General features: G+C 35.6%; 6 protein-coding genes across 8 annotated transcripts in view; 4 read left to right on the top strand and 2 right to left on the bottom strand.

The window, feature by feature from the left end:
* Window positions 1-606: 606 nt before the first annotated feature.
* LOC131801714 (uncharacterized) lies at window positions 607-1,505 on the top strand. Its single transcript, XM_059120648.1, has 4 exons — window positions 607-842; window positions 916-1,004; window positions 1,075-1,204; window positions 1,272-1,505. Exons 1-4 carry the CDS (start codon window positions 716-718, stop codon window positions 1,457-1,459), a joined length of 534 nt encoding a protein of 177 aa, XP_058976631.1. The 5' UTR covers window positions 607-715; the 3' UTR covers window positions 1,460-1,505.
* A 10,733-nt stretch (window positions 1,506-12,238) lies between these two features.
* On the bottom strand, window positions 12,239-13,246 carry LOC101891862 (uncharacterized). 2 transcript variants are annotated; one of them, XR_009341890.1, is made up of 5 exons: window positions 13,065-13,246; window positions 12,921-12,997; window positions 12,722-12,851; window positions 12,506-12,666; window positions 12,239-12,422 (listed from the first exon to the last, which is right to left on the bottom strand). XR_009341890.1 is itself a non-coding variant. In XM_005178344.3 (4 exons), the coding sequence occupies exons 1-4, from the start codon at window positions 13,189-13,191 to the stop codon at window positions 12,256-12,258; spliced, it is 501 nt and encodes a 166-aa protein (XP_005178401.2). In that variant the 5' UTR covers window positions 13,192-13,239; the 3' UTR covers window positions 12,239-12,255. The 2 variants fall into 2 exon arrangements, 1 of the variants encoding a protein (XP_005178401.2); XM_005178344.3 differs by lacking the exon at window positions 12,506-12,666 and having other exon boundaries at window positions 13,065-13,239.
* Window positions 13,247-16,886: 3,640 nt separating this feature from the next.
* On the top strand, window positions 16,887-22,915 carry LOC101888177 (uncharacterized). Of its 2 annotated transcripts, none has more exons than XM_020035012.2 (4): window positions 16,887-17,095; window positions 22,272-22,360; window positions 22,443-22,572; window positions 22,653-22,915. In XM_020035012.2, exons 1-4 carry the CDS (start codon window positions 16,969-16,971, stop codon window positions 22,838-22,840), a joined length of 534 nt encoding a protein of 177 aa, XP_019890571.2. In that variant the 5' UTR covers window positions 16,887-16,968; the 3' UTR covers window positions 22,841-22,915. The 2 variants fall into 2 exon arrangements, with proteins under 2 accessions (XP_019890571.2, XP_058976508.1); XM_059120525.1 differs by lacking the exon at window positions 16,887-17,095 and adding an exon at window positions 17,183-17,293.
* A 7,525-nt stretch (window positions 22,916-30,440) lies between these two features.
* LOC131800520 (uncharacterized) lies at window positions 30,441-46,061 on the bottom strand. The gene is made up of 4 exons (XM_059120526.1): window positions 45,311-46,061; window positions 36,733-36,812; window positions 36,484-36,652; window positions 30,441-30,964 (listed from the first exon to the last, which is right to left on the bottom strand). The coding sequence occupies exons 1-4, from the start codon at window positions 45,567-45,569 to the stop codon at window positions 30,840-30,842; spliced, it is 633 nt and encodes a 210-aa protein (XP_058976509.1). The 5' UTR covers window positions 45,570-46,061; the 3' UTR covers window positions 30,441-30,839.
* Window positions 46,062-52,933: 6,872 nt separating this feature from the next.
* LOC131801645 (uncharacterized) lies at window positions 52,934-54,481 on the top strand. Its single transcript, XM_059120527.1, has 4 exons — window positions 52,934-53,197; window positions 53,517-53,653; window positions 53,720-53,879; window positions 53,946-54,481. The coding sequence occupies exons 1-4, from the start codon at window positions 53,029-53,031 to the stop codon at window positions 54,062-54,064; spliced, it is 585 nt and encodes a 194-aa protein (XP_058976510.1). The 5' UTR covers window positions 52,934-53,028; the 3' UTR covers window positions 54,065-54,481.
* A 9,643-nt stretch (window positions 54,482-64,124) lies between these two features.
* The window catches only part of LOC131801646 (uncharacterized), a 4,026-nt gene continuing 2,716 nt past the window's right edge, over window positions 64,125-65,434 (top strand). The window contains exons 1-3 of the mRNA XM_059120528.1: window positions 64,125-64,376; window positions 64,452-64,732; window positions 64,794-64,894. Of these exons, the coding sequence (XP_058976511.1) occupies window positions 64,609-64,732; window positions 64,794-64,894 (225 nt within the window). The 5' untranslated portion in view covers window positions 64,125-64,376; window positions 64,452-64,608. The remainder of the gene's footprint in view (window positions 64,377-64,451; window positions 64,733-64,793; window positions 64,895-65,434) is intronic.

A 65,434-nucleotide genomic window follows, 5' to 3' on the forward strand; every position in this document is an offset into this window, starting at 1 on the left:
GCTGATCAAGAATATATAAACCTTGTGGGGTCTAAAATGTGTATTTCGGGGTGTTACAAACGCAATGACAAACTTAATATACCCTCCATACTATGGTGAGGGTATAAAAAGAAATTGTCATTAACAATTTCTTTTCTAGAAAAGCAGTGTTGTTTATAAACATCAAAATCCTTGCATTACGGTGCGAGTGAAGAATATTTTCTGATAATGCAAACGGAATGCAGACAAACATACGCTCCTAAATTTGTCATGGCAACATTCTAATTAAATGATAATTGAAACCAATAATTTCAAGACAAATTCAAATATTCAAGTATAAGATAAAGAATTCCGAGCTTTATCCAACTGGTACTGTTCCGAATGCTGTCCGACATATCTTGGCTCTGTGGATCTACTTCTCGTTTGTTTTGGGATTTGGCGCATCCAACCAAACAAAACAAAACAAAAAAGATAAAAGCTTGCCGGCTTGGTTTTGTTAACTTGATATTCTTATACTCTTTCTCTGAGTATTATTCTACCTCTGAGGTTGACTCACCCGTTCTCTCTTTCTCTGTGCGGCCAATTAAAGTTTATCTTGTGCATCGTGTTGTAGGCTTTTGGCAATTTTATTTCCGACCTTCTTGCCAATAAAACTTCAGTCCAGGCGCTCAGTTCAATTTAAAGCAGGCCAGTGGAGAAAAGTACAAAAACAAAAGCGCGCAAAATTTCGCTTAGCATGGATCGTTCATTGTTTGCCATAATTATTGCCATAATCAGTTGTATTGCTTACATAGCTGTTGGTGGCCTAACAATTGGTGATTTGCTGTTTTTAATAGAACATCAAAAGGAAGTCAACAACTATGGTAATAAAGGATGAATTCGATTTAGAAAAGTGCATATATTTAATACTCCTTGGGTGTGTGTGTGTGTTTGTAGGTACAGTTTTGGCTCTTATGTGTGTCTCATTGGTCTTTTATTTGGCCATGTTCCTTATATCGCTGATAATGCTTGTGGGTGTGAAAAAGGTAAGATTTTGCAATACTTTCATTTTTTTTTTTCAATTTATTTCTAAAGTTGAAAATGTACCCTTTACAGAGAAGTCCTGAACTTATCGGTCCTTGGGTTGTTTTGGGTGCAATTGGCATAATTTGCAGTATTTTAAATTTCTTTGTAACCGGCATAAGACAACCCACAATGGAACTCATGGCCAGTTTAATTTATATAGGTGAGGTCCATTGTTTTCTGAATATTTTCGCCTTACTAAAGACAAATTGTTTATTTTCAATATCTAGCTTTATCCTGTTTAGTTTGGTATCCCATTTACAAGTTATGGCACGATATGCGCAATGGCAGTTTTCCACTCAGTCGTGAACAACAGGAATACCAGCCACCACCAGGTTATTATGCCCCGCCACCAGTTTCACCAACAACTGAGGAAAATCAAAATGATCGTGATGTGGAGGCCCCACAAAAGGAATAAAGTCATTTATATTACGAACTAACAAATAAATAAGTGATAAAATAAATTTAGAGAATATTTTTCGGGGATTACCAGAGAGAAATAATATTTGTGTTAGACCATGTCAGAGCTGTAATTGTTAAGTTATAGAGAAGATCTGATTCTTAAAGAACATTTTGTAAAGAGCTGCCAAAGTTAAAATTGTAGTGCCAGTTAGAGCTATAATCATAAAACTGTCCAACACAAAAAAAAAAAAAAAACAAGTAAGCAAAGGCTACAGCCGAGCGGGCCCGACCGTTGAATACCCTACAACACTATAATAAACGATACAGTTTATATAGGCGAGTTACTCGAAAGAATTCCACAAGATATTGTGACAAATAATAAAAGAAAACCATCAGGTTTCGTTCACTATTTTTCGAATAATTGCAACTTAAACTAATTTGTTCATTTGCAATTTATTGGTAGATGTTGCGTAAATGGTCTTCCTAGATCTGGAACCAATATTTCCCAAAGACCTATAATCTCTCAGAAATGACAAAAGATTAACATTTATTATTGGTTTTTGACTGAAACGCATCTATATGAGATACAGACATTTGACTATATTCTTCAACGAAATCAGCGTTAACGAAATAGTCGGAAGTGCGTCTTTCCTGTATTCGTGACTTCTCCAAAAAGTCACTGGAATGAACAATTTCGTATTTTGTCTACAAAAGTTGGCAAACTATTTCTCACATTGAATATTTTTGGATGGCGATAATTACGACCTGCTGACAATTTTGCAGTTTTTTGGTGCATTTCAACCCCTAAATATATGGCGATCATCCCCAAAAAGAGTAGGCTTCTATTCTGACCCTCATCTTATCCCCATGCAAAATTTCGTAAGGATCGGGTCATAAATGCGATCTGTATATGATATCCTGATATTCTAACTACTTAGTTTTGTTAGCTGTAGAAATATTACCAAATGTTTAATTCAAAATTAAATTATGCCAAAAATATGACAAAATTGAAAAAATATTAGAAAATGTTACAAAACCAATATTTTCATCTTTAGAGAGATATTTTTATGCGATTTTTTTTAGCATTTTTTTCCTTCCTGCCAAGAGGCCATTCTGAATAAATGAGAACTGTCGAAATCAGTTCAGCCGTTCTCGACATATAAAAGATCTTTTAAGCATATCTTCTTTGATAGACATATATATCGCACATATATCCGATTTGTTGGATGTTAACATCAATGTAAAGGTCAGAAGTAACCTTTGTGATTTCGCCGGGATTTAAAATATCCGCGGTTTAATGAAAAATTTTGAATTTTTTCAACACAAAATATATGATATATTTTACCCGCTAAATATTATCCGATGACCACCCAAATTGGTAGGCTTCTTCCCCGCCCTAAACCCGTCGGTTGGTTTGTATTTGGTCTAAAATTGCGACCTGTATAGCTACTGCAAAATTCGACATTTTTCAGTATTTGGTCCATTTCAACCCCTAAACATTTGGCGATCATCTCCAAAAGAAATAGGCTTCTATTCTGACCCTAACCCCACCTTCGTGCAAAATTTCGTTAGGATCGAACCATAGCGTGATTACAAATTACCATGGACATACGGACGGACATACATAGCTAGATCGACTCAGCTCGGCGAGATAGGAAGATCCATATATACTTTCCTATATGGGAAACCAATATTTCGAGGTGTTACATAAATTCTGGCCCAATCAAACTTATAATACCCCCAACACACAGTGTTGTAGGGTATAAAATTAATTAAAAAATTCAGTACATTCTGAAAGTAGAGCTAACATTACGTTATTAAAAGTGTTGCACATAATCATCAATGGAATTGGTGGAAGAATGCAGTTTAAGTTTTAAAATACTATAAAGTGGGTGGAACCGTTATAAACTTTAAGGATTTTTATCGATCTGAAGTCTTAAATACCGAATTTTAAACGTAGTGAAACAAGTAAAAAAGCTGCTATGTTCGGTCGGCCCAAACTTTTTATAACCTCCACCATTTGGAAGAAACTTGAAATTTTTCAAAAAGCATCCGGAAAATACCACTTAAGTGAAAACTGTTATATGGAGACTATACAAAGACCTGAACCTGCGCACACAATTTTCCGTCATATTCTGTAGTGTCCATTATGAACTTCAAAGACCAAATTTGAAACAATTGCGGTGAAAATGTCGCTAAAATCGTAAAAATACCGAATATGGGGAGGTACCGTTATATATAATCACAAGAATGTGACTTCTCACAATTATGGTGATGCTGATAGCCAAGATATCGGATATATAGCAAAATGGGTACAATACACATGTAAAAGGAATAGGTCCTAGTCATTCCGCTTATAAGTCAAGAACCGCTGGACTGATTTTCACAATTCTCATCACCTCGGAATGGTCTCTTGTCAGAAAAGGATGCAATCTAAGAAATTCGCGTAAAATATGACAATTAAAGGGTAAATATTTTTGTTACATTTTTTAATTTTTTCATATTTTATGACTCATGCAATTTTTATACCCTACAACACTATGTGTTGGGGGTATTATAAGTTTGATTGGGCCAGAATTTATGTAACATCTCGAAATATCGGTTTCCCATATTGGAAAGTATATATAGATCTTCCTAGCTCGCCGAGCTGAGTCGATCTAGCCATGTATGTCCGTCCGTTCGTCTGTCCGTCTGTTCATGTTAATTTGTAATCACGCTACAGGTCGCAATTATGGCCCGATCCTTACGAAATTTTGCACGAAGGTGGGGTTAGAGTCAGAATAGAAGCCTATTTTTTGGAGATGATCGCCAAATGTTTAGGGGTTGAAATGGACCAAATACTGAAAAAATGTCGGATTTTGCTGTAGCTATACAGGAATTTCGCATGTACCTAGAGTTTAAGGCGTGGAAGAAGCCTACCAATTTGGGTGGTCATCGGATAATATTTAGCGGGTAAAATAGACCATATCTTTTGTGTTGAAAAAATTCAAAATTTTTCATTAAACCGTGAATTTTTTAAATCCCGGCGAAATCACAAAGTCGCGACAAGGTTACTTCTGACCTTTACATTGATGTTAACATCCAACAAATCGGATATATAGCAAAATATGTGCGATAAACATATATTATCAAAGAAGATATGCTTAAAAAATCTCTTATGTCGAGAACGGCTGAACTGATTTCGACAGTTCTCATTAATTCGCAATGGCCTCTTGATAGGAAAGAAAAAACGTCTAAAAAATCGCATAAAACATATCTCTCTATAGATGAAAATATTGGTTTTGTAACATTTTCTCATATTTTTTCAATTTTGTCATATTTTTGGCATATTTTCATTTTGAATTAAACATTTGGTAATATTTCTACAGCTAACAAAACTAAGTAGCTACAGCTAACAAAACTAAGTAGTCAGGATATCATATACAGATCGCATTTATGGCCCGATCCTTACGAAATTTTGCATGGGGATGAGATGAGGGTCAGAATAAATGCCTACTCTTTTTGGGGATGATCGCTATATATTTAGGGGTTGAAATGGAGAAACTGCAAAATTGTCAGCAGGTCGTAATTATCGCCCGATCCTCATGCACATTTGAATGGGGGTTATCGCACATTGCAAAAGCCAAGCAGTTTCGGATGGCCATCCAAAAATATTCAATGTGTGAAATAGTTTGCCAACTTTTGTAGACAAAATACGAAAATGTCCTTTCCAGTGACTTTTTGGAGAATTCACAAATACAGGAAAGACGCACTGCTGACTATTTCGTTAACGCTGACTTCGTTGAAGAATATAGTCAAATGTCTGTATCTCATATAGATGCGTTTCAGTCAAAAACCCATAATAAATGTTAATATTTTGCCACTTCTTAGAGATTATAGGTCTTTGGGAAATATTGGTTCCAGATCTAGGAAAATCTACCAATAAATTGGAAATGAGCAAATTCGTTTAAGTTGCTATTTTTCGAAAATTAGAGAACGAAACATGATGGTTTTCTTTTATTATTTGTCACAATATCTTGTGGAGTTCTTTGGAGTATCTCGCCTATATAAACTGTTTGGTTTATTATAGGGTATCCAACGTTGTAGGGTATTCAACGGTCGGCCCCGCTCGACTGTAGCCTTTGCTTACTTGTTTAAACTTGGCTTACAATTTTCAATTGTGAATTTTCTAAAGTTTTTCTACACCCCGCAACATTGTGTGTTCAGGGTATTATATACAGGTTGAAATTATCGACCGATCCTCAAGACATTTTTCATGGGCGTAGGGTTTGAGTCAAAATTAAAGCATATTGTTTTTGAAGATGTACATGTAGGGGTTCAAATGGATCAAAAAAAAAATGTATATATATATTTTTTTTCTGATTTTGCAGTCGGTCTACAGGTCACAATTGACAACCAATCGACACGGAAATTTGCACTACATATATATATTTTTACTATAATTTACATACATCTGTCTTGGCTTTAATTGTAGACATTATCACAGTTTTAACGTGGATTTGAAGAGGATATTTTATAAGGATCTGTCAAAGTTTTATCGTGTAGGGCTACAGAACGTTACTCATTAAAATAACGGTGTAAGACACTAGGTCACATTGGACCAAATCCCTTTCAGGACATTTGGAGTCGATATAGGAGTATCCGTCCTTCTGTCTGCTAGTGCTAACAACAACTGTCGAAGGGAGTATGCGATTTGGACCATAATTTTTCCATTAATATTGTTATCGAACATAGATCGATGGGCAATATCGACCCACTCCTTCTGATATCTCCCCCACAAAAAGTCAAAGTCTCACAGAAAATAATTTTGTTCAAACTTTGGAAAACATATAATACATAAAAATAACAATAATCTCAACTCTTATAAAATGTGAAATATGAATCCAATTGTCTTTAAATTTCGCATATCTCAATATTTCTTAAAACTCTAGGTCTGGTAAGAAAATGGGATGAGCCGGACTACTTATTCTGGTACCTCCCTCACAAAGGGTCAACATTTTGAATAAGCATGAAGCTCATAAAACACTAAATGAGCATTCGTTGCCTTTTAAACTCGGCACATCTTCATATTTCCATCAACACAAGATGAGGTGTGAAGATTTAATGTTTCGGACTAATCCTTGTGGTACTTCCCCCACACCGGGACAAATTTTTAATACGATTATCTCTCAAAAGCCCCAAAATAAGCATCAAATTTCTCACACATGTTCTGGCGTAAAAGTGGGATGTATCGGTCCACTTCTTCAGATACCTCCCTCCACCCCAAGGGAGTCAAAATTTTGAATAACAATAAGTTCATAAAGTGTGAAATAAATATCAGATTCTCTTCAATATTCACACATCCCAATATTTTTACTATCTCACGATCTGGCTCAGCCATTCTGGTACCTCCCTCACAAAAGGTCACAAAAATAATTAATACTTAACGAATCTCTTTAAAGTTGGTGTAGCTAAATATTTATATCAAACAGAGGTCTGATGTGAATATGGAATTAATCGGCTCACTTTTTCATGGATCATGGATTTATAATAGTACCTCACTATATTTGGTATTTTGACGATTTTCGCTACATTATTAGATTTTAACGGATTTTATTTTTATACCCTACACCACAAGGTGGTCAGGGTATTATGACTTTGTGCATTTGTTTATAACAGGCAAAAGGAAACGAGATAGACCCATAGTTCCTTTTGATGATCTGCATAGAATCACATTCTGAGTCGATTTATGCATGTCCGTCCGTCCGTCTGTCCATGTATTTTTGTAAACAAAGTACAGTTCGCATTTATTGTCCTATCCAGATGAAATTTTGTACAAATCATTTGTTTGGCCCAAGGACAAACCCTATTGAAATTGGAGATAATCGGTCAAAATGTGATATATTAACATTTTCATTTTGACTTTTGAAATGTACAATAATAATGTTTTATTTTGCATGAATATTTTTCCATTTTGATTTACTTTTTTCTAATGTACATTGTAGTGTTTTTTATATTTTATTTTTGAATTCAAATATTAATACCAATTTATTTAATTGACTTGATTTCTTGAGAACTGAAATTGATGGCGGGTTACATGTACCGAATTATGTGGTGGAGAAACGGAATAGATGATATCGAAATAATTTAACGCGGTCACGCCAAAGTTAAAAGATAATTACTTTTTCAAAATCGCTAAAAAATCACGAAAAAGAGATCTCATTGCAAAAATTCTTAAATCGGGAAAAATTCGAAAAAATTGTCAATGGAATCAAATTTTTAAATAATAGTACATTCTACTGACAAATTTTGTAAGGACCTTTAAACATTTGCTATAAAAAATCAGTGAATCAGGATTTTTTTTAATTGTTTTTCTTCTTTTGTCAATTGTATTATCATATTGAATTCAGTGGATTTTTTGTTAACAAAATAAAGCATAATTTTTCACTATATACAATTTTTCGCAAAAAAAAAAAAAAAAATTAAATAAGTGCGAAATACGAAGTTAACTGACATCTAACTTTCAACTCCAGGGCCAGCTGGAAGATGGGAACAAATTTAAACAAACAAAAATGACCCAAAAAGATTAATGGGGCTTTCAAAGCGTGGACCTACTTCTTTCATGTGACAATAATCCGTCCAATGAGAGCTCAAAATGCAAAATTCTTTGGGAGTACAATCAGTAAAATACCAAATTTAAAGGGTGCAAAATAGTAGAGCGAATGGGACTTTTAGTAAGAAAAGGATTTCTATCCTTCCAGAAATTCTTCCCAAACATTCAAAATAAGGATAAGGGTACAACCCGATTTCATATTTATATAACCATCGTATGATTTAGGTTTTTTGGGGTCTTGATCACTTTTTTCATTTTTTGGCCCTTATTTGGCATCTTTGTTTCTAAGGGGGTAGAGAACCTCTTCGCATAAAATTTTCGGAGTAGGGCCCATATTGGTCTTGACCAAATTCATCAATTGATTTGGCTAAAAAATTGTATTTATGCTACCCTAGAGTAGGGAACCATCATACAGATAATTACCACATAGGAATTTATTTAACTAAAGTCCCCACATTGGATTATCCCCAAGTACACTTTCACATCTAATGTGTGGTCAGAAAAGAAAATTGTGTATTCTATTGAACTTGTAACCCCCAAGAGAATATTGGTTGGAAACGTAGATTTGGGATGTACGTCTATATGAAATATATTGTGGAAACATGAACAAATTACAAATATAAGAAAGTAGCACGGGACCGAATATTTGTTGAATCGTCATTGAATTATACTATGATGAAAAATATGGACTTTATGGGGTCTCCAACTTACAATTCAATTGGCAAATGGGTGTAAAACGGTAATGGGTGTAAAATAGTAATTATTTTTGACTATTCTGAAATCATTCTGCCCTCAATTATGAGGTGGATAAAACTATTTTTACTTATTTAAATCACGCGAAATTTTTTTAAGTTTGACATGCTATGTTGTTCTGCTATATTTTGGGTTTGTCCTCTATTTGTCATCTTGTATTAAACGTTGTAGAAGAAAGTTTTGTAGGTATGTTTCGGAGTAGTGCCCATATAAAGGTTCCTCCTGATTTTACCATATTTCAAAGATTTTGCTAAAAATGTGTATTCGGGTGGTGAAAATATTGCATAAAAATGTCAACATATCTAAAAATTTTAGAATTTTCTCCATATAATAGTCCACTCTTTGGCGGACAAACAAACCGACATGATTAGGGGGACTTATGAGGACTCTAATGCACAATCTGAGGTGCTAATGGTTTTAAAAAAGTAATTAACTTTGACTATTCTTAAATCATTCAGCCCTCAATTATGAGGTGCACAAAATACAGTAAATTCCAAATTCCTGCTCAATTGACTGGAAAATTTTGCTACGATTTTTACCATATTAAAAATTAATTAGATCCCTTAAGATTGATATATACCTTTTAATGGATTTGTATAGCACATCCACACATTTGAAGTCCACGGCTTAAATATGGGTACAGGTATTTTAAAATACTTTTAATCGACCAGTACGTGAACTCTTATATCAGTCATATCTGTAAATTATTATGCTTTGACAAATATGCATAATAGACAAAAACTACGGGCAGGCAACGCGAACCGGGCCAGCTAGTAATAAATAATTATAAAAAAATTGCCAAAGTTCCAAAAGTTCGGCCCGGCTGAACTTACAGCTTTTTTAATTGTGTAAACTCTTTTTATAAGGGTCTATCTATCTATCTATGTATCTATCTATCTATCTATCTATCTTTTTTTTTTTTTTTTTTTTTTGGACGTAATGATAGCGCACTACCAATAGTGGTCCTACACCGGAACAACCACCCGGGACCGCTTTCGCATTACTTCGAGGTGGTGTTCGTGAACCGATCATACGGCTTTCAGCTTATTTCTATTCCCCCGTCCATTCGATTGTGATTAGGGGTTCGATTCATATCTGTTCAGGTACTTCACCTTTTCGGTCAATACTTTTTCAATGAACATTGAGCACTGCGACCATCTTTCCTTACTTTCCAACATGTTTTTAACTAGATCCTCAACGGACCATTGAGTCGATATATTATAGACGCTTCTTTCGTTCTCCCAGCGTTTGCACCAGAAAAGTGTGTGTTCCACGTTGTCTTCGCTTTCGTGACATATTTCACAGGTTGCTTCATTTTTTAAATGAAAGCGATACAGGTAACTACCGAAGTTTCCATGGCTACTGAGAAATTGAGTTAAATAGAAATTTAGTTCTCCATGTTTTCTATTTATCCACCTTTCCAATTGAGGTATTATCTTGAAAGTCCATCTACCTTTTTCACAGTTATTCCATATAGATTGCCACTGTGCAAATAGTATATCTCTGGCTTGTCGTTTTATTTGAGACACATCTCTTTTTGTGTATCCGATTGGTAAAAATTTTCTCTTTTCATATATGTATCTCCTTTCGTCTAACGTTAGAGTAATAGGAGGCACTCCAGCTAGGATAGCCAACGCTGCTGTGGACGTAGTGCGATAAGCGGATGCAATTCGTAATGCACACAAACGGTGCACCTTTTCTAGGTGCCCACGTAAATTCTTGCTTCTTGCTATGACATCGCTTAGGATTGGTGCGGCATACGTAACTTGAGCGTACGCTACAGAAGCAATTAATCTCCTGGTTAGTTGGTTTGGGCCATTATGTTGGTCATTATTCTAACTAGCTTGTTTGCAGTTCTAACTGCTTTCTCAGATACTGTTTTGACGTGTTGTGTAAAAGACAACCTATTGTCGAGAATTACTCCTAGATATTTTAGTGAGTTTTCTATTTTAATATCATATCCGTCAACTAATAGCTTTGGAAGATTAAAGTTTCTCCTTCGAGTTATGAGAATCGCCTCAGTTTTATGTGGGGCAAGGGATAGCTTTTTAGATACAAGCCACCTTGAGATCCTTGACAAACTGTCGTTGCTGTAATTTCGACTAGTTCTGTTGATGGTTGGTCGACGATAAGAGCTATATCGTCAGCATACCCAACTATTTTTGCGCCTTTTGGTAATATTATGTTTAGCAAGCCATCATACATGAGGTTCCACAGGAAGGGACCCAAGATGGAACCTTGAGGGACCCCAGATGTTATTTTATAGTGCTTGATACCCTCTTCTGTATCATACAACAGAGTTCTATTTTCAGGTAGCTATCGATAATATTGATCAGGTATCCTGATATGTTACGCATCCTTATTGTGTGTTTTATGACATCCCAGTCCGCAGAATTGAATGCGTTCTTGATATCTAAGGTGATATCTCAGTTCGATGTGTAGTTACGTTATCTGGTCCCATGGTTGTCTTTGCAAGCAGGGAGGCCATGCAAGGGTTGATGCAAAGTCCTTATGGGAAATTGCGTTCAGAGCCGGACCCGTATAAATCAGGACAAAGTCAACTGAACCTACACCAACAACCTAATGATGACTAAACTGAGAGCGTACTTCAAGACTTCCCAAGTTTTAATAGGACGGAGGCAGGGGTAGCATTAGCCTAGAAGCCATTTCGGTAAGATGTCACTCTACGTACTGAGGTTCCAGAATACAACCACTGTCAGGCCAGGGGATAATTAGTTCGAATAATGTGTTCCAGTATGCCATAATTAAGATCTTACTGGTCTCGATCTTAATGCCAACAATGACGGATAATTTAAGTTACTGCCGCTCCTCCTGGAGTCAGACGCAGACCAGCGAGCCGCCCACTATGGGTCAGACGCTGCTGGATTTTTTGTTGCAGAATCTGGCTGCAAGCCAAACTGGGGTCCGCGGGGTCGTTACGCCCGTTTTCTCTTTCGAGAATACCCTTGCGGGTTCTATCTATCTATCTATCTATCTATCTATAGCTCCCATATATGTGTTTTATCTGAGTTTGGTGTTTAAGTCCCTTACATTCGTAATATACACCCTATAAAAATGATATTTGGTACCAGATATTAGATTCAACCTAACAATACATGATTCAAATTTTATCAAAATCGGATCAGATTTGGATATAGCTTCCCTATATATCTTCGTCCGATTTTAGGTTTCTTGTGCACCAAATGGCTAATTTCAGCCCAAAGTGAGTGAAAAGTTGCACTTCCGATCGAATTCATTCTAGATGTTAACATTTAAAACTTGGTAACAATCGGTTCAGATATAGCTCTAGCTCCATATATATGTTTCATCCGATTTGGTGTTTAAATCTTCAACTTTCGGAATATGCACTCTGCCATAATCATATTTTTTGAACCAGAGCTCAAAAATGCCCAATATATACCTTTCTTTTACGACATTTTGATAATCATCTACTATTATCTGATGATTCACAATACAGCATCATTTATTTCATAGCTGGTACATATTGTTGCCGAGGAATGCACATAAGGCGGGGGATTCGAAAGCTCTGCGATATGTAAGTCATTGTTGTATACTCCATTTTTTGTATCTTTCCAGAAAAGATAAATTGAATAGCAGCTTACGGATTGCGATGCTAAAAATGAAATAAGTTTTGAAAGAGGAAAGATTCACAATATTATCGCAGCAAAAGTATTCATTATAAATCGGGTTACTAACGCATTATTATAACGGGCGTATGCCAAGCGAAATAAGTGGTTATTCCGCAAATGATAGTTATTCTTTGGATACCACAAACAATAACAACTTCCTTCTAGACTTATTTGCGGCCAAGGTATAAATCCTTATTTCGATTTACATTTCCATGTTAAAATTATGGACTAAGAGTTAGATTTGTAATGAGTATGTATGCTGGGTTATGTATCCAATACTAACCAATAAATGTGATGTAGTTAAACAGCTCCCAAATTGGAACCGTGTAACCGAAGATTAATAAATAAAAAGTACCAATGACCAGACCGAAACCAGTTAATAATACCCAAGGAGCAATAAAAGAATGTCGTGACTAAAAAGGGAAAAATATTAATTCAAGAGAAAGTGAATCATTTCCAAATGCGACCATTTGATTACTTACTTTAGCGGCCCCCACTATCATCAGTATCGATACAGATACCATAATCAGACCGCAACACAAACCCAATATGTATGGACCTACAAAGTAGGGAGAAAATGAAACGTTATTTCGGAGATATATACACAGAAATATTATATTTCTTACTAGAACTAGCCACTAGTTTCTTGTCAAGCTCAGTTTTGATTATCATCGCGGTAAAAACTATGGTGCTCACAGCGTAATAAATTACATTTATAATGCCAATGACAAAAGCAAAACGACAGCGATCCATAGTTGTCGAATGAAATATCTGTATGCGCTCAAGACAACATTACAAATCAGCCGTAGTTTAAAATAAGTGCTTTGTTTCAATAAACCACCATTATGAGGTTGAGCGAAATATAGAACGAGGGTTATTTAAATCAGCATAAAAAAATATATATAACCAGAAAAGAAAGTCTTAAAGTCGGGCGGGGCCGACTTTATGATACCCCACAGAACTTTGCTAATTTAGTGGAGCTCCACATAACAAAAGTTTTTTATGGGAGAATTCATAATTCGATTATAATTATAATTTAAAGTTCAAAGGACTTAATATGCCGAAGCATTTGTATCTTTTAAATTCGGACTTGTATTGCACATTTGGTGCAAAATTAATTTGAAATCAGATAAATATATATATGGGAGCTATATCCAAATCTGAACCGATCTCGATAAAATTTAGCAAATGTATTTCTGAGCTGTATTTGATATATTTCCCCAAATATTGTTGTTACAGAGTGCATATTACGGCTGCGGAGGACAAAAATAACAAATCGGATGAACAGTATATATGGGAGCTATAGCTATATCGCAACCGATTTCGATCAAATTTGGCATAATTATTTTCAGGCCTAATATGGTTGTATGTGCAAAATTCCATACTATTCGTACTGATATTATACGTTTGGTGCACAATAAAAGGCAAATCGGACGAAGATATATATGGGAGCTATATCTAAATTTTTACCGATTATGTCCAACTTCAATAGGGTTCGTCCTTGGGCCAAACAAATGATTTGTTCAAAATTTCATCTGGATAGGACAATAAATGCGAACTGTACTTTGTTTACAAAAATGCATGGACAGACGGACGGACGGACAGACGGACGGACGGACATGCATAAATCGACTCAGATTGTGATTCTATGCAGACCATCAAAAGGAACTATGGGTCTATCTCGTTTCCTTTTGCCTGTTACAAACAAATGCACAAAGACATAATACCCTGATCACCTTGTGGTGTAGGGTATAAAAAGTCGGACTGGGGCGACTGATTGTTGTGAAGTAAATCGTATTTCTAATTCTAATAGGAGCGTATGATACGAAGTTGATCGACATTTTACAAAAGATATTGCTAATTCACCTATCATAAGCCAGGAATTTCTACAAAAAGTACAGAAAAATGTGATTCTTAGGAAATCCTACTACGATCACTTAAAAATGTGTTTTTATACCCTACAGCAATATGTATTGGAGTTATTATAAGTTTGATTGGGCCAACAATTATGTAACACCTCGAAAGTCTGCAAGTCTGCATATAGCAATGTGTATATGGATCTTGCACATCTCGCCGAGCTGAGGCGATCTAGCTATGTATGTCCGTCCGTCTACCCGTCTATCCATGTAAATTTATAATCACGCTACAGGTCGCAATTATGGAACGATCCTAACAAAATTTTGCATGGAAACCTATTGTTTACGGAGATGATCGCAAGAATTTTGCATGGGGCTGGGCAGAAGCCTAATCATTTAGCGGATAAAATAGACCACAACTTTCATGGGGGTAAAACAGCCAAATTCGACTAAATCGCGAATATTAGAAAAATACCGCTTAGATGGGGGTTATTCGTAGACGTTGACCTGCATAAATATTTTTGTCATAAGCTGTATTAATGGTTCCGAACTTCAAATACTAAATTTGAAACAATGCGGGAGAATCATAGACAATTCTCTTCTAGGGGGTAAAGTACTCAGAACGAACCCCTTGTGTGGATTTTAAGACAAATCCATTAAAAAATTTAGCTGAAATCATCAAAATACGGAATATCGGGGGGGGGGGGGGGGGGGGGGGGGGGGGAGGTAAGGTACCGTTATATGGGGGCTATACGATAACGTGAACCTGTATAAAAAATTATCTTCTAGGGAATAAAGTACTCACAAAGAAATCTTTGTGTGGATTTTCAGACAATTCCGTTGGAAAATGTGGCTAATATCATTAAATAACGAATATCGGGAGGAACGCTTATATAGGGGATATATGATATCGTGAAACAGTATAGACAATTCTCTTCAAGAGGGTAATGAACTCGGAAGGAACTTCTTGTGTGAATTTTCAGACAATTCCATTTAAAAATGTGACTAAATTCATCAAAATACCAGAGAACAGTGAGAACAAGTTTCATTTTAATTGGTTGGAAGTTGTGGCAGAAACTTCAAAAATACCGCAAATCTGGATGTACCGTTTTATGGGGTCTATCAATAAACCTGTACATAGTATAAACCTTTGAGCAAAATTCCAAAACAAGGAAAAAGCAGTAAGTTCGGCCGGGCCGAACTTTGAATACCCTCTACCATTTGGAACGAATTAGGACATTTTCAAAAAATACAAATAAAATCCATTAAAAATTCTGTTAAAATCTCGGAAGGTGCCGATATATGGGGGGATAAACGATATTTTGGACCTATATAGACAAATCCCTTTCAGGGGGTAAAGTGCTCACAAGGAACCCCTTGTGTATAATTTTAGACAATTCCTATACAGATAATTCTCAGCCAAGGGAAAAAGTACTCACAAAGAACTCCTTGTGTAGAATTCCAGACAATTTCATTGAAAAATGTGGCTAAAATCATCAAAACACCGAATATCGGGGGGTTATATGGGGGATATACGATATCGTGGACCTATATAGATAATTCTCCGCCAAGAGATAAAGTGCTCTTAGAGAACTACTTGTGTGAATTTTCAGACAATTCCATTAAAAAAGGTGGCTAAAATCATCGGATATCGAACTTGACCTGCCTGCAGACAAAAGAGGGATCTGGGCAAAATTTTAGCTTTCTATCTTAATTCGTTTAGCTTGTAGCGTGATTACAACAGACGGACAGACGGACGGACAGTGCTAAATCTTCTTAGAATTTTACGCTGATTAAGAATATATATACTTTATTGGGTCTAAAATGATCATTTCGATGAGTTACAAACAGAATGTCGAACTTAATATAGCCTCCATATCATGTATGGTGGAGGGTATAAAAACGTGATTTCAACAGACATATGGACAAAGAAACGGACATCGTTAAATCGACTCAAAATTTTACGCTGATCAAGAATAGATATACTTTTTTGTTACAAACGGGACAAAAAAGTATTGCTGTAAAACGCGATTTTCATAGGGTAACGAATACCTAATTTGTCAAATTAGGTAGAAATCTATTTATTTATTTAGCTTTCAATGGTTAATTCTATCCGATTTCAAATTGAACCGCTCCAAGGCCATGATGTGTACTTAACAATGATCTACTTTGATGATTTATTTCACATAAATGCCTAATTTAAGCGATCCACTTCTGTTCTCTCCTTAACGGGTAAGGTGTGCACCTCAAAAAATTATTACTTTTTAATATTTCATTACAAAAAAGTTTTATATATTTACAATCGGTTCAAGCTCAGCTGATTTCGTAGTCCATTTGCTCGTCCGTTTTCCACTGTACTATCGGCTTTTTGCAAAAGTTTTTTTCTTGCTGATAAGTAACAGCAGCACACATGTACTTCCCCTTTCAGTACTAGGGCTTTAAAACCATCCACCCATTTGAAAAAAAAATGTAAACTCTTAGTCATTCTGCTGTGGATATCTCTGCTGAGCGGATAAATTATCAACTCTTCACTCCGAGGTAATTCCCCATTGATTTCGTAATTCCAATGTTTGATTTCATTCGAATTAGATTTGTTGTCACAACAACAGTTTAGTTGTGGTATTCCATCGGTTCACTCGTCGTCACTGCCAGCGAAACGTTTCCGTTTCGAACTATGGATCTGACTTTATATGCCATTGTAATTGGCGTTCTGAGCTGTCTCCTGCACATCGCTGTTAGTGGAATATTAATAGATCTGTTGGTGCAATTAATACGCCACAATGATTCTGGCAACATGAATGGTGAGCATGTAACAGTGTGAGATAATTGTAATTATTATTATTTACAAAACCAACAACTAGCTAAACAAATCAAGCATTAGTTTATCCGAAAATTGTGTAAAAAATGCAAGGAAAAGGGCGATAAAACGTAACGCCAAGGGGGAAATCTTTCCAAAAAATGGCCTGAGGTGATGAATATAAACACAGAAGTAACAAAAGGTGAATTAAAGCTAAAGAAACTATACAGTGTGAAATAAAAAAAATGCAACAAAGTCAAACGCCATAATTTTTACATTTTTTTAACTTTATTGAATGAGAGAAAAAAATGTCGGAAATAGCATCAAATTTTAGAATAAGTTTACATTTTTTCGAATTGGTCACCTTTGGCACGAGTTATGGCCATCAAATGGCCAATGAAACCGTCATACGCTGCCCGAATTTTGTTCTGTGGTATTTTGGCCCATTCCAGGCGAAGCGCTTGCTTGAAGTGATCGACACTTTGGTATTTTTTAGTGCCAACCTTGCTTTCCAAAATACTCCAGACACAATAGTCCAACGGATTCTTATCGGGAGATTTTGGTGGTCATTCTTTGGTGGCGTGTGCTGAGTGGGATGGTGCTGAGTCCTGTTGGAATGTCCAAGGTCTGGGGCCAAAATGTTTGCGTGCCCAAGGCTTAATACACCCTCCAGAATATTATCGCGATAATATTGGGGATTTATTCTGATGCCACGGTCGATTAATGCGAACGAAGAGCGATCATCGGCAGTTAAGACGGCCCACACCATCACCGTGGCCAGCGCTTGGGTTCTGGTGGCCAACTGAAGGTGCACATTTTCAGCTGACCTCTTTGGCAGGTAAACACGATCATTTTGTTTGTTTACAAACTGCTGGACAACGAATGAAACCAAAACGGAGAAGACCAAATTCGGCAGTTCACCACTTTCGGCCAAGCGAGCCATTTTTCGGCTCGATCAAGTCGCTTCTTTATTTTTCGAACCATTTCTGCTGATGTTGCTGTTTTCTTACGTCCACTTCCTTGACGTCGGAAGTCTGTCGACAATGTATGTCATGTAACCCAAATTTTAGGACGGAGGGTATTCTACTGTAAGTTGACAGATATTCCTCGGCTTAATATAGCCATCGGAAATAATGATGGAAGCTAACAAATAAACTAACTGAGAACATTTTTGTAGAAAAGTAGCACACTAAAGCCTCATTGGGAATAGTTTCTGAATATGATTAAACTATGCTAACTTTTTATACCTTCATACGGCATGATACGACAAAAATTCCTTACTGACTATACGCGCGATACATATAGAAATTCCGGACCGAGATTCATCAAATGGAAAAATTCGGTTGAATATGAAAAAATCTATCCAATGTGGGCTGATATTTAACATATAGTCGACAATAACAGTAAAATCGGATGAAGAGGTGTATCGAAGGTATATACAAATCTTAACCGAACTCTATAAAATTTGGCAGAGGTATTTTCGAGCAGTATCTGATGTCTGGTATCAAATATCATTGTTGTGGAGTGCATATTACGCATGTGAGTGACTTAAAATCCTAAATCGGATGAAACATAAAAATGGAAGCTATAGCTATATGTACTATAATTGTACGGAAAGTACTAACTAATTGGATTAAGGAATAGAACTTAAAACCTGAAATTTGATATTTAGATTACTGATATTATCTGTACTAAAGTACTAAATGGTACTTATTTTGGACCACTATTGGATATGCGTACTAAATATCACTAAATTTAGTATTGTGTGAAAGGACATATCTGACACCTGTTGATGTCTAGGGTTCTAGGTTCTAAAGTTTACATATGGACACATTGAAATATTTTTGGACAGAAAAATTGGATGTGGAAAATTTTACATTTTGAGTGCTACAAGGCCTAACGCGAACTGTTTAGATTCGTATGTAAAGTTTTGAGGTGGACCTTTTGCTGATAAAGTAGTGGACATTTGCTATTATCCCAAACAAAATGAATGAAGTATGTATAGTTCAATCTGGGTCTGTATTTATATTAAACTTAGATGAGGAGGTAAAGCAGTTGAATAATAATAATTGAAAAAAAAATATTAAGTTCGGGCCGAACGAATTTTCAATACCCTCCATCATTATTAAAAGTATTTGGATTAAAACGCTTTCTACTTTAAACACCGGAAAGATTGTTTGAAGAATTTAGTTCAAGTTTTAAAATACAATAAAATTATAATATGGGGGACCATGCCGAAACTGAAGCCTATATAAACTATTTTCTACTGCAAGGATTGTTATCTATTGTGAGTCTTTAATACCGAATTTAACACAGCGTGGGAAAATGTGCTACGATCATCTAAATATCGAATATCGGTGGGTTCCATTGCATGGAAACCTTGGACCAATATGGTCAATGTTTTGACACCGGTTGTAGAACCCATTATGAACTACAAATACAGAATTTGGAATAAATCCGATGAAAATGTGGCATGTTTGTTAAAACACAGAATATCTGCAGGAACCATTATTAGAGGGCAATTGAAAAACATGGAATTGTATAGACAATGATACGGCAGAGGAGGTAAAACCTATTGCAAAATGTTAATAACAAAAAAAAAAACAAAGTTAAAAAGTATCACTCGTTTTTGCCGACAGATGTATACCCTCAGCCAATGTTTGATTATTTAAATATACATATTTTGTTGACCGAAGTATATATACTTCGTATATAGATATAGTATTCCATTTTCATACATCATCTAATACAGATAAAACATTGGTATGGGCAAAATTTCAAGAAAATCAAACATTTACACAGTGAGATGAAAAAACTACAACTAAATTCAGACTGCTGTCATTTCGAAGCCAACCGTTCGACAGCTGTTAAAATTATTCCAGCGACAGCTGATTATATTGTTTACAAGCGTACAAAAGCATTTTGGTGAGAATTTTCCAGAAAAAAAAGTTATTCGTGATAGAATTCAAGCGTGATAGTGTGATTTCTTCATATTTGGCTGGAAAACCACAAGTGGCTATCGTTAGAGCACCCCAGCATTTAAATGTGAATAAATCTTTTGTGTCTCTTACTATCGCTCGTTACCATGATACTGGTAGCGTAGACCGACGTCAAGGAAGTGGACGTAAGAAAACAGCAACATCAGCAGAAATGGTTCGAAAAGTAAAGCAGCGACTTAATCGAAACCCGCGTGGCGCAACATTCCATTCGGCAAATATTGAAAAATAAGCACGGGGCAAAGCCATTGAAATTCCAAAAAGTGCAAGAACTTACACCGCAACAGAAAGAAAATAGACTCAAATGAGCTAAAGAGTTGTCTCACTTGGCCGAAAGTGGTGAGCAGGCGAATTTGGTTTTCTCCGATGAGAAAACATTCGTTATCCGGCAGTTTGTGAACAAACAAAATGATCGTGTTTACTTGCCAAAGAGGTCAGCTTAAAATGTGCACCTTCGGTTGGCCGCCATAACAGCCGATGGTCGCTCTTCGCTCCTATTAATCGACCGTGGCACCAGAATAAATGCCGAAGCGAAAATATTTTGGAGGGTGTATTAAGGCCATGGGCACGTAAACAATTTGGTCGCAAAGCTTGGACATTGCAAGAGGAGTCAGCACCCTTGCACTCAGGAGTATTTTGGAAAGCAAAGTTTGCACTAAAAAATACCAAAGTGCCGATCACCTCAAGCAAGCGCTTCGCCTGGAATGGGCCAGAATACCGCAGAGCAACATTCGGGCAGCGTGTGATGGTTTCATTTGCCGTTTGCCGTGCCAAAGGTGACCGATTCCAACAAATCTAAACTTATTCTAAAAATTGATGCTCTTTCATTATTATCTTTTATTTAATAACATTAAAAAAAAAGATATGGATCCGTAGTTCCTTTTGACGATCCCCATAGAATCGCATCATAAGTCGATTTATGCATGTCCATCCGTATATCCGTTCGTTCGTCCTTATGTTCATGTATTTTTGTAAACAAAGTACATCCTAAATTTATTGTTCGATTGCGAATAATGCGGTTTGAATTTAGATTTAGCTCTCATGTATATTTCGACCACCAATTTCAGTCCTAAAGCAAATATATCAAATTTTGATGAAAATCGGCTCAGATACATCTATGTTGGAACGCAACGCATGGAAGCCGAATTATGCCCTTCATATTATATACAGTCTAGAAATACCCCTGTTTGATTTTGTTCAGTTCGGCTTATATTTGGATATAGCTCCAATAAATATACCCGTCTAATTTCAAACTTATTGCTCACCTGATATATAATATAAGCCAAAAATTGATAAATTTTATTAAATACGGCCGAAAATAGCGTATACATAATTAATTAGGAGAAAATCTTGTCATATATAGCTACAGCTCTAACATTTATGTTTCACCCAATTTTCGTTGAAATATTCTCAAAGTCGAAATATTTTGGTCAAATTTAGTGGAAACGGCTAAGATTAAGATATAGCTTAAATATGTTGGTTTATTTCTTGCGGGGAGCTCAACGAACTATGCATAGTAGAGTAGGGTATCATATACAGGGTTGCCCATATTCGACGGACCTTTGGGCCCATTCCAATCGACGAGGCTTGTCCGCAGGCAACATTCTTTGCGTCAATTTTTTACGGGAACAAATGCAAATCAATGCGAATAATTCGTTGTAAAGTGGACCGAGCCATGCCCAACTGCTGAGAACGGCGTTTTTGGGATGTTCTTGGGGACCTCTCAACACTGGCTCGTACGGCAGCTATATTCTCGGCCGATCGCCTTGGTCGACTTTTATATGGCCTCTTCGGATTAGAAAGAGCCTTACCAGTCGAACATTTTTCGTATAAACGCTTAATTGTGTTCTTAGAAGGCGCACTTCTCACATTTTTTAATGTTTTAAAAGCACGTTGAGTTTTCACAATTGACTTCTTGTAAATTTCAACTATTTCAGAGCGCTCGCGTGGCGTGTATTGGTTCATGGTAAAAATCTGCTTGGACTGACGCTTCAAACGCGGTATGTCATAAAGCGATGTGACATCTCTGTCAAAAGTTATGGCGTTGCCAGATGGGTCCGTCGAATATGGGCAACCCTGTAGTCGGCTCCTCCCGTTTTTGGTCCTTTCTTTTCTATTCTTTTGGTTGAATCGACTGAAGTTTTCTTTACTTGTTAATAACAAATATTTTCTTGCCTCTTTTAGAGAATCACATAATTGCGGCTAGCATTGTATTGTCCTTTGTCATTTTGATGATTTTGTTGTCCCTACTTTTGGTAATTGGTGCACAGAAGGTAAGCCACCTTTTAATTCCTTGCTATACATTATCTTGTTTGTCATACATACAAACTACTTTTAATTGAATTCCGTTTTTAGAGACGTCCCGATTTAATGGCTGGATGGATATTCTTCACCATTGTTGGCATAACAATGAGCATTTTCAGCATTGTCTTTGGTGGTTTCAAATTGGCAAAGACACCATTTTGTGCGAGAATTATCTATATAAGTAAGAAGAAAGACATTTCTAGTTATTCCGTTAATGTTTATTATTATTGTTCTTACTAATATTATATTATTTTTTTGTAGTTCTCCAGATATTATTGTGGTATCCTGTTTATAAGCTGTGGAAGAATTTAACTGTAAACGATTATGCAGTGATAGTTAATCCACCATTGTTGGTACAACAAGCGTCCCCAAGAAATTATGCCTCCACAAACGATACGGCTGATAATGAAAATCAACGCGGTTACTTTAGAACTCCGAATGTTATCTGAATGAGAATCATGACTTCGAAATTTATGAGATTTTCAAAATATATATATATAACTAGCTGGCCCGGTCCGCGTTGCCGGGCCGTAATTTTAGTCTTTACTGCTATTATATCATCCACCTTGGAAAGGAGGGTATATTAACTTTTCATTCCATTTGTAACATCACTAAATGTTCGTCATAGACCCCATTAAATAGGCATATGTATTCATAATCAGCATAAAACTCTAAGTCGATTTGTCCGTCTGTATGTCTGTTTGTTTAAATTACGATACAGCCCACATTATTTGATGTATAGTCTCAAAATTTAGCTGAAAAATTTGTAATGTGTATAGGATGGTTTGTATTGAAAATGATCTATCGGTTCACGTTTTGGTATAGTCCCCATATAACGGCATCTCTCGAAATTCGGTATGTTGATGATTTTTGCCACATTTCTCCTCGGATTTGTCTAACACATACAATGATACCTACCTATATTGGGTATGTTGATAATCCACACATTTACGCGTATAATTGTTTCAAATATATAACGGCCTCATTCACTTTATAGTTTTTTGATAAGTTAACTGCATTATCCAAACAGTCTTACTGGTATATGAAGTTTAATGTGAAACACGCTTGAATTTAGATACTTTTATATAAAAATGTTTCCTTTACCCTCAGCTGGATGATAGTAATAATTCTGCCCGGCCGAACTTAAACTGAAAAATGGTTAAAACTGGTTAAACTGAAAATATGGTTAAAATGTAAAATATACTTGAAATCGGGTTGTATCCTTATCCGGGGGTTATGGCCCATATCATGAACTGCAAAAGTGATTTAAGGTATCGTGAAAGTTTAGGAAGAATTTCTGAAAGAATAGAAATCCTTTTCCTTTTATATTCGGCATTTCACTGATTGCAGTCCCAATGAATTTTGCATATTGAGTTCTCATTGGACGGATTAGGTAGGTCCACGTGTTGGAATGAGCCCCATAACGTTTTGTTGGTTATTTTTGCTTATTTAAATGGGTTCGCATCTTCCAGCTGAAGCACGATGTAGATCCTGGAGTTGAAAGCTAAATGCCAATTTCAGACATGAAAGATCGCCATTTAACATCTTATTGCGTACTATTTCATTTTTGATATTATTCATTCAGAATTCAAAACAATAAAAAATGTACACTTCTATATAGTTTTTAAATTGAAAAAATTTCACGCCAAAAGGATTTCTTCTTTTATATTTTTATTGGCATATTTTACGCACTTTTTTTGCAAGATTCCATTCCGAAGTTGTATGAATTGTGAAAATCCGTCTGTTAAATCACTCAAATGATTTTTTAATATTATTTAAATTTGATTTGTTGCTCAAAGAGCATTTTTGAAAACATAACATTATTTAAATTAATTATTTTCATTAATTAATATTTTATCGCTACAAAAGCCACCTTAATGTTTTTTCTGTTTTCCCTTTTTTGTTATTTACTTTGAATTCGCCCTAAAGAGAATCCATCATTACTAGCATTGTTATTGTAAATATGGATGAGCCGTCAGACGATCAAGTGATAGGCAGATAACGTACATACGTACAAACATACATGCATACGTTGAGTGCATCATCTCTGTTTATGTTATTGCTCTGCCTCTGCTGATCGCTCTGCTGCTATTCAATGTAAAAAATATTGTCCCGCTATTCCTTTGGTTGTTAAACCAGAATAGAAAAGAAATAAAACATTCTTATTTGAAACAATTGAAGAGTGAAGAAGTGTTTTAATTTGGTGACGGGCTAGAGGCAAACAAAAAAGTAAAAAATAACCCAACACAGTGGTTGAGTAAAAACTGCAAATTAATTTTGGAGAAAATTGCATAAAAATTAAGCTAAAGGTGGAACTAAACGAAGGCGAGAATTTTGGCGTGTCTCAACAGAGGAAGAAAATATTTGAACAAATTGCTCTTCCAGGAGAAAGAACTTGCTCAGGGAATTCTACTTGCTGTTGGATAACCGTGGTCAGATTAAAGGCGGAGAGGTGTATTAAAACACCTTTGTCGTAAGTGGCCCTATAGACAACACAATTGCCCAGAGTAAGTCAATTTACATACTCAAGTCGAACCCTTGAGTTAGGAGTGTGTTTAATTACATATGAAACATATTCCGGGGTTGTCAAAATAGGCAATCCTCAAACACCGTCAAAACGTTCTTGAGTTATAAGCAAAAAAGTAAAAAATAACCCAACACAGTGGTTGAGTAAAAATTGCAAATTAATTTTGGAGAAAATTGCATAAAAATTAAGCTAAAGGTGGAACTAAACGAAGGCGAGAATTTTGGCGTGTCTCAACAGAGGAAGAAAATATTTGAACAAATTGCTCTTCCAGGAGAAAGAACTTGCTCAGGGAATTCTACTTGCTGTTGGATAACCGTGGTCAGATTAAAGGCGGAGAGGTGTATTAAAACACCTTTGTCGTAAGTGGCCCTATAGACAACACAATTGCCCAGAGTAAGTCAATTTACATACTCAAGTCGAACCCTTGAGTTAGGAGTGTGTTTACATATGAAACATATTCCGGGGTTGTCAAAATAGGCAATCCTCAAACACCGTCAAAACGTTCTTGAGTTATAAGCATAGTAACTAATAAACAAATTGAAAAAAATCTTCAACTTGTTCGCTGGTTTTTTACAGCCGATATTTAAAGGTCCTTACGAAGTATGGTCCTTACTATTATTTTGAAATTTGGTTCCATTAAAAAAATGTTCTCAGTTTTTCCCTATTTTAGAGTTTTTGCAGTGCAATATGCTCTTTTTTGATTTTTAGCAATTTTGGTTTGACCACGTTAAATTATTTTGACATCATCTATTCAGTTCCGCCACTCCATAATTTTCGTCGCTTTCTACTACCCAAAAAGACTACATATCATATTAGGATTCAAAAAAAGAAAAAAAAAACACTACAAATTTACATTCCGAAATAGTAAGTCTAAATGGTAAAAAAATTATGCAAAATAAAACATTACTATTGTACACTTCAAAAGTAAAAATGAAAATTTTAATATTTCACATTTTTAGGCGATTTTTTTGAATTTTATCCTTTTCTGCCAAGATACAATTCCGAATTTGTGTAAATCGTTAAAATCAGATCAGCGGTTCTTGAGTTATAAGCGTAGTAACTAACACAACTTCCTTATATATATAGACAGATTAGAAGTATGCGTGGTCAGTTCCCTGGCGCCCAAACAAATTCCTAAGTTTGGAGGGAAAGTCAACAGTATCTCGTGTAATAATTTTCAAACCGATATCTTCATTATCTGGCAAATACAAAGATTTAAGATAAATCAAGATAGTGGGCGTAAAAGTAGGCGTGGTCAATATTTTTTTTCTTGAAAAACCTAACTCGGGGTACGACGAACGTTTGTACAAAAAATTATGCAAATCGGTCCAGCCGTTTTTAACTGATTCCGTTACCAACAAACAACAATTGATTTTTATATATATAGATTACGAATTTGATATCTTCGGAATTTAATTTCAAATTTGTTAAGTTATAAATGTCAACAATAGAAAACCAGTAAAGAAAGACCAAAATCGGACTGTGCCGACTTTATGATACCCTACAGCACTGTGCATATATACCAGAGCAAAAAAAAGATATTTTTTATGGGGAATTTTTGAGAATTAACTAGTTAAAAAGCAGGAAGTTCGACCGGGCCGAACTTTGAAAACCCTCCACCATTTTTCTATTAAAATATTAAAAATACCAAATATAGTCGTTATATTGGAGTCTATACGACGTGAACCTTCATAGGCATTGTTTGTTGTAAGCCATCACCATATTCAAATTCGAAACTCGAAATAAACGGTGAATAATATAGCTAAAATCATCAATCATCAAGTCTTTATATCGGAGCTATACGAAGACCTGGACCTACATAGACAATTTTCTGTCACAGGCTTTAGCATTCATTAAGAACTTCAAATACGACATCTCAAACAATTTCGGTGAGTATTGTACTTAAAATATATACGAAGAACTGGATCTGCAATGGCGATTTTCTAAATACGTAATTCGAAACTACTCCGGTGAATAATGACGCCAAAATCATCAAAATACCAAGTATTGGGAGGCACTTTTTTATGGGAGCTATACGAAGAGGTGGATCTGCACAGACAATTTTTTCTGTCATAAGCTGTAGTATCCATTACGAACTTCAAATGCCAAATTTGAAACAATTCCGGTGAATAATGTCGCTAAAATCATCAAAATACCGAATATAGGGAGTTACTTATATATGGGGGCTATATGAAAACGTGGAGCTACATGACCCATTTACGAACTTAACCTGCCTACTGGAAAAATAAACATGTGTCTCAATTCCTTCGAAAGATAGAGTGATTACAACAGACGGACAGACAGACGGACATTGCTAAATCGACTTAAAACTTTACGCTGATCTAGAATATATATGTTACTTGTTGGGACTGACATAAGTATTTCGAGGAGTTACAAACGAAATGACAAAGTTAATATACCCTCCATGGTATGGTGGAGGGTATAAAAATACCAACTATGATTTTTTAAATAGTTAAAGCAATTATATCCTAAAGCCGAAGGGAATCAATATGCAAGATGAGATGAAAAAACTGCAAACAACTTCAGACTGCTGTCATTTCTGAGCCAATCGTCCGACAGCTGCTAAAATTATTCCAGTAACAGCTCATGATATTGTTTACATGCGTACAAAAACATTTTTGTGAGTATTTTCCAGAGAAAAAGTTATTCGTGATCGAATTCAATCGTGATAGTTATATTTGGTGGGAAAACAACAAGTGGCTATCGTTTGAGCACACTAGCATTTAAATGTGAACACATCTTTTGTGTCTCGTACCATCGCTCGTTACCGTAATCAAGGAAGTGGACGAAATAGACTTAAAAGAGCTAAGGAGTTGCTTCGCTTGGCCGAAAGTGGTGAAGTGCCGAATTTGGTTTTCTCCGAGGAGAAAACATTCGTTGTCCAGCAGTTTGTAAACAAATAAAGTGATCGCGTTTACTTACCAAAGAGATCAGCTGAAAATGTGCACCTTCGGTTGGCCACCAGAACTCAAGCGCCGGCCATGGTGTAGGTGTGGTCGCCATAACAGCCGATAGTCGTTCTCCGCACGTATTAAACGACCGTGGCATCAGAATATCTGCCGAATACTATCGCAAAAATATTCTGGAGGGTGTATTAAAGCCTTGGGCACGCAAACATTTTGGCCGCAGACCTTGGATATTCCAACAGGACTCAGCACGCGCCACCCAAGAGGTTCCTCGCTTCATTTTCAGCGTACAATGACCAACAAAATCTCCGGATACTAATCCGTTGGACTTTTATGTCTGGAGTGTTTTTGAAAGCAAGGTGGCACTAAAAAATACCAAAGTGTCGATCACCTCAAGCAAGCGCTTCGCCAAGAATGGGCCAAAAAACCACAGAGCAACATTCGGGCAGCGTGTGACGGTTTCATTGGCCATTTGAAGGCCATAATTCGTGCCTAAGATGATCAATTGGAAAAAATCTCAACTTTTTCTAAAATTTGATGCTATTTCCGACATTTTTATACCCTCCACCTTGGAAAGGAGGGTATATTAACTTTGTCATTCCGTTTGTAACATCCCTAAATATTCGTCGTGGACCCCATAATGTATATATATTCATAATCAGCATAAAATTCTAAGACGGTTTAACGATGTCTGTCTGTCTGTTGAAATCACGATACAGCCCACATTATTTGACGTAGAGCGTCAAAATTAAGCAGAATAATTTGGATTGTGTCTAGGATGGTTGGTATTGAAAATGAGATATATCGGTCCACGTTTTGGTATAGTCCCCACATCCCGATAGTCGGTATTTTGATGATTTTTGCCACACTTTTTCACGGATTTGTCTGAAAATTGGTATTTGTAGGTCATAATGAGTCCTAGTTCGTGCGGCGAAACATTGTATGTATAGGTCCACGCTTTGGTATAGCCCCCATATAACGGTACCTCCCGATATTCGGTATTTGATGATTTTTGCCAGATTTTTTCATGGATTTTTCTAAAAATGGGCATTTGTTAGTCATAATGAGTTCTAGCTCCGTTGGCGAAATATTGTATGTAGCTCCTCACTTTTATATTGCCCTCTATAGCGGTACCTCCCGATATTCGGTATTTTGATGATTTTTGCCAAATTTTCCCACAATTATGTTTAAAAATTGGTATTCGTGGATCATAATTGCTTCTTGTGTTTACATTACCCTAAGGTGGAGGGTATTAAAAGTTCGGCCCGGTAGAACTTAATGTTTTTTTACTTGTTTGCTTTCATTCAACAACATTTAAGAAAAAAATTAAAAATTATGGCGTTTTACTTTGTTTATCAATGTAATATGCACTCCACAAAATGAATGCCTACTACCAAATAGAATCACATTCAGAGTCGATTTATGCATGTCCGTTCGTTCGTCTGTCCATGTATTTTTGTAAACAAAGTATAGTTCGCATTTGCACAAATTTGCACAAATGATTTGTTTGGCCCAAGGACGAACCCTATTGAAATTGGAGATAATCGGTCAAAATTTTGCATGTACGATCAGATTGGACCTGATAAGAAGTATGCCAAACTTGATCGAAATCGGTTCACATATAACTATAGTTCCCACATATATATTGTTCATCCGATTTGTTATTTTTGTCCTCCGCAGCCGTAATATGTACTCTGTAAAAACAATATTTGGGGAAATGTATCAAATGCAGCTCAGAAATACATTTGCTAAATTTAATCGGGATCGGTTCAGATTTGGATGTAGCTCCCATATATAACTTCGTCCGATTTACCTTTGATTTACCTTCGATTTACCCAAATTGGATGAAATTTGGCATGATTTGTCATATTTGTTACCCACAGCCGTAATATGCACTCCGTAACAACGATATTCAGGGAAATATATCAAATACAGCTCAGAAATATCTTTGCCAAATTTTATCGAGATCGGTTCCGATTTGGAAATAGCTCCCATATATATATTTTTATCCGATTTCAAATTAATTGTGCACCAAATGGACAATACAAGTCCGAATTTAAAAGATACAAATGCTTCGGCATATTTAGTCCTTAGAACTTTAAATTATAATTATAATAATAGCGTCGGGCCCCGCCCGACTTTAAGACATTCTTTACTGGTTTTTATTTGTGGCACCAATGGAATTTTTATTTCCAACCATTCTAGACACAACACAAATAATTCCGTCAAATTTTAAAGTTCTACGTCAATTGATATGACTGTATCTTGATTTCAGCAGACATATTGACTTAGAATTTTATGCTGATCATGAATATATATATTTTATGGTTTCTCTGATGAATATTAAGGAACGGAATGACAAATAAGTATGTCACCCTTCCTCGGAGGAGGGTATAAAATAGACAAATTTTCAGCCCTTCAACAATGGTCGTTAACTATTCCATTTCATTTCTCATTGCCTTATAAAGTAGAGAGTTACATAAATTACAGTTGTGCTCCATTTTCTTCCATATTATTCGGCTTAATTCGATCCACCCCAATGAACGCACACTTAAATAATTATCTGCAAACTGCACATTTAACGCGAAACATGAATATATTCATTTCCATTTATTTCACATATATTTCTTTATAGCTGTCACTCTTGGCTATTAAAATATTTTGACAATGACACGATCTCGTGGGCGTCCGCTGTTGATGATGATAAAGGAAGGCATCGGTGGAGGGTCTCTTGTTGTCGTTATGAATTTTTATATTCAAATGTTTCTCTTTATTTTTTATTGCACTAAACTAATTAATCTAAATTTTTTTAATACTAATTCATAAAACATAAAACAGTTTATAATTTGAATAACGTCAAACGTTAAATGTTTGCCACTCGACATTCCAATATGGTGATTAAATGAGAAAATCGGATCGGATATCTTCAAATTACACCTTCAAGGGGAACTAGAAAATCATATGGCCAGTCTTTGTATGATTTAACAAATTGCTTCAATAGAAAAACTCGTCTTGAGAGTACAACGGGACAGTGGTGGGTAACATTTTGCGCCTTTCGTTGCCGTCCATGAGTTCCATGTAGAAAAGTTGTACGCCACGCCATATGTAGATTTTCAAAGCTGTAAAAAAATAATATTTTCATTAATGTAATTAAAGAAATTAACATTTATATATATATACTAGTTGGCCCGGTCCGCGTTGCCGGCCCGTACTTTTAGTCTTTAAAACATAATAAATCACAGATCTGACTTATGTAGGCGGCACAATTTTGATTATAAGTAATGACGCCATTATAATTACTCCAATTTTGATTATTAGTAATGACTTGATTATGAGTAATGACTCCATGACTAAATATAAATTAATATTCATGGCAAAAATTATAATTACCCTCGGTTTTAGATATTTTGAATAGCCTGATCTTATTTTTCAGCAATAGGCTTTAATTTGAGTGTTAAATATCTATATGATAAAGAAAATCTTTAATAGCACCAATGAGAAAATTTAGCTCAATTTTTGGTATTGTAAAAAGCATTCATTGCTCCGATTACCGTAAGATGGGCATTAATTGTTTGTCATTTAAATTGTGCGGTGGAGATCCAATAAAGTTCTTATTTTTTTCATGTTTCTGCCACAATTTCCGACTGAATGAGTCCCAGATTGACATTTCGGAGTTTATTTCATACAGACCTACATCCCAAATCTACCTTCCCAACCAATATTCTCTTGGTGGTTACAAATTCAATAGAATACCAAATTTTCTTTTCTGACCACACATTGGTTGGGAAAGTGGACTTGGGGGTATACTAATGTGGGGACTATACTTAAATAAATACCTATGTGGATAATTATCTGTAAGATGATTTTCTACCCCAGGTAGCCTCAAGACTAAGATGCGTCCTTTTCCGAAAAATAAAAATTTTATAAGAAGAGGTTTTCTTAGAAACAAAGATGTCAAATAAGACCCAAGACCCCGAAAATACCTTAAATCATATGATGGTGATAGCAAACGTGATCATTTTTTGCCAAGATAGTTTTTTCTTAAATTATCAATATAATCTAAAATTAATATGGTTGAAATGTAAAATATAATTGAAATCGGGTTGTTCCGTTATCGGGGGTTATGACCCATATCATGACCTGCCAAAGGTATCTTGAATGTTTAGGAAGAATTTTTATTTTGCGTCCTTTATAGTCGGTATTTAACTGATTGCAGTCCCAATGCATTTTGCATTTTGTGTTCTCATTTGACAATTTATTGTCATATGAAAGAAGCAGGTCCACTTTTTGAAATGAACCCCATAACGTTTTTCGGTAATTTTTGTTTGTTTAAATGTGTTCGCATCTTCCAGCTGAAGCACGATGTAGGTCCTGGAGTAGAAAGCATTTAACATCGTATTGCGCCCTCATTTCATTTTTAATATTATTCATTCAGAATTCAAAACAATAAAAAATTTTCATTTCAATATAGAAAAAAGAATCTTCAACTGGATCGCTGATTTTTTGCGGCAAATTTTTAAAGGTCCTTACGAAATTTGTCGGTAGAATGTACTATATTTTGAAATTCGATGCCATTGAAAAATTGTCGATTTTTCCCGATTTTAGAATTTTAATATTAAGCGACAACAGCTAAAAGTGTTATTTATAGATTTTATGTATTTATTGGGTATTACGAATAAATACATAAAATCTATAAATAACAGTTTTATCCGTTGTGGCTTTATACTACCCAAAAAACCTACACATCAAAATGGAAAAAAATATGCATATAAAACATTACTATTGTACATTTTAAAAGTCAAAATGAAAATGTTCAAATTTCACATTTTAACGCGTTTTTTTTTTTTTTGGGATTTTATTCTTTTCTGCCAAGAGGCAATTCCGAATTTGTCTAAATCGTTAAAATCAGACCGACGGCCTTTATGTTATAAGAGTAGTAACTAACACAACTTCCTTTTACATATAGAGAGATAGATTTAAAAGTAGGCGCGTTCCTCAGCCCCTAAATAAGTACTTAGGGTTGGATGGAAAGCCAACAGCATCTCTTGTAATAATTCTCAAACCGATATCTTAACTATTTTGGCAAATATAAAGATTTTAGATAAATCGTAATAGTGGGCGTAAAAGGAGGCGTGGTCAACATTTTTTTCTTTAAAAACCTAACTCGGAATATGACGAACGTTTGTACAAAAAATTATGCAAATCGGTCCAGCCGTTTTCAACTGATTCCGTTACCAACAAACAGCAATTGATTTTAATACCCTACACCACAAGGTGGTCAGGGTATTATGTCTTTGTGCATTTGTTTGTAACAGGCAAAAGGAAACGAGATAGACCCATAGTTCCTTTTGATCATCTGCATAGAATCACTTTCTGAGTTGATTTATGCATGTCAGTCCATCTGTCCGTCCGTCCGTCTGTCCATGTACACTTGTGAACAAAATGCAGGTCGCATTTATTATCCGATTGAGATGAAATTTTGCAAACAACATTTGTTTGGCCCAAGGACGAACCCTATTGAAATTGGAGATAATCGGTAAAAATTTAGATATAGCTCCCATATATATCTTCGTCCGATTTGCCTTTTATTGTGCACCAAACGTGTAATATCAGCCTGAATAGTATGGAACTTTGCACATACAACCAAATTAGGCCTGAAAATAAGTATAATAATAATATTGATCGAAATCGGTTCAGATATAGCTATAGCTCCCACATATATATTGTTCATCCGATTTGTTATTTTTGTCCTCCGCAGCCGTAATATGCACTCTGTAACAACAATATTTGGGAAGATCTTTGCTAAATTTTATCGAGATCGGTTCAGATTTGGATATACCTCCCATATATATCTTTATCCGATTTCAAATTAATTGTGCACCAAATGGGCAATACAAGTCCGAATTTAAAAGATACAAATGCTTTGGCATATTTAGTCCTTTGAATTTTAAATTATAATTATAATCATAGGGTGTATGATTGAATTCTCCCATAAACACTTTTAATTGTTATGTGGAGCTCAACTAAATTAGCAAAGTGGTGTAGGGTATCATAAAGTCGGCCCCGCCCGACTTTACGACATTCTTTACTGTTTTGCTTTCAATTCCAAAAAAATGTGAACATTTTTAACCTTTCAGCCTAAAGTATCCATTTCGATATTGTAATGTAACTGAGCATTCAAAACATTTGAAATATTAACTACTTAATTGCATAAACGGATTGTGGCCCCACGCCATAGAAACTATCTCTCCCCTAATAGCTTTGATCATTTAAAACGGAACTTTTTTAATTTTATGTGACAAATATGATCGCTCATATAGTCAGTCATCGCTCCGAAGTGATGGAAATTGTGTGTCAAGGTCTGTTAATGGTCATCAACCTATTTTATTGTGACAATTGTGGGGTTTATTTGTTTGGTATACAGTTTCTCAAACACAAGTTTTTTTTTTTTTTTTTTTTTTTTGATTTCATTTGAATTGTTGCCAAAAATAATTGTTGTGGCAGAAAATTGAAAACGGAACATCTGGGGGAGATTTGATGGATGACACATTTGTTCTGAATTGAAAGTGTTGCTCATATTGAATTTTTTTTGTGCAAACAAAATTTATTTGTTCTATTCTTTACTCATCAGCCAACCAACAAATCACTCAATTAGGTTTGTCAACTGGGAGAATACAATTTGGAAATTAGTTTTCAATCAGAGAAATACGTGATACCCGTTTTCGGTGGATGATATGAGTGGTGATTCTGTAGCTTTTAAAATGGGATAATAAACATTTCAATCTGAATCAGAAACATAGAATAAAGCATAAAACCCAGTAGGGAAAAGTCTATGCATATTTAGTAGAGCTCATGTAACAAAAGAATTTATATTGGGAGTTTATTTTAAGAAGATCATACCATCTATGAACCTTATTTGAATGCGTATCATGGTTTTAGAGTAGTCACAATTTGGGAACTATATCCAGCTCTGAATTGATTTTCAACGAATTTGACGGCGGTTTTTGTACCTCTAGTTCCAAATAACCAAATATAATTGTAGCGGAGTGCATATTACGTATGAGGGACTTAAATTTAAATTAAAAAATTACATTTTTTCATATTCCACCGAATTTTTCCATTAGGCGAAACTCAGTTCAGTATGTATATTGCTCCAATAAATATTTTTTAAGATAATCAGGCACTATACGGCAATGGTATTTGGTACTAGAGGTGCAAAAGCATCCGTCAAATTTGTTGAAAATCAATTCAGAATTGGGTACAGTTCCAAAATTGTCACTACTCTAAAGCCATATACAGGATGAGATGCAAAAACTGCAACTAACCACAGACTGCCGTCATTTTTAAGCCACTCGTCCGACAGCTGTTAAAATTATTCCAGTGATAGCTCATTATATTGTTTACAAGCATACAAAAGCATTTTGGTGAGATATTTTCAGAAAAAAAGTTATTCATGATGCAATTCAAGCCTGATAGTGTGATTTCTTTATATTTGGCTGGAAAACCACAAGTGGCTATCGTTAACGTGATACTGGTAGCGTAGCCCGACGTCAAGAAAGTGGGCGAAGGAAAACAGCAACATCAACAGAAATGGTTCGAAAAGTAATAAAGCGACTTGATCGAAACCCGCGTCGCATTTGCCGTGAGCTGAACATATCGCAATATTCCATTCGGCAAATATTGAAAAATGAGCACGGGGTAAAGCCATTGGAATTCCAAAAAGTGCAACAGAAAGAATATAGACACAAAAGAGCTAAAGAGTTGCTTCGTTCGGCCGTGAGAGGTAAACTGCCGAATTTGGTTTTCTCCGATGAGAAAATATTCGTTGTCCAGCAGTTTGTAAACAAACAAAATGATCGTGTTTACTTGCCAAAGAGGTCAGCTGAAAATGTGCACCTTCGGTTGGCCACCAGAACTCAAGCGCCGGCCATGGTGATGGTGGGGCCGCCATAACAGCCGATGGTCGCTCTTCGCTCCTATTAATCGACCGTGGCATCAGAATAAATGTCGAATATTATCGCAAAGATATTCTGGAGGGTGTATTAAAGCCTTGGGAACGCAAACATTTTGGCCGCTGACCTTGGACATTCTCTTGAACAGGACTCTGCACGCGCCACCCATGGTTACAAAATGAGGTTTCTCGCTTCATTTACAGCGCCGCCAAAATCTCCGCATACCAACCCGTTGGAATATTGTGTTTGGAGTATTTCGGAAAGCAAGGTTGGCATTAAAAAATATCAAAGTTTCGATCACCTCAAGAAAGCGTTTCGCCGAAAATTAACCAAAATACCGCAGAGCAACATTCGGGCAGCATGTGACGGTTTCATTGGTCGTTTGAAGATCATAATTCGTGCCAAAGGTGACCAATTCGAACAAATCTAAACTTATTCTAAAATTTGATCCTATTTCCTGCATCTTTTGCTTTCATTCAATGAAATTTAAAAAAAATGTTAAAATGATGGCGTTTCACCTTGTTGCAGTTTTTTTTATCTCACCCTGTACACATTATTTCAAATGCAATACTCTATTAATAAAAATGTGTGCACGTTTTTATTGAAATCAAATAAGTTTATGACTAACTGAATGGTTTTTTTTTTTATAATTTGTTTTTATATTTTATTATTCAAGGCACACTTACCCAATATTAGAATTGTTGCAACCAGCACAATGATCATTGATGCCTCGACGCACCAACCGTTCAGACTGTAGATAATGAACAAATAGACGGTGTAGATAAGACACAGACTTAGGGCAATCAGTGTGACAACGCCCATTACAAGCCATGGCAGTAGCAATTTGTTGTTATACTAATAAATACGAAATTAAATAAAAATTTTATTATTTTTTTAAAATATATTAAAAAAACGTATTATGGAAAAATACTTACTCTCATTCCGCCAACAATTAGAAATATTGATGCTATTAGTGATGCCCAACTCAGACAGGCGTAGAGAATATAAAATGGGGCTGAAATAATAGAAAACATTTAAAACTCTTGAAAATGTTTTGTTTATTCCTGAGTGGCGAAAAGGACAGTCAAAATAATCCCGCTTTTCAATATACCATATAATATCTTACATTGGGCGGTGCCTTTTAATAGGGACTATTTGAAAACGTTGGACACATATTAAGATATTGAAATACCGAATATCAAATTAAAACGTTATGGCATAAAAAAATTAAAAAGCAGTAAGATCGGCCGAACTTTGAATGTCTCCAAAAATACCAAAATACGTAGAGAGCACAAAATTTCAAAGTTTAATAATTTCAGCATTATGTTACTCTTGCCTTTTTTGTTTGTCGAAAATAATGGGAAAATTAATTTTTTGGTTGGCTTGAAGATATGGACCTTACGCATTTGGGTAAATGGGCCGTACAAAATATTTTATCATAGTTAGAAAGGTGAGTATTTTTGTACGGAAAGTCAGGTATTAGTTCACTTGTATTATAGAGCGTATGAAAATTTCTACATGGTACTGAATTTGATATATAATATAGGCAAACAATTGGAATTGTGTCTTTTGGGATCGGGATCAATATGAGTGTGCATCTTCTAGATAATAAGAAGGATTTGAAATTGGAAAAGCGTTGTATATAGCGTACGAAAAGTACTAAATGGTACTAAATTTGGTATATGGTGCATGAATTGTACATTTTAGTATTGGGATTACTACGAGTGTACGGAGTTTAGTCAAGGAGTTGCATTTGGAAATGCGTACTGTAACGTATAGGAAAAGTACTAAATGGTACTAAATATGGTATATAGTAAAGGAAGAGAGATGAAATTATGAGTTTTGCTATATGGATCACTGTCGGCGTGTAGACAATAAAGAATATTTTTGTAGCTCTTAAAAAATTATGAGCCAAAATATCCAAAAATAAGAAGTTAAAAAGCAGTAAGTTCGGCCGGGCCGAACTGTGAATACCCTCCACCATTTGGAACGAATTTGGAAATAAAATCCTGAAAAAACTTTGGTGAAATTTTACTACATTATTCACCATTTATTTCGGAACTTGAAATAAATGGTGAATAATGTAGATAAAATCATCAAAATATAGAATATAGGGAGGTACCGTTATATCGGAGCTGTGCGAAGACCTGAACCTGCGTAGAAATTTTTTTGACATATTCTGTAGCATCCATTACGAACTTCAAATACGACATTTCAAGCAATTTCGGTGAGTATTGTACCTAAACTCGTCAAAATACCGAATATAAGGAGGTACAGTTATATGGGGGCTATACGAAGACGTGGATCTGCACAGACAATTTTTTGTTTTAGGCTGTAGTATCCGTTGCGAACTTCAAATACCAAATTTGAAACAATTCCGGTGAATAATGTCGCTAAAATCATCGAAATACCGAATATCGGGAGGTACCGTTATATGGGGGCTATACGAAGACGTGGACCTGCACAGACAATTTTCTGTCTTAGGCTGTAGTATCCATTTCGAACTCATAATACCAAATTTGAAACAATTCCGGTGAATAATGTCGCTAAAATCATCAAAATACCGAATTTCGGAAGGTACCGTTATATGGGGGCTATATGAAAACGTGGACCTACTTGGCCCATTTACGAACTTAACCTGCCAACTGTAAAAATAAACCTGTGTGCAAAATTTTAACCTTGTATCTCAATTCGTTCGAAAGATAGCGTGATTACAACAGACAGGCGGACAGACAGACGGATATCGCTAAATCGACTTAGAATTTTACGCTGATCAAGAATATATACTTTGTTGGGTCTGACATGAGTATTTCGAAGAGTTACAAACGGAATCACAATGTTAATATACCCTCCATAGTATGGTGGAGGGTATAAAAAACAAGTAAAGTTCAGCCTGTGTAATGATGTAAAGAAAACCTTTAAAATTAAGAGGGTCGGGATTTAATATTGGGTCCACTTCCATTTATGCCAGTAAAATCGGTTGGTTTAAAGTCTCAAAAATACAGAAAAGACGAGGGTACCGGTTTCCTGCAAAAATGTTTGTCAAAGTGTCAAATACAAAATGAAACCAGTAGAAAAAGGTCAAAAGTCGGACGTGCCCGACTGTATGATACCCTACACCACTATGCGTATTTAGTAGAGCTCCAGTAACAAATAGTTTATATTGGGAATTTATGTGAATTAGATCATACCAACTATGAACCAAATAACATTGCTATATAGTGCATGATATGACTTCGATAAGGATTATATTAAGAAACGTATATTGGAGCAATATATATACCGGACCGAGTTTCACCAAATGGTAAAATTCGGCTGAATATGAAAAAATCTATTCAATTTGGGCTGGTATTACATATATGGCAAGCAATAACCGTAAAATCGGATGAAGATGTATGTTGAAGCTATATAAAAATCTGAACCGATCTCGATAAAATTTGGCAGAGGTATTTTCGAGCAGTATATGACGCTCATTGTTGTGGAGTGTATGTTAAGCGTGTGGGGGTCTTTAACACCAAATCGGATGAAACAAATATATATGGGAGCTCTATCTATATCTGAACCGATTTTCACTGACATTTGAAGTACTTACTTCTGGGCTGAATTCCGTCGGAAGTGCCAAAATTCTGTCCATTTGGGCTGATATTAGCCATTTTGTGCAAAAAAACTAAAATCGGATAAATATATATATGGGAGCTATATCCTAATCTGATCTCGATAAAGCTTTAATTATATGCGAGCTATAGCTATATTTGAACCGATTTTCTCCCAAGTTTAAGTACTTGCTTCTAGACTGAATTCTGTCAGACGTGCCAAAATCCATGTCATTTCGACTGATATTGGTCAGGTGGTGCACAATTAACCCGAAATCGGTTGAATACAGGGTGAGATGAAAAAACTACAACAAACTTCAGACTGCTGTCATTTCTAAACCACTCGTCCGACAACCGGTAAAATTATTCCAGTGACAGCACATTATATTGTTTACAAGCGTACAAAAGCATTTTGCTGAGAATTTTCCAGAAAAAAAGTTATTCGTGATGGAATTCAAGCGTGATAGTGTGTTTTCTTTATATTTGGCTGGAAAACCGCAAGTGGCTATCGCTAGAGCACTCCAGCATTTAAATGTGAATAAATATTTTGTGTCTCGTACCATCGTTCGTTATGGTGATACTGCTAGCGTAGCCCGACGTCAAGGAAGTGAACGTAAGAAAACAGCAACATCAGCAGAAATGGTTCGAAAAATAAAGAAACGACTGTATTGAAAACCGCGTCGCAGTGGCCGAAAAATGGCTCGTGAGCTAAAGCAGTTTTTGTATATAACCCTGTATATGGGAGCTATATCTAAATTTGAACTGATCCTCACCAATTTCGAATGGGGTTATCTTTAGACCAAACAAACGTTGTTTAGAAAGTTTCATCTCAATCGGATAATAAATGCGACCTTTATTTGAATTGAATTTTGTTCACAAAAATACATGGACAAACGGTGGTACATACGGACTGACATGCATAAATCGACTCATAAATGTTTCTATGAAGATCCTCAAAAGTAACCATGGGTCTACTTCGCTTCCTGCTCCATGTTACAAGCATATGCACAAAGACCCTAATACCCCTACCACTGTGTGGTGTGAGTTATGAAAAGACCTGCTGAAATCATCAAATATTCGAAGGTACCTCCTTATATAGAACGACAGAACGACGAACCGACGGATATCGCTAAATCGACTTAGAATTTAACGCTGATGAAGAATATGTATACTTTGTTGGGTCTGACATAAGTATTTCAAAGAGTTACAAACGGAATGCCAAAGTTAATATACCCTCCAAGTACGGTAGAAGGTATAACAAGTAAAAAAGCAGTAAGTTCGGCCGGGCCGAACTTTGAATACCCTCCACCATTTGGAACGAATTAGAAAATTTTCAAAAAAATAAAATCCAATAAAAATTCTTTTAAAATCGTTAAAATATCTAATATAGGAAGGTGCCGATATATGGGGGGATATACGATATTGTGGACCTATAAAGACAAATCTATGTCTGCGTGTAAAGTACTTACAAGGAACTCCGTGTGTGGATTTTCAGACAATACGATTGGAAAATGTGGCTAAAAACATCAAAATACCGAATATCGCGGGGTACCGTTAAATGGGAGCTATACGTTATCGTTAACCTATATAGAGAATTCTCTGTCGGTGGGTAAAGTGCTCACAAAGAACCCCTTGGGACCATTCCGTTGAAAAATATGGCTAAAAACATACCGAATATCGGGACGTACCGTTATATGGGGGATATACGATATCGTGGACCTGTATAGACAATCCTCTCTCAGGGGGTGAAGTACTCACAAGTAACTACTTGTGTTGATTTTAAGACAATTCCATTGAAAAGCGTGGCTAACATCATCAAAATACCGAATATCGGAGGTTACAGTTATATGGGGGATATACGATATCGTGGACCTATATAGACACTTCATTTGAGGAGGTAAAATGCCCACAAGGGACTCCTTTTGTGGATTTTCAGACAATTCCGTTGAAAAATGTGGGTAAAATCAGCAAAATACCGAATATCGGGGGGTACCGTTATATGGGGGCAATACGATATTGTGGACCTATATAGATAATTCTCTGCCGAGGTATAAAGTACCCACAAGGAACTCCTTGTGTGGATTTTCAGACAATTCCGTTGAAAAATGTGGGTAAAATCAGCAAAATACCGAATATCGGGGGGTACCGTTATATGGGGGCTATACGATATTGTGGACCTATATAGATAATTCTCTGCCGAGGTATAAAGTACCCACAAGGAACTCTTAGTGTGGATTTTCAGACAATTCCGTTCAAAAATGTGGGTAAAATCTTCAAAATACCGAAAATCGGGGGGTACCGTTACATGGGGGCTATACGATATCGTGGACCTATATGGACAATTCTCTGCCGAGGTATAAAGTACCCACAAGGAACTCCTTGTGTGGATTTTCACACAATTCCGTTGAAAAATGTGGGTAAAATCATCAAAATACCGAATATCGGGGGGTACCGTTATATGGGGGCTATACGATATTGTGAACCTATACAGATAATTCTCTACCGAGGTATAAAGTACCCACAAGGAACTCCTTGTGTGGATTTTCAGACAATTCCGTTCACAAATGTGGGTAAAATCATCAAAATACCGAACATCGGGGGGTACCGTTATTTGGGGGCTATACGATATTGTGGACCTATATAAATAATTCTCTGCCGAGGTATAAAGTACCCGCAAGGAACTCCTTGTGTGGATTTTCAGACAATTCCTTTGAAAAATGTGGGTAAAATCATCAAAATACCGAATATCGGGGGGTACCGTTACATGGGGGCTATACGATATCGTGGACCTATATGGACAATTCTCTGCCGAGGTATAAAGTACCCACAAGGAACTCCTTGTGTGGATTTTCAGACAATTCCGTTGAAAAATGTGGGTAAAATAAGTAAAATACCGAATATCGGGGGGTATCGTTATATGGGGGCTATACGATATTGTGGAACTCCTTGTGTGGATTTTCAGACAATTCCGTTGAAAAATGTGGTAAAATCATCAAAATACCGAAAATAGGGGGTACCGTTACTTGGGGGCTATACGATATCGTGGACCTATATGGACAACTAGCTGAACCCGGTGCGCTTCGCTACCCCTTTTGATTTTTTATGCATTCAAAATTTTATTTACGAATATATGTTGGTTAAAAAAAAAAACAAATTTTATAATTAAAAAAAAAAATATTGCACTACTTTAATGCGTAAATATACAAAACCATTAGAAAAACAGTATCATGACATACATACACAAAGGGTTTGTCCTTCGGATTTATTTATTTCATAGCAAATACCAAGCGTGCAGTAAACTGCAATCTTTTGAAGTTGAGTGGCATTTCTGTTGCAATTAATGAATTCGAGATAGCAACATACTTCGCCGTAATAAGCGTATTTCAAATTAATTTTTGTGTTGTTTTTTAGTGTTAGCCTAAGGCGTTGTGGGTCAATGGTTCTTATTAAAATCATATCCCAATCTGATCCGATTTAAATATAATTTTAAAAAAATTACTTTTACACCAAATTCCGCCACACCTTTCATATTTCATTGAAATTGGTGCGTCAAATACGTGAAATCGGCCGAGAATATATATATATGGGAGCTATATCCAAATCTTAACTAATTTCCAATTAATTTGTCACATTTATTATTGTAACCACACATATGTTAGCTATACCCAAACCTCAACTGATTTCAATAAAATTTGGCAATTTTTTCTGGTGCCAGATTTCGTCTTTCTCGCTTTGGGTGCATCAAATATGTGAAATCGGCTGAGTATATATATGGGAGCTATAATTAAATCTGAGCGTATTTGAATATAGTTTGTCAAATTTATTTTTGTACCAAATTTAGCCACTCATGCCGAATTTCATTGGAATCGGAAATACGTATCGTGTTTTGTGCATCAAATATGTGAAATCGGCGGAAAATATATATGGGAGCTATATCCAAATCTGAACCGATTTTAATATAATTTGACTAATTTATTTTCTAATCAAAATCCCGTTACATATTCCAAATTTCTTTGGAATCGAACATACATATCGTGCATGGTGCATAAAATACATGAAATCGGTCGAAAATATATATGAGAGCTATATCCAAATCTGAACCGATTTTACTATAATTTGACAAATGTATATTCGTTTTAATTTCCCCTACAGATTCCAAATTTCATTGAAATTAGAGATACATAGCGTGTTTGGTGCATCAAATACATGAAATCGGTCGAAAATATATATGGGAGCTATATCCAAATCTGAACCGATTTCAATATAATTTGAAAAATTCATTTTTGCTCCCGATTCCGTTACTTATTTTAAATTTCATTAAATTTGGACATACATATCTTATTTGGTCCACCAAATACATGAAATCGGCCGAAAATATATATGGGAGCTATATCCAAATCTGAACCGATTTCAATATAATTTGGGAAATAAATTTTTTTAGATAAAATCTATCACACGTTTCAAATTTCATTGAAATTGGGGATACATAGCGTGTTTGGTGCATCAAATGCTTGAAATCGGCCGAAAATATATATGGGAGCTATATCCAAATCTGAACCGATTTCAATATAATTTGACAAATTTATTTTCGGATCAAATCCCGTCACATATTCCAAATTTCATTGGAATCGAACATTCATATTGTGTTTGAGGCATTAAATGAACGAAATCGGTAGAAAATATATATGGGAGCTATATCCAAATCTGAACCGATTACAATATAATTTAGCAAACTTATTTTTGTTCCAAATTCCATTACACATTCCAAATTTGTATACTGTATCTTTAACCGATCAATAGATATGTGCATATAAAATCTAAATTTTTGGGAGGTACCTCCGATTCTGATGCTATATCTCCAGTTCCAAGTGGAAATTCAAAAATGTATATAGCCTATGTTACTTTCAGGCGATTTTGCAGTATATATGGAAATTTTGAGGAAAATCTATTCAGCAGTTTTCGAGTCCATAAATTACAAACAAACAAACAAACAAACAAACAAACAAACAAACAAACAAACGTACAAACATTTTCCTCTTTTATAGATATAGATTCTCTGCCGAGGTATAAAGTACCCACAAGGAAGTCCTTGTGTGGATTTTCAGACAATTCCGTTGAAAAATGTGGGTAAAATCATCAAAATACCGAATATCGGGGGGTACCGTTATATGGGGGCTATACGATATCGTGGACCGATGTAGCCCATCTTCGAACTTGACCTGCCTGCAGACAAAAGAGAGATCTGTGCAAAATTTTGCTTCCTATCTTAATTCGTTTAGACTGTAGCGTGATTACAACAGACGGACAGACGGACGGACAGGGCTAATTTTAGAATTTTACGCTGATCAAGAATATATATACTTTGTTGGGTCTAAAATGATTATTTCGATGAGTTACAAACGGAATGACGAACATAATATACCCTCCATACCTTTTTTAGTGGAGGGTATAAAAATATTGTACATCAAATTGTAATGTGAGACTCTGGACAGACAACAGAAATTTGTATACTTAAGCTCACGTAAAGTGTTATTAATTTTGGTTGATAAATGGCTTCTTATTTTCGAAAAATATCTCAAATTGACTAAGCGCTGCGATAATTTTTTAAAACGTTGATTTAAAGGAAGCGATGCATCCTTTCTAACAAAGAAGTATGAAATGCATAAGCAAGAATCCCGCATAGAAATCGAAAAAATCGGATGTTTTTGCCAGGAAAATCGATTTCGCATCTCTTTACTTAAAATCTGATTCATTTAATTTACAGTATACGTTTGGTTCTGTAAAGCGCTCACAATGCGTATAAAAGTAGTTATCAATTATGCCCTCCGTTATTCAATGCCTGCCTCCCTCCTTTCTCTCACGCTCTTTTTGATAAATTCAAAATAAACATAAACAAACATCCTCTCTGAACACTTCTCACCTGTATCTGTATCCATTATCCATCCCGTCCACTGGGCCTTGGGACTGTTTGTATCTAGTTTCGTATCGGCCACTGTACGATGACTTATTTCACCTGTATCCGGGTCAATGATCCACACCGAATTTGTGACTTTTTCCTGTGTCATAAATTGCACCAAATTATAGGTGGTGTGAATGCTGGCATACAAAAACAACAACACCGACAGGGAGCCGACCACAATGGCGGCAGTTTTCAAAGGTAAACCGAAAACTTTTCTCATTGTCACGAAGCAGAGAAAAACACGAGCCAAAATGAAGATGACACCACACTTTTTGTTTGCAGTGTAAATATAATGAAGTGCTAACTAAAGCAGCGAACCGAAAATGTAAATTTATGTGGAACGGTGGGGTGGTGTGACGTGCGGGCGTTCTTTTGGCAATTTTTAATTAGCAAATTTTTATTCACACACAAATAAATATTTTGTTTGCGTTATTTTGTTTTTTTTTTTTTCTGTTTCTTTCCTGGTCTACGACGGCACGCGTTAAAACAATGCTTTTTTAAGTTTTCTGGGTGTCACGCGAAAATGTCGACTGGCAAACATTGACTGAAGAGCAAACTCAGATTGCAAATGATTAGCCGGCAGCAATGATGGCAGCAGCAACGGCAGCATTGCTGCTACAACAACATCGGTGGCGACGTCGACGGCAGTGCTGACATCCGCTGAAGATGTCAGCAGCATATCATAAATAGTTTGTTTTGTTGTTGTTAAGTTTTTGCATCTTTTTCATTTAATTACTCATTTTATTTTGAGTTGGACGGGCGGGCGTTGGGTCGGTATCGACTGAGTAACGCCGCTGCGACAAGCGATACATTATTATCTTTCCGACAAATGCTCAAATTTAATTTGTCTCGTTTCAGTTGATGTCGCGTTGTAGGGCGCGAGAATTTGATGTAGGCTCTTGAAAAGATAAAAATTTTCACTTTCGATGCGAAGAAAACCAGACCGCGAACTATGTCAACACAGACGCCTACCAACCACCCCCCACACACACACACTTGTGGGCTGAGGAAATCTCTAAATAAACAAACAAACAAATAACCCGAAAAAAAGCTACAGACTACGACAATATGTCATTAATTCGGTATAATTATTTTTTTGTTTTATCTTTTATTTGGTTTTTAAGGGGAGGGTGGTGTGTATTTCGGCTGGGCCAAAATGTCATTGAGTTGAAATTATCTTAGAATGCGGGGATTAGCTCCATAAGTTCGAAATATTTGTTTTTTTTGCGGAAAAATCATGAAAGTGACGTATTCGGAAATTGTATTTAATTGGATTTTTTTCAAATTCGTGTGGTGATATTTGGGGGCAGATGTAAAACACATGTAAGAACATTTTTGATTAGTCATTGTAGCAAGAAGTTTATATTTGGATTCGACGGTTTTTTGTTGTTATCTTCACGATTTCGACCATCTAGGCCTACTGATCTAAAAATAATTGTGGCAATCGCCTAGAATATTTTAGAGATAACTTACGAAACTTGCTAGTTTTTTATGATTACACATAGCCACAAAATGCAATTTTCTTTTTAAAAATTACAGAAAATCGGAACAGATAATGAAAGCAGAGCTAAAAATATAAGATACGTGTATCGACGTATTTAAAGTTTATATCGGAAAAAACGAAAATAGTGCCGGGAAGTTCCTTCTATTTTTAATTTTTTATACCCTCCACCATACATAGTATGGATGATATATTAAGTTCGTCATTCCGTTTGTAACTCATCGAAATAATAATTTTAGACCCAACAAAGTATATATATTCTTGATCAGGTCAAAATTCTAAGTTTCTTTGTCCGTACGTCTGTCCGTCTGTTGTAATCACGCTACAGTTAAAATGAATAAAGATAAAAAGCTAAAATTTTGCACAGATCTGTCTTTTGTCTGCAGACAGGTCAAGTTCGAAGATGGGATATATCGGTTTACGATATCGTATAGTCCCCATATAACGGTACCCCCCGATATTCGGCATTTAGATGATTTTAGCCACATTTTCCAACGGAATTGTGAGTACTTTATTTTCTGGAAGAGAATTATCTATATAGGTCCACGGGTTGGTATAGCCCCCATATAACGGTTCCTCCCGTTATTCGGTGTTTTGATGATTTTTGCCACATTTTTCCACGAATTTGTCTAAAAATTGGTATTTGTAGGTCATAATGGGTTCTAGCTCATGTGGCGAAACATTGTTCGTATAGGTCCACGTTTTGGTATAGCTCAAATATAACGGTACGCCCCGATATTCGGTATTTTCATGAGTTTAGCCACACTTTTCAACGGAATTGTCAATTGGAATTGTGAAATTCTACACATGGAGTTCTTTGTGAGTACTTTACCCCCTGGAATAGAATTGTCTATATATGTCCACAATATCGTATACCACCATATATCGGCAATTTTCGATATTCGATATTTTTAAGATTTTAACAGAATTTTTAATGTATTTTATTTTTTTTTAATTTCCTCATTGGTCCCAAATGGTGGAGGGTATTCAAAGTTCGGCCCGACCGAACTTACTGCTTTATTACTAGTTTATAATAATAAACCTTTTTATAAGGTTGCAACAACAATTTTTTTTAAAACATTAAAAGTTAAATTTCTTTTAATCAATGCATTTAAATACACAGTGTCTTCTGGAAAAAATCCGGAAAAATAACCCTCAGCTGAGTCATTAAAGAGGTCTTTTAGGTCATTGATGCCGTGGCCTGAAAAATATGTTTATTTTAAGGAAAAAAACTTCAATACTGATCAACATTTGGAAGGAACTTGCAAAATTTAAAAAGACCAGTAAAGAAAGTCTTAATGTCGGTCGGTGATACCCTACACCACTTTGCATATTCAGCAGAGCTTCATGGGGAATTTGTGGAAAATACCTATGATTATAGTTATAGTTTAAAATCTAAAGGAACTAATATATAAGAGGAATATCCTCCTCTGAATCGATTTCTACTAAATTTGACAATGCATTTGGGCCTTTTCAATTCGGGCTTGTATTACCCATTTGGTGCACCAAGTTAATTGTGTATGGGAGCTATATCCAAATCTGCACCGATCTCGATAAAATATGGAAAAAGTATTTCTGAGCTGTTTTTGATATATTTCCTCGAATATCGTTGTTATGGAGTGCATACAAAAATATATATGGGAGATATAGCTATATCTGAACCGATTTTTACCAAATTTGAAATATTTGTTTATAGACTCAACTTGCTTGTAATTGCCAAATTCCACCCCATTTCGGCTAATATTACACGTTTTTGATGGTCATTGTGCGCTGGAAATGAAGCGAGGAAGCTCATTTTGTAACCATACTTGGGTGGCACGTGCTGAGTGCTGAGTCCTGTTAGAATGTCCAAGGTCTGCGCCCAAAATGCTTGCGTGTCCAAGGCTTTAATACGCCCTCCAGAATATTTTCGCGATAATATTCGGCATTTATTCTGATGCCACAGTCGATTAATACGAGCGGTGAGCGACCATCGGCTGTTATGGCGGACCACACTTGAGTTCTGGTGGCCAACCGAAGGTGCACATATTCAGCTGACCTCTTTGGCATGTAAACACGACCTGCTGGATAACGAATGTTTTCTCAGAAAAAATTCGACCGTTCACCACTTTCGGCCAAGCGAAGCAAGTCTATAGCTCTTTTGAGTCTTTTTTGAGTCTAATGCGGTGTAAGTTCTATACACATTTTGGAATTTCAATGACTTTACCCCGAGCTCATTTTTCAATATTTGCCGAATATTGCGATATGTTCACCTTACGAGCCATTTTCGGCCACTGCGACGCGGGTTTCGATAAAGTCGCTCTTTTCGAACCATTTCTGCTGATATTGCTGTTTTCTTCCGTCCCTTTCCTTGTCGACGGGCTATGCTACCAGTATCACGATAACGTGCGATGGTACGAGACACAAAAATTTATTCACATTTAAATGCTGGAGTGCTCTAACGATAGCCACTTCTGGTTTTCCAGCCAAATATAAAGAAAACACACTATCACACTTGTATTCCATCACGAATAACTTGTTTTCTGTAAGATTCTCACCAAAATGCTTTTGTATGCTTGTAAACAATATAATGAGTTGTCACTGGAATAATTTTACCAGGTGTCGGATGAGTGGTTTAGAAATGACAGCAGTCTGAAGTTGGTTGCAGTTTTTTAATCTCACCCAAAAAATACCAAATTTCAGATTTGAAGCACTATCTGTTCACACAGTACGAAATTGTACCATTTTCGTGCACTTGTAGTACAAATTTCCAAAACCATATCTTTATCACAAACCTAACACGAACAGTCACCCTAATACAACATTTCAAAATTCCAGCTTCGTTCGTTCACCCGAAACCAAATTAAATAGCATTTATAAATCTTGCATTCCAACCTTCAGTCTTATATCAAATTTCAAGTTTTTAGCTCTTTTCGTTCACAAGTTTAGTACTATGTTAGAACTTTTCGTAACCTCTAAATTCGAAACCTTTTGAACATCACTCCATCAATGACGTGACACTTATCCCAACATTTCAGAATTGTAGCTCATTTCCCTTTCGTAATAGAAACTATTCAATTTTTAGTACATTCCAGTACTTTTCGAACCCTTTTAGTACGTATTTCTGGAAATCAATCTTATAGCACACCCACGCATCAAGACAGGTCCTCGTGCAAAATTTTCAGATTGCCGCTTCTGTCGTTTCGTCTGGGCTTTAATTCCAGATCAGTCAGTCAGTTATTTCCCCACTCTAGATTGTGGCCTCTATCATAATATCAACTGGCGGATATTGTTACATCGAATAAGTCTTTTATGTTGCTCATATCAAATTTATATACTTTATGGGGTTTCCGACAAAAATTTTTGGTAGGTATAAAATAACAAGAAAATGTATAAAGGTATACAAATAGCAGAAAAAGTATGTACATTTTCTATAGGGCTATGTAGTTTTCGATGCAATTTCGCGACTGAACAATAAATAAAGAACAATTTAACCCACTTATCACAGTTTCGAATCCGCATTCATATACTTTCGAATACAAATACATCATCGGCAGTAGAGCATTTATAGATTCTATCAATAAACTCTACCAATTGTAGGAAACTACTATTTTATTTGCGTTGAAAAATACTGTCTTGTTAGAGGTCACCTTATCGAATGTTAGGTCAGTGACCGTACATATTTTGCTATTACCTCATCTATAGGTACCAGATTTCAAACATTTCGAAGCTTTTAACTCGTTTTGCTGTTATTTAACTTGTTTCTTATAAATCTACCCTCCCATCTAAAATTCTATTATGATCGTCAAATGGAAAATCTTGGTTTGGACATCTAGAGAAAACTATTAACTAAGCTTTCCACAAAGACTTATTATTTTCACATAGTTGAGGTCTTAGATTACAGTCTTGATTCATCTACATTTTCACCAAGTTTTAAGCATCAAAAACAAAAACTGTTCGCACCCATGACCTTCTCAATATCCGGAACAAACTTTTCGCCGAAATCGCTGCGTTCGTGCACTCAGCTAAGCAAATGCAAATATCAATAAAATAAATATATTCATGTCTTTACTTTACGAAACTGAACTGCTCAGGTGTATTTGCTTTTGTTTGTCTGTATGTTTTTTTGTGCGAGACCCACTCATGAGCGACTGCGAAGAGAATTGATACGAACATGTGAATGAAATAATACAATGTGCCAACATTCAAATGAGAATATTTAAAAATTTGAAACAAAGATTTTTTTTTGTTTACAGATAAGATTTTTTGGAAATTCAACTAGAATTTTGGAAAGATTAATGAAATTGAAATAAATGTTTGTGTGTTGGTGTTACAGAGAGTGGTGAATTAATGTGTACCCTACAATATAGTCGGGAGGTATAATAGGCCAAGTCAATCTTATTGGAAAAATTTAGTTTTTTTTTACCGTCCTTCGAGAAAGATCAGAATTTTGCGTAAATTTTTCAATATCAAGAAATCAACTTTAATTTTGTAGAAAACAAATCCGATAGAAAGCAGCATTAAATGACGATGTTGGCTACCTAAAAATTTTAAAATATCTAAGAGTAAAAGAAAAAAAAAATATTTGTTTATATCAAAGAACTGATGAGGATTGGTGGCTCTTTCCGAAACCTAGGTATTCCCTGTCTTACCCCCTGGTAAACATTACCATCGTTCTCCACTAATAAACAAACGTTGTTTTTATAAAAACAATAATAGAAGGATTAAGCCTGGCCATTTGGCAAAAAAAAAAAATATTTGGACTAAGTTTAAATTTGTTCGAATTGGTCACCTTTTTGCACGAATTATGATTTTTAAACGGTCAATGAAACCGTCACACGCTGCCCGAATGTTGGTCTGTGGTATTTTGGTTCATTTTCGGCGAAACGCTTGCTTGAGGTGATCGACACTTTGGTATTTTTTAGTGCTAACCATGCTTTCCAAAATACTCTAGACACAATAGTCCAACGGATTGGTATCCGGACAGAAAGAACAGAAATTAGACTCAAAAGAGCTAAAGAGTTGCTTCGCTTGGCCATAAGTGGTGAACTGACGAATTTGGTTTTCTCCGATGAGAAAACATTCGTTGTCCAGCAGTTTGTAAATAAACAAAATGATCGTCTTTACTTGCCAAAGAGATCAGCTGAAAATGTGCACCTTCGGTTGCCCACCAGAACTCAAGTGCCGGCCAAGGTTATGGTGTGGGCCGCCATAACAGCCGATGGTCGCTCTCCGCTTGTATTAATCGACCATGGCATCAGAATAAATGCCGAATATTATCGCGAGAATATTCTGGATGGTGTATTAAAGCCTTGGGCCCGCAAACATTTTGGCCGCAGACCTTGGATAACAGGATCGCACTCAGAACGCGCCATCCAAGAATGGTTACAAAATGAGGTTCCTCGCTTCATTTCCAGCGCACAATGGCCACCAATATCTCCGGATACCAATCCGTTGGACTATTGTGTCCATAGTATTTTGGAAAGCAAGTTTGGCACTAAAAAATACCAAAGTGTCGATCACCTCAAGAAAGCGCTTCGCCGGGAATGGGCGTGTGTCGGTTTCATTGACCGTTTGAAGGCCATAATTCGTGCCAAATGTGACCAATTCGAACAAATCTGAACTTATTCTTAAATTTGATGCTATTTCCGATATTTTTTGCTTTCATTGAATAAAATAAAAATAAAATGTAAAAATGATGGCTTTTGTCTTTGTTGCAGTTTTTTCATCTCACCTTGCACCCCTGGGTTACAAACGGAATGGAGAACTTAATATACTCTCCATACTATATATGGTGGTGGGTATAAAATATGTGACAAAATATAACAAATATATATATTTTTTCGCTTTTTAGTGCGATTTCTTAAGGGTCTGCCAAGGGTCTGTCAAAATTAGTCCAGCCGATCTAGAGTGGTAAGAATAACAACAGACATTAATTTAATTTATTTATAAGATTTACTAATTAAAAATAGAAAAGATTTATACAAACGTCGTGGAGAGCACATTTAATTCGGCCCGAGCAAGCTTATCGCTTGTTTTTTGATAATTAGTATTTGCTGTGGGATTTTGGAAAATTTCTTCTCCTTTGTTGAGGTTTTAGTTTATTTTAGTAATCGAAAGCTTTCTGTTCTATTTGGATTATTTTTTTAATAGAAAAAGAAAAGTTTTTTTTTATTTTTACCGACAAATCGAATTCAACATGGGCTGTCTAAGTCAGAGGACACTAAGCATTTTAGTGGGATATCTTTATTTGATTGTCAGTGTTGTCAGCTGCATTTTGCTGAGTCGTCATCTATTGATAATCGAGGACAGACCAGAGGTACAAAAATATGAAGTTGTTGAAGGAAAATCAATGTACCGAATAATAGGTTGGTGTTGAAAAAAGTCATGTTTATAGCCAATAATGTTTAATATGAACATGTGATAATATAAAATCATTTTATACATTTCATTTATGATTTTTTGTAAAAATGGAGTGAACGCGGGGGCATAATTCTGGCTTTCGAGCAAATTTCATATCTAATTCGTCTTGATGAAAATTCAATTTTCTAAAAAGACTATTTCATATCGAATATGAGAATCAGTTTTCAGGTTATGTTGGTAATGACCGCCTTAATTCGCTATAGCTGTGTTCGACTGTTTGTATCCAATTAATATTTTTTTTAAATAATATTTTTTTACTTTTAGGTGATGTTGTTGAAAAAGACATTGAGAAATTCCTACGTCTACTCTCTGAAATGGATATGACCACAACAATCGGCATTTTGACAATTAGCGTTGTAATGTTAGTTGCATCAGTGCTCATGTTAATTGGAATTGCTGTGGTAAGAAAACTGAAGTAAAGAACAATTTCAATTGTGTGTGTGTTTGATTGTTTTTCTTCAAAAAAGCAAAATGCTCGTCTTATGGTGCCCTGGTTTCTATCGAACACATTTATTCTATTGTCTTTGATATGTTGGACAGTCTACTCGTGTACTGAAGATATTTTCGAGGGAAATGTAACCCACGATGGCACCATTACAAACATGCTCGATGCCCTGGTCATTCTGGGTAAGAAATCGCTATTTGTAATAAAAGATTGGAATTGAAATATTTTCCGATTGATTTTCCAAATAGGTTTCCTTCTGATCATCGATTACCCAGTCTATATGTTCTTCAGAAAACTACGAAAAGGTCTCGATGTGACGCGATATAATGCATTGCTGAGATCAGCTGATGATGCTTTTGAAATATAAGAATGAATACAAAATGATGTCGGAAATAAAATCCAACGATTTTAAATTTAAGGAATAAAATCTAACGTTTTTCAAATAGTGCCGTAAATATAAGTCGTAAATGGTAAATCTTAGCTCCTGTCTTATTTGAAAGAAGAGAAGCATCGTATGAACACAAGCACAATTGTTGCAAAAAACCAGCATGCATACATTGAAAAGCCGATGCACCCAAAACGAGTCACTGTTTGGTGCAAAGTTCGAACAACAACAAAAATGTTTTCCAAGAAAATTTGGTCCAGAGGCATAATTGGGCCACTTCTCTGCGAAAATGAAAAAGAGGATATTGGCAAAACTTGGTTTCTATAGAAACAAAGCCGACGCTTACCACAAAAACAAGGTATTTGGCGGATACTTTATTACAGGTTCTACGGAAAATCTAAGAGTTCAAATATTTCCTTAGACGTATTCGAAAGCACTTTCTTCTATATAAAAAACAAGTTACATAAGCAGTAAAAGCAATAAAAACGCACTTTTTCAAAGAAAAGTTACCCCAAAAAAAGCAAAATTTTTCAAAAGCAAAAAAAAAAAAAAAAAAAATAATAATAATAATAAATAAATAAATAAATCTCGGAACGAAATGGGTTAACTTCAATACGGTCAAAATCACCTTAAATAACACTGAGCAACACAAAAACTAATATCAAAAGACTTAGTAACACCTGGAAATATTTTAGACCCCACAAAGAACATATATTCTTGATTAGCATATATTTCTATGTCGATATCCGTCCGTCTGTGGAAATCACTCGAAATAAAGTGGGTTAATAAAATTGTACTCAGATATATAATGTCTGCAGGACTTTTGGTCTTGAAAAATGGGCCATATTGGATCACGTTTTGGTATATCCCCCATATAATGGTACCTCCCTATTTTCGGTATTTTGGTGATTTAAGCGACATTATTCACTGAAAATGTTTCAAATTTAGTATTTGGAGTTCATAATGGATACTACAGCCTAAGACAGAAAATAGTCCGTGCAGGTCCAGGTCTTTGTATATCTCCCATATAACGGTACCTCCCGATATTCGGTATTTTGATGATTTTAGCGACATTATTCTCCGGAATAGTTTCAAAATTGGTATTAGAAGTTCGTAGTGGATACTACAGCTTATAACCGAGAATTGTCTGTGCAGGTCCATGTCTTCGTATAGCCCCCATATAACGGTACCTCCCGATATTCGGTATTTGTTTCAAATTTGTATTTGAAGTTCGTAATGGATGCTACAGCCTATGACAGGAAATTGTCTATGCAGGTCCACGTTTTGGTATAGCCCCCATATACGTTTTGGTATAGTCCCCATATAATGGTGATTTTAGCTACATTATTCACTGAATTTTTTCAAGTTTCGCATTTAAATATTGTAATGGCTTCTGACAAAAGTTACCTATGCCAGTCCACGTCGTCGGATAGACCCTAATATAACGGTTACTTTTTGTATTTTTTAGATTTTAACAGAATTTTTAACGGATTTTATTTTTTTGAATATTGCCAAATTCTTTCCAAATGGTGGAGGGTTTTCAAATCTCGGCCCGGCCGAACTTACAGCTTTTTTTGCTAGTTAAAGCTTACACCGCAAAGTGGGGTTTGGTTTTTATTTTTTTAAAATTCTCGGATTAAGATTCTTGGAAGGCTTACATTTTTGGTGTATCAGGAATATTAAAGATAAACATGTTAGTATTATTTTGATCAAAACTTTAAAGTAATATTTTGATCAAAAACTTTACTTTAAATTATTCCAGTCACCTAAGAGACCTTCTTGATCTTGATTGTCTCCAAGGTATGGTTAAAAACTCCCCTTAAACGGGATCATTGCAAGTCAAAATATTCTAATAAAGACAAAAATATTCTTTATCAAATATTACTATGTCATCACTGAAAAGAAAACTCTATTTCCCTTATATGTCAAGAAAACGTTTGGACCAATGTTTTCAAAAAGACCAAAAATAATTGCTAAATTTTAAAAAAGGAGTATTCTACGAAAAAAGCACTATAGTTCAGAATTGTAGATTTAATAGTTTTTAAGAAAATGCCATTCGAAATTTGTATGCATTTTAGAAAAAAAAACTAGTAAAAAAGCAGTAAGTTCGGCCGGGCCGAACTTTGAATACCCTCCACCATTTGGAACGAATTAGGAAATTAAAAAAAAATAATAAATAAAATCCATTAAAAAATATGTTAAAAGCTTTAAAATACCTAATATCAGAAGGTGCCAATATATGGGTGGATATACGATATTGTGGACCTATATACACAATTCTCTTCCAAGGGATAAAGTACTCAAAAGGAACTCCTTGTGTGGATTTTCAGACAATTCCGTTGAAAAATGTAACTAAAATCATCAAAATACCGAAAATCGGGGGCTACCGTTATATGGGGGCTATACGATATCGTGGACCTATATGGATAATTATCTTCCAAGGGATAAAATACTCGCAAGAACCTCCTTGTGTGGATTTGCAGACAATTCCATTGAAAAATGTAACTAAAATCATCAAAATACCGAATATCGGGGGCTACCGTTATATGGGGGCTATACGATATCGTGGACCGATATAGCCCATCTTCGAACTTGACCTGCCTGCAGACCATAGATAGATCTGTGCAAAATTGTAGTTTCCTATCTCAATTCGTTTTGACTGTAGTGTGACGGATGGACGGACAGGTCTAAATCGTATATATGTACTTTGTTGGGTCTAAAATGATTATTTCGATGAATTACAAACGGAATGGCGAACTTAATATACCCTCCATACTATGTAAAGTAGTATCAGTCGGTTTTTCCCACAGATTTGAGTTATGATTATTCAAACTGTTGACCCTTTTTGGGGAGGTTCCGAAGCAATTGGCCAATTCGTATCTGACCTAAGACTTATATAAATATTACAACGTGCCAGATTTTGGCTTATTTGAACTACTTCCTATACTTTATATGGGATATAAGCCAATATTTTGGAACATGTGGAAATATGCGTGAGGCACCAAATAGCGGACCGAAGTATTCCATTTTCATACTTCATCTACTGCAGATAAAAATATTGGTATGTGCCAAATTTGAAGAAAATCGAAAATTTATATCCACTTTTATGTGAAATCATAAATTCCGATATCTATCTTCTTCTTTCTATATCTATAAAAGAGGAAAATGTTTGTATGTTTGTTTGTTTGTTTGTTTGTTTGTTTGTAATTTATGGACTCGAAAACCGCTGAATAGATTTTCCTGAAAACTTCCATATATACTGCAACATCGCCTGAAAGTAACATAGGCTATATACATTTTTGAATTTCCACTTGGAACTGGAGATATAGCATCAGAATCGGAGGTACCTCCCAAAAATTTAGATTTTATATGCACATATCTATTGATTGGTTGAAGATACAGTCTCCAAATTTGGAATGCGTAACGGAATTTGGAACAAAAATAAGTTTGCCAAATTATATTGTAATCGGTTCAGATTTGGATATAGCTCCCATATATATTTTCGACCGATTTCGTTCATTTGATGCCTCCAACACAATATAAATGTTCGATTCCAATGAAATTTGGAATGTGTGACGGGATTTGATCCGAAAATAAATTTGTCAAATTATATTGAAATCGGTTCAGATTTGGATATAGCTCCCATATACATTTTCGGCCGATTTCATGTATTCTGTGGACCAAACACGATTTGTATTTCCAATTGTAATGAAATTTAAAATATGTAACGGAATTGGGAGCCAAAATGAATTTATCAAATTAAATTGAAATCGGTTCAGATTTGGATATAGCTCCCATATATTTTTTCGACCGATTTCATGTATTTGATGCACAAAACACGATACGTATTTCCGATTCCAATGAAATTCGGCATGAGTGGCTAAATTTGGTACAAAAATAACTTTGACAAATTATATTCAAATACGCTCAGATGTGATTATAGCTCCCATATATATACTCAGCCGATTTCACATATTTGATGCACCCAAAGCGAGAGAGACAAAATCTGGCACCAGAAAAAATTGCCAAATTATATTGAAATCAGTTGAGGTTTGGTATAGCTAACATATATATTTCGGCCGATTTCATACATGTTATGCACCAAACATGATATATATGACCGATACCAATGAAATTCAGAATGTGTGGCGGAATTTGGCTACAATAATAAATGTGACAAATTAATTGGAAATAAGTTAAGATTTGGATATAGCTCCCATATATATTTTCCGCCGATTTCACATATTTGACGCACCACTTTCAATGAAATATGAAAGGTGTGGCGGAATTTGGTGTAAAAGAAATTTTTTTAAAATTGTATTTAAATCGGATCAGATTGGGATATAATTTTAATAAGAACCATTGACCCACGACGCCTTAGGCTAACACTAAAAAACAACACAACAATTGATTTGAAATACGCTTATTACGGCGAAGTATGTTGCTATCTCGAATTCACTAATTGCAATAGAAATGCCACTCAACTACAAAAGATTGCAGTTTATTGCACGCTTGGTATTTGCTATGAAATAAATAAATCCGAAGGACAAACCCTTCGTGTATGTATGTCATGTTACTGCTTTTCTAATGGTTTTGGTTATTTACGCATTAAAGTAGTGCAATAATTTTTTTTTTTAAATTTTTAAATTTAAATAAAATTTTGAATGCATATAAAATCAAAAGGGGTAGCGAAGCGCACCGGGTTCAGCTAGTATTACATATGCATACCAGATTTCTAGTTAAGAGAAATATTTAGATATAACAAGTTGTAAGGAATCACCGAATAGGTTCGCAAGTTATGACAGATATAAGCATTGGAAATTGTGACCCTTTGTGGGTGAGGCACCAGAAAGGGTTGGCAGATATATGTCATCTTCACAACAGATGACATTATTTTGGATGTGTGCAATTTGAAGATGTTGGATGTTTATTTCGCGTTCTTTGAGCGTTTTGTTTTTCAAAATCTTGAGGTACCAAAGAGAGTTTGAACACAACCGGACTCTTACATCACATATTACAAGATTTATAATTTTTGAAAATTTTGACCCTTTGTGGGGGAGGTACTTGATGGAGTTGACTTACATTGTCCATTTTCGCACCTGACTTAGTACTGATGAACATTTTAAGATTTAAAAATATTAACATTCTGTGGGGGAGGTACCAGAAGAGTGGACCGATATTGCCCATCTTCGAGCTCGATCTAAATTTAATAATATTATTAATATGTACCACTTTTGGATCACATCGGATACACCCTAAAAGAGTTATCGGACGACATCGTTAGATCGACTGCAAATGTCCTGAAACGGATATGGTCCAAAAAGATCCAGGGTCTAAACCGAACTTTGAATACCCTCCACCATTTGAAACGAATTAGAAATTAAAATCATCAAAATACCGAATATCGGGGGTACCGTTATATGGCGGATATACGATATCGTTAACCTATAAAGAGAATTTTCTGTCAGGGGGTAAAGGGCTTAAAAGAACTCCTTGAGTGGAATTTCAGAGAATTCCATTAATAAATGTGGCTAAAATCATCAAAACACCGAATATCGAGGGGTACCGTTATATTGGGGCTATACCATATCGTGGACCTATATAGATAATTATCTTCCAGCGGATAAAGTACTTACAAGGAACTCATTGTGTGGATTTTCAGACAATTCCATTATAAAATGTGGCTAAAATCGTCAAAATACCGAATATCGGGGGTACCGTTATATGGGGGATATACGATATCGTGGACCTATATAGACAATTTTCTTTCAGGGGGTAAAGTACTCACATGGAACTATTTGTGTGGATTTTCAGACAATTCCGTAAAAAGTGTGGCTAAAATCATCAAAATACCGAATATCGGGAAGTACTGTTATATAGCCTCCATATAACAGTACTTCCCGATATCGTGGACCTATATAGATAATTCTTTTCCAAGGAGTAAAGTACCTACAAGGTACTTGTAGGTCAGACAATTCCGTTAAAAAATGTGGCTAAAATCATCAAAATACCAAATATCGGGGGGTACCGTTATATGGGGGCTATACGATATCGTGGACCGATATAGTCCATCTTCGAACTTGACCTGCCTGCACACAAAAGACAGATCTGTGCAAAATTTTAGCTTCCTGTCATTATTCGTTTTGACTGTAGCGTGATTACAACAGACGGACTTAATATACCTATGCATCCTATGTATACATGGTGGAGGGTACAAAAACTTTTTATTTTTGACACATTTATAACTTTTTTCCGAATTTACTGAATGTTTTCCTAAACTTTATTTATAGGTTAGGTTTGTGGAAAAATCCAAGTGGATTTGATCGAGACCCAAAAGAGTTCCGGGTGCTTAAACCAAACTTGTTTGTGGCCTCTGTATAGCCTTTACCAAATACCAAGGAACCCTAAACACTTTGAGAGATATTTTGCAACATTACATATAATGTTTTGAAAATATATAAATTGCGTTTGATTGATTCAAGAATCATGGGTATTGTATTAAATAAAATTAGCGGCGTTTGCAGGTTAGTTATCAGAAGTACTTAGAGAAAATCGGAAATTCATTTCACCTTCCCCTTGTGCACGAAAAGAGTACAATTCTAAGTTGATTAAGTGATGTCCATCTCTCTGTCTGTCTGTCCGTCTTTCTGTCTGTTGTAATCACGCTATCTTTCGAATGAATTGAGACAGAAGGCTAAATTTTTGCACACATTTTTATTATACCCTCCACCAAAAAAAATATGGAGGGTATATTAAGTTCGTCATTCCGTTTGTAACTCATCGAAATAATCATTTTAGACCCAACAAAGTATATATATTCTTGATCAGAATAAAAATTCTAAGACGATTTAGCCCTGTCCGTCCGTCTGTCCGTCTGTTGTAATCACGCTACAGTCTAAACGAATTAAGATAGGAAGCTAAAATTTTGCACAGATCTCTCTTTTGTCTGCAGGCAGGTCAAGTTCGAAGATGGGCTATATCGGTCCACGATATCGTATAGCCCCCATATAACGGTACCCCCGATATTCGGTATTTTGATGATGCTAGCCACATTTTTCAATGGAATTGTCTGAAAATCCACACAAGTAATTCCTTGTGGGTACTTTATACCTCGACAGAGAATTATCTATATAGGTCCACAATATCGTATAGCCTCCATATAACGGTACCCCCCGGTATTCGGCATTTTGATGATTTTACCCACATTTTTCAACGGAATTGTCTGAAAATCCACACAAGGTGTTCCTTGTGGGTACCTTATACCTCGGCAGAGAATTATCTATATAGGTCCACGATATCGTATAGCCCCCATATAAAGGTACCCCTGATATTTGGTATTTTGATGATTTTATCAACATTTTCAATGGAATTGTCTGAAATTCCACAAAAGTAGTCCCTTGTGGGCATTTAACCCCACGATATCGTATATCCCCCATATAACTGTACCCCCCCCCCCCCCCCCCCCGGTATTCGGTATTTTGATGATGTTAACCACACTTTTCAACGGAGTTGTCTTAAAATCCACACAAGTAGTTCCTTGTGGGTACTTTATACCTCGACAGAGAATTATCTATATAGGTCCACGATATCGTATAGCCCCCATATAACGGTACCCCGCTATATTAAGTATTTTGATGTATTTACTCACATTTTTTATCGGAATTGTCTGAAAATCCACACAAGGAGTTCCTTGTGGGTACTTTATACCTCGACAGAGAATTATCTATATAGGTCCACGATATCGTATAGCCCTCATATAACGGTACCCCCCGATATTCGGTATTTTTATGATTTTACTCACATTTTTTATCGGAATTGTTTGAAAATCCACACAAGGAGTTCCTTGTGGGTACTTTATATCTCGACAAAGAATTATCTATATAGGTCCACGATATCGTATAGCCCCCATATAACGGTACCCCCCGATATTAGGTATTTTGATGATTTTAGCCACATTTTCCAATCGTATTGTCTGGAAATCCACACACGGAGTTCTTTGTGAGCACTTTACCCCTGAAACGGAATTGTCTATATAGGTCCACAATATCGTATATCCCCCATATAACGGTACTCCCCTATGTTCGGTATTTTGATGATTTTACCCACATTGTTCAACGGAATTGTCTGATAATCCAGACAAGGAGTTCTTTGTGAGTACTTTACTCCCCAAACATAGATTTGTCTAGGTTCACAATAGCGTATATCCCCCCATATAACGGTACCCCCCGATATTCGGTATTTTTATAATTTTAGCCACATTTCCCAATGGAATTATCTGAAAATCCACACAAGGAGTTCCTTGTGAGTACTTTACCCCCCAAACATAGATTTGTCTAGGTTCACAATAGCGTATATCCCCCCATATATCGGCACCTTCTGATATTATGTATTTTAAAGAATTTAACAGAATTTTAAATGGATTTTATTTTTTTTAATATTTTCTAATTCGTTCCAAATGGTGGAGGGTATTCAAAGTTCGGCCCGGCCGAACTTACTGTTTTTTTACTTGTTTTTCCAGTAGGCAGGTTAAGTTCGTAAATGGGCCATGTAGGTCCACGTTTTCATATTGCCCCCATATAACGGTACCTCCGGCGACATTATTCACCGGAATTGTTTCAAATTTGGTATTTGAAGTTCGAAATGGATACTACAGAAACGACTTCGTATAGCCTCCATATAACGGTACCTCAATATATTCGATATTTTGATGATTTTAGCGACATTATTTACCGGAATTGTTTCCAATTTGGTAGTTGAAGTTCGAAATGGATACTACAACCTAAGACAGAAAATTGTCTGTTCAGGTCCATGTCTTCGTAGAGCCCCCATATAACGGCACCTCCCGATATTCGGTATTTTAATGATTTTATGGACATTTTTCATCAGAATTATTTCAAATTTGGTGTTTAAAGTTCGTAATGGTTACTTCAGCCTAAGACAGAAAATGAGCCATGTAGGTCCACGTCTTCGTATAACCTATAACCTCCCAATATTCGGTATTTTGATGATTTTAGTGTCATTATTCACCGAATTTTTTTTCAAATTTGGTATTTAAAGTTCGTAATGGATACTTCAGCCTAGGACAAAAAATGAGCTATGTAGGTCCACGTCTTCGTATAACCCCCATATAACGGTACCTCCCAATATTCGTTATTTTGATGATTTTAGCGTCAAATTACGTATTTAGAGTTCGTAATGGATACTACAGCCTATGACAGAATATTGTCTATGCAGCTCCAGGTCTTCGTATAAGCCTTATATATCCGTACCTCCCTATATTCGGTATTTTAACGAGTTTACCAAGATGTCGAAATTGTTTGAGATATCGAATTTAAAATTCGTAATAGATGCTTTGTCTATGCTGGTCCAGGTCTTCGCACAGCTCCGATATAAAGGTACCTCACTATATACGATATTTTGATGATTTTAGCTACATTATTCACCGTTGACTTCAAGTTTTCAATTTGAATATGGTAATGCTTATGACAAAAAACGGCTATATAGGTCCACTTCGTATAGATATAACGCTATATTCGGTATTTTTAAAATTTTAACAGAATTTTTTAAGGATTTTATTTTTTGAAAATTTCCAAATTCATTCCAAATGGTGGAGGGTATTCAAAGTTCGGCCCGGCTGAACTTAGTGCTTTTTAACTTGTTAAGATTTGAACATAATTTTTAACGGATTTCATTATTTTGAAAATTGCCAAATTCGTTCAAATGGTGGATGGTATTCAAAGTTCGGCCCGCCCGAACTTACAGCTTTTTTACTTGTTTTGTATTATAATGTAGCTAAATCTTATGAAATGTCTTGAAATTTTAGATAATCCAAAACTTTTCAATATCAAAAACGCCATTAATAATATTAAAGTTGTTGTCAAATTTCAAAGGTCTTTTTCAAACATAGCGAACAATTAGGCGGAGATTATCTATGAGTGCAAAATGTGAAAACATTTGACTTCAGAATGCCAAACCCTTGTGGGGGTTTGGCAAACGCTTGCCTAGTATTCACGCTCCAAGTTGGAATTTGATACCTTCACTAACAATGCGGTCCTTTTCGAAAACAATGAATTAACTGTTGATTTTTGATACGAAATTTAAGAATGCACTTTCGGTCGCCATGCTCCATATATAAATATGATTTGTGGATGGCAGTTTCCTGATAACGAAGCGGTCTATTTTGTGTCAAAACATAATTGGTTTATGCGACTTGATGGAACTATATACGAGTACATAAAAGGCTTTTCTAAAATATATAAAAATAAAAAGAAGCCATAAACAAACACTGGCTTGTGTGAGTGCTTTAAATAATTACCCTGTGGGAGAAAACTTTCCACATATGAATTTAATATTCATTCTTTTTTTCTAGGGAATCTTGAAGTCAACCTTTGTGAGCCTCAGATGCATTTCAAAATCTTTTCTGATAACAAAATCCCCAAGCATCGGAAATTTATTTTGAAATACAAAGTGCCAGTATTTTGCAGATTATTGAAGAGAAGCAATCTATAAACCATAGCAAATTAAATATGGCCTGCTCAAGTCACAGAAATCTGAGTTTATTGGTGGGATGGCTTAATGTCATACTGCCTGTCTTGTCAACAATTGCAATATTGGTGTCTTGGTTGATATACGATACACCAGAAACGAAGGGTATGAATAAAGAGAATAACTATGTGATAAGTCGATGACTTTTGTTGTTTTTTTTTTTAAGGTGACTCCCAAAGATATGCTGCATTGTTGCTGGCATTAATTTTCACCTACTTGATATTGTGGTTCATATTGTCGGTACTGCTGACTAAAGGCATTTATGAGGTAAGTTGTAAAATTGGCAATATTTTCTTCTTGGTTATAATTTGGTTAGTGCGAATAACAATAATTTAAAAGATACCATTTTCGACAGTTGGTGAAGTATAGGTCGGGTTTACCAAATATGTACAAATAGCCATTGGCTGTAAATATTTAATCGGTGCCAATTATAATATATTTGTTGAAGGTTTGAATGACCATTTAAATCCTATACATGTATCAATATTTTCTCAACACAAACCTAACTTGGGGATTATTTTATAATTCTGTATGAATTTTTCTGCCTAATTGTTTCATTTCGTTTATATCATTTTATAATTATATTAACACCTCAAATATTTCGATTCAAATTCTGTTTTAGTTATTTGGAGTCGATCTAGCCATGTTCGGGTCTGTCTGACTGACTGATGCACACCATAACTCTCGAAGGAACTATAGTAGAGTACAACTTTACCTGTTGTAATATTTATACCCTACACCACAAGGTGGTCAGGGTATTATGACTTTGTGCATTTGTTTGTAACAGGCAAAAGGAAACGAGACCCA

The sequence above is a fragment of the Musca domestica genome, unplaced genomic scaffold (genome assembly GCF_030504385.1).
Source record: "Musca domestica strain aabys unplaced genomic scaffold, Musca_domestica.polishedcontigs.V.1.1 17, whole genome shotgun sequence".
NCBI lineage: Eukaryota > Metazoa > Arthropoda > Insecta > Diptera > Muscidae > Musca > Musca domestica.

Bases quoted from the DNA above. Each gene is read 5' to 3' on its own strand.
- LOC101891862 (XM_005178344.3), bottom strand. From the start codon at position 13,191: ATGGATCGCTGTCGTTTTGCTTTTGTCATTGGCATTATAAATGTAATT. The intron at 12,852-12,920 runs GTAAGTAATCAA...TTCCCTTTTTAG, and splicing joins TGATAGTGGGGGCCGCTAAA to TCACGACATTCTTTTATTGC. The intron at 12,423-12,721 runs GTTAGTATTGGA...TTTCATTTTTAG, and splicing joins TAACTACATCACATTTATTG to CATCGCAATCCGTAAGCTGC.
- LOC131801714 (XM_059120648.1), top strand. From the start codon at position 716: ATGGATCGTTCATTGTTTGCCATAATTATTGCCATAATCAGTTGTATT. The intron at 843-915 runs GTAATAAAGGAT...GTGTGTTTGTAG, and splicing joins AAAGGAAGTCAACAACTATG to GTACAGTTTTGGCTCTTATG. The intron at 1,205-1,271 runs GTGAGGTCCATT...TTCAATATCTAG, and splicing joins GGCCAGTTTAATTTATATAG to CTTTATCCTGTTTAGTTTGG.
- LOC101888177 (XM_020035012.2), top strand. From the start codon at position 16,969: ATGGATCTGACTTTATATGCCATTGTAATTGGCGTTCTGAGCTGTCTC. The intron at 17,096-22,271 runs GTGAGCATGTAA...TGCCTCTTTTAG, and splicing joins TGATTCTGGCAACATGAATG to AGAATCACATAATTGCGGCT. The intron at 22,361-22,442 runs GTAAGCCACCTT...TTCCGTTTTTAG, and splicing joins TGGTAATTGGTGCACAGAAG to AGACGTCCCGATTTAATGGC.
- LOC131800520 (XM_059120526.1), bottom strand. From the start codon at position 45,569: ATGAGAAAAGTTTTCGGTTTACCTTTGAAAACTGCCGCCATTGTGGTC. The intron at 36,813-45,310 runs GTGAGAAGTGTT...CTATTATTTCAG, and splicing joins GATAATGGATACAGATACAG to CCCCATTTTATATTCTCTAC. The intron at 30,965-36,483 runs GTAAGTGTGCCT...ATTTTTTTACAG, and splicing joins TGCAACAATTCTAATATTGG to CTTTGAAAATCTACATATGG.
- LOC131801645 (XM_059120527.1), top strand. From the start codon at position 53,029: ATGGGCTGTCTAAGTCAGAGGACACTAAGCATTTTAGTGGGATATCTT. The intron at 53,198-53,516 runs GTTGGTGTTGAA...TTTTACTTTTAG, and splicing joins ATCAATGTACCGAATAATAG to GTGATGTTGTTGAAAAAGAC. The intron at 53,654-53,719 runs GTAAGAAAACTG...TCTTCAAAAAAG, and splicing joins TGTTAATTGGAATTGCTGTG to CAAAATGCTCGTCTTATGGT.